The sequence below is a fragment of the Armigeres subalbatus genome, chromosome 3, assembly GCF_024139115.2.
Source record: "Armigeres subalbatus isolate Guangzhou_Male chromosome 3, GZ_Asu_2, whole genome shotgun sequence".
NCBI lineage: Eukaryota > Metazoa > Arthropoda > Insecta > Diptera > Culicidae > Armigeres > Armigeres subalbatus.
The window spans coordinates 157,848,700-157,920,788 of record NC_085141.1 but is presented as its reverse complement, the minus strand read 5'-3'; the positions used below and the strand labels follow the sequence as shown (position 1 = coordinate 157,920,788).

Sequence of the window (72,089 nt, the reverse complement as noted above, 5' to 3'; positions counted from 1 at the left end):
CCCTTCCACTCGAAACAAATTGGATGTATAGATTTGTACATGTGAGATTTGTACGAACGAGTCGAAGAAACAGAATAAACTACTCTGCGACGAATGCCCTATACAATTGCAAGGCAATAATCACCCTTCTGCCTTCCTTATATCGCACTGTCTGTCGTGCACCGGTGGAGAGACAAGCTAAAAGTTACAGTTCCTTATATCAGTGATTTTTTTTTGCATTTTGGTTTTTCAATTAGAAGATTTTTCTTTCAATAATACCACGTTACCAGTTGTGATACTTCTTGGATAATTATATAATGTTCACTCTCAGGAATACAGCCAAATTAGGTAAATTATCTTCAATCATGATCAACAAGTTAGCACACCCGCAATCATTCAATTAACCTTTGCACGTTCGATCGCCTGTGCAGGACTGAACTTATGGAGCAAACGATCAATCGCGAGCCTATCGGGGCTCTCGGAGACGCACCAGATGCTGCAGAAAACTTGTCGCGATTTTGCCGATAATGAGCTAGTTCCAATCGCGGCAAAGATCGATCGGGAGCACCTGTACCCGGGCGAGCAAGTCGAGAAAATGGGTGAGCTGGGATTGATGGCGATCGCCGTTAATGAGAAATACGGAGGAACCGGATTGGACTATCTGGCGTATGCGATTGCGTTGGAGGAAATCTCTCGAGGATGCGCATCGGCTGGCGTAATTATGTCGGTGAATAACTCCCTGTATCTTGGACCGATCGATTACTTCGGAAACGAGGAACAGAAGCAGAAATATGTGGCTGGATATACCGATGGAAAAAAGGTGGGATGTTTTGCACTGTCTGAGCCGGGTAACGGATCGGATGCAGGAGCCGCGTCTACAGTAGCTTCATTGAAATCAGATCGGTGGGTGCTCAACGGAACGAAGTGTTGGATCACGAACGCTTATGAAGCGGAGAGTGCTGTAGTCTTTGCCACCACCGACAAAAGTCTCAAACATAAAGGAATATCCGCATTTATTGTTCCGAAGGGCACTCCTGGTTTCACCCTTGGTAAGAAAGAAGACAAACTAGGGATTCGGGGATCTTCAACAGCCCAACTTATCTTCGAAGACTGCGAAATTCCCAAGGAAAATCTGCTTGGGGAGCCAGGATTTGGGTTCAAAATTGCCATGCAAACCCTGGATTCCGGCCGTATCGGTATCGCTAGTCAGGCCCTGGGAATTGCCCAAGCGTCTCTGGAATGTGCTGTCGATTATGCCAACAAACGAATCGCGTTTGGTAAGCCTATCTCGAAACTTCAAGCCATTCAGCAAAAGATCGCTGACATGTCACTAAATCTCGAATCGGCCCGTTTACTCACGTGGCGTGCGGCCTGGCTGAAGGATAACAAGAAGCCGTTTACCAAGGAAGCAGCTATGGGAAAATTGGCAGCCTCGGAAGCCGCCACCTTCTGTGCTCATCAGTGCATTCAGATTTTAGGAGGAATGGGCTACGTGTCGGATATGCCAGCCGAGCGCCATTATCGTGATGCGAGGATTACGGAAATATATGAAGGCACGTCGGAGATTCAACGGCTGGTCATTGCGGGCCAAGTTATAAAAGAATTGTCCGCGTAGTAGATCTTTTGATCATAGAATTCATATGCATTGTAAAAAGTAGACACGAATCAGTTCTGTTCGTTATGTAATTAGGGTTATCACTTCATTCAAAAGTAGCAACAGATTGATATTGGCTATAGCCTTCAGACATGATATAAACAAATTCGCAGTGTATTGCATGGTCGATTTATTCTATCGTAATTTAGTAAATAGACGTGAATGCCAAGCCTTAAAATAAAAGAACTATTAGGCAGCATTTCAGTCGTATCTCAGGTATATAAACGAGCAATAACCCATCGCTTAATGTTTTGGCAATGAATGATAATAAAAAGTAAAACAAATGATTATATAATTACTGACCGAATTGCCATTATCTTTTTTTTGTGTACAGTACACACATCAATCTTTTAGCATGGTGGTGACATCATCAAAATCCTTCATGGTATAGTATGGGGTGGCGTTATTAAAATGCCTTTATGAAATTCAAAATGAAATAAAGTTGAAAATTGATTGACGTAAAGTGCGAGAAAAATGTAAAGTTATATTATAAGTATACAGAAAAAATATACACCCGTATTCGTGTTTTCGTTTGAACCAGCTTTCGAACGAAAGTTGATGCGCATTCTCGTTTACGCCAGCAAAATCAGATAGGGAAACCGTTCGAACGAATCAGATTCGTTCGAATGCTCCGTTCATCCGTAAACAAGAATAGGGGTAATATATATACATTTGGTGTCGCTTGTGTAGCTTTTCGTTTTCATTCAGCTCTTCGAGTAGAATCATATAAGTTGATATGCATAACAAACCTACTTTTAAGATATACCATCCACTGTGATCAAACATTTATTCGAACGTAGACAAAAATATACAATATACAGTCTAAACAGATATTTTATTTATGGTCAACAATATCATATCCTGCTGTCTCATTTAGTAGTTATATCTGATTCAATGCATAATATTTGGAAATAAACTAACTGAACTCATGTAGATACTTCCAGCATTCAACTGAGCGCAATAATTATTAATGATTATTTTTTTCATTCACATTCGCATTCATACACCATCACAACCATGAAGTAATTCCTTCAATAAAGCCCACTACATGTGGCGTTTTTACGCGTGAAAAAACCTTCCTCAATCAATGTTGGTGAATGAGATTCGCAGACGCCTCAGCGCGGCTCGGAGGTTCATTCATATGCAAAGTCACACAGTTCAACTGTCCGAGGAGCAGAGAACAGTTTGTTTGAAACATATGTACTTACTCGACTCAGTCGCTATTTTTACACCGATAAGACGAATTGCGTCTGATTAGCTGCTGCTTTTAATCACTTAATAGAATGCATTGCACTAGATTGGTTACTCGACTGGGTAAGCGTTAAATGATACTCTAATGATTTTAGCGACATTTTTTGTTTATCATCAGCAGGTTCAAGATCATGGACGACCATCAACAACAGATCAATCGCGTGTCTAACAGCGCTATCCGAAACTCACCAGATGCTCCAGAAGACATGCAGAGATTTTACCGATGCTGAATTGGTGCCAATTGCTGCCCAGGTTGATCGCGAACAGTTCTACCCTGCGAAACAAGTTGCCATGGCAGGGGATCTGGGATTGATGTCGATTGTGCTCAGTGAGAAGTACGGTGGAACCGGTCTAGACTATCAAGCGTATGCCATCGCAATAGAGGAGATCTCGCGTGGATCGCCAGTGATTGGAGGAACGATGTCTATTCACAACACGCTCTATCTGGGACTATTGGAAAAGTTCGGCACAGAGGAGCAGAAACAGCAATTTATTCCCGGCTATACGGATGGCAAGAAATTTGGATGTTTTGCATTATCTGAACCAGGGAATGGATCGGATGCTGGAGCAGCGTCGACCACTGCCACGTTGAAAGGTGACCGTTGGGTGATTAATGGAACCAAATGTTGGATATCTGGCGGTTATGAAGCAGGTAATGCTATCCTATTTGCAACAACCGACAAAAGTTTGAAACACAAAGGCATCTCGACGTTCATAGTACCAATGGACTCGAAAGGAATTAGCCGTGGGAAAAAGGAAGACAAAATGGGATTAAGAGGGTCATCAGTTTGTCAATTGATTTTCGAAGATTGCGAGATACCCAAAGAAAATTTGTTGGGAGAACCAGGGTACGGATTCAAGATCGCCATGCAAGGATTGGACAGCGGGCGCATAGGGATAGCAGCTCAAGCTTTAGGAATTGCTCAAGCTTCCTTGGAATGTGCGGTGGACTATGCAACCAAGCGAATTGCATTCGGTAAGCCGATTTCCAAGCTTCAAGCTATTCAAATGAAGATTGCAGATATGTCGCTGCGAATTGAGTCCGCCCGATTGCTAACGTGGCGAGCAGCTTGGCTCAAGGACAACAAAAAGCCGTTTACGAAGCAGGCTGCACAAGCCAAACTGGCCGCTTCAGAGACGGCTACATTCTGTTCTCATCAGTGCATACAGATTCTGGGTGGAATGGGATACGTGTCGGATATGCCAGCGGAGCGGTACTACCGTGATGCAAGAATAACGGAGATCTACGAAGGCACGTCGGAAATTCAACGTTTGGTTATAGCAGGGCAGGTTATCAAGGAGCTTTCGAGCTAATATCTTCTTCAAATCTTGGGTATCTCATGTGGTGCATAGGGTCGAATTGGTGAAAATGATTAAATATAATTCGCCTTGGAATTAAATAAAAATAGACTTGAATCGAATGTCCTGAGATTTTTATATGTTATGGAATCAGTACTTGAGACACATCGGTCAGATACACGTTGGTAACGCCAAACTGATATAATTCATATAGTTCATAAAATTCCAACAATGCCAAATAGTTCATAAAATTCTAACATGGAAATTCAATAAAGTTTTATGTTGCTGATTTGAATTACAACCTGAGTTCGTATTCTAATACGAACCGTTTTTATTTAACACGAGTATCGGGAATCGAGTTGGATCTCCAGTCTTAACCCGTATCGGCATAACTAAAGGAAGAAAACTCAAATGGCTGTCATTTCATTATTTTATGACGTATTGGTCTGGATTTATTACTACACTGCTCATACGGATCCCAGAATTCAGAATACATGTTAAGATTTGTGTTGTGGTCCTCATACCAGGCTTTATTCCGATGCAGTCAAATGCAGTAAATTTGACCACAACTTTCTTTTTTGGTAATTCGACTTGTATGTTGTATGCAAAATGTCGCTTTATTCGTCCCTATTAATACCATTTCGGTAGATTTGCGCTTATCATTTTAGTCTAGGTCTCACTTAGCCCTATTGAGGATCTAGTCACGCGGAGGATTAAAAATTCTCAATCAAGAGAGTGTTTTTCACTTTTCTTTGGGAACTAATTTGGATGAAGTGAGATCTATTACTAACAAAAATAAAAATATGAAAGCCCCGAGTGACGATAGTAGATGTCGAAGATGTGTGAAAAGCGCTCTGGAAATCGCCGTTCCAAAAATCAAGGTCAGATCAGTTACGCCCATTTGAAAAAAGTTCCTAGAAACGTGCTTTATAATGAAAATTGCCAATGGATTTCGTACTGCCTGCGATCGCTCTACTGTGCCCTTGTACGGTCAATTTAGGAGTTTGCCTGCATTGTCTGGCGCCCTTATCAAACTTGGATCTCGAGGATCGAATCTGTGCAAAACAAGTTCTTGCACTTTGATTTGCACAATCTTCTTTGGCGTAATGGCCTACATCTCCATCCATATGATAATCGATGTAGGCTGCTTCGGCTGAATACTTTAGATTTCAGACGCTGTGTAGCACAGGCCATATTCGTAGCGAAAATCCTCGAAGGTGAATGAATGTTTTATGCTCCTATACGGCCGCTAAGGAACTTTTGAGAGCCACTAAATTCAGCATCCTCTCTTCACACTGCTCGCTCCCCGACGGCAGTTGAATCTGCCTTCGTCTGATGCACAAAAGCAGACAATTATAATTCGTTTTTCCTATAAGCTTTGTAACCGTAACCGTAATCGTGTCGCGTATTTATCATGTAGTACGTTTTAATTTGTTATGTGTTACACCTGTGAGTTTCATTACCCGTTATGTGTCTCAACCACCTCAAAATTCAGGATGTAACAGGAAGAGACATTTCATGTCGTCCAACTTCAATGCAGTGTTCCATCTCTTTGATTTTAATCTATCATCAGCTGCCCTACGCTAAACTTTCTCAGCGCACTTTCGTGATACCAATTGACCAGTGTTCGTAATGCTCACTCAATCTCAGGAGCATATGATGATCCCTCACGAAAATTTTCGGGGAGAACTCGCTTTTCGGGAAAGAAAAACAGCCTGGAGAGTGATTGCCGCCAATCATTGGTTTGCTCTTTTTCTCTCATATTCGAATATTTTCGTGGCATCATAAATGCAAATGGTAATAGCTTATGTGGAACAAATAACTTAACGCTTTCATACAGATAACGTGGAGGTGTGGCTAGAGTAAGCGCATCCCCACAGCTATTATTGTTAATATTCTGGGTTTGAATCCCGAAGCGGCCATAAAATTTTGAATTTGTTCTGTGATAATTCTCGCGTAAAGTGAGTGATTGCTAAAAGTAATGAAACGAATAAAGATTTTCATCTTATAGGCAAGATTTTCGTTCATCTTCCAATGTTAATTCCAGACAAAAATTGATGGGTGAAAGTTGATCCTCAACAGAAACAACGAAAAAAGATTTTTCCTTGGCCCGAAAAACGCTTGCTTTGGTCTCATTGAAACGAAAAGTCGAAACCCTGCAATTGACACAAAACCGTAGATTGTAAAGTTATCTCTGTGTGTGTGCGTCATCCTCTATCCCTCACCCATCCGGGAGCATTGATTAAGTAGTACTACGAATAATTTGATCAGATCTCATGCTCCGTAATGGTGCCCTTTCTTCTTTATTTCCGAACGAAGGTTTTTGAACTTCACTACATGAAGTGTACTCCTTACACTTCAAAATGTTCAGTCTCAAGTTACCCTTGCGAGCAAAGGCGTAGGATTGCCAATCCGGAGATGGTGAGTTCGATTCTCGTTCCTGTCAATTTATAACTGAGGAAATGCTCAAATTTGGGAAGATTTCGATTCTAAGAGCATGCAAATAAAGTTGAAATGTTTGAATCGTTCTGAGCACTCAGATAAGATGGGTCATCCTGAACGTTAAGCCAGTGATTTATATTCAGGAATACGAGATGCTCAAGGTACTCCAAATCGTTCTCAAAATCAGCCCACGATATCTACCAGATCAATCAAGACATTAGCAATGGCCTCATCATCGGTATATACCCAATCCGATGTAATAAGCATATGATCCTAATTTCCATTAACATGAGATCCAAGAGACAAGGTACTCAAAATTATCTTGAGTCAACATCAAGTGACACAATGACAATGAGGTTTGTTCGCAAACTTTTTTGTAGGGCCTTAGAAGCACTGGGTTCACAGACTTGAATGATTAAGTAGTTCAAACATTACGACTTCCAGGACGTTTTGTATAACCTAAAATGTCTGTAGTAGCATGTATAAATAATAATTGAAGTCATATCAACCCAGTGGACCTACTGGGCCAGAGCTACGGAATGTCCCAAATACTCTTAGGAATCTATTGGGATATTCAGTGATGAACTTCATAATTATTTAAAAAAAAATCAGCAATAAAGAAATAAAAAAAATTAAAAAATATAGCTAAGCCATTACAAATTTTTCTCGAAATTTTTATATGATATTCGCGAGTTCACATTTTTTTGTATCCTTCTGATGCGTCGAAGGTGTGTGAGTTCTCACTGAGCTAATTCTGCATCTACAATTTATCTGCACTGCACATATATTTTTGCAATCAAGCTTTGCACATACACTATATTAGTCATGCACATAGAATGAGAATCTCAGCCACTCTTATATTTTATGTGCACGCACCAACAGAATTTAAATGCAAGAAGAATATTTATTATAGATTTCGATTAATATATTTTATGTGCAATAATAATAATAATCATGTGAGTTGTTTTAAAAGTCAATCCAACCTAATTATGGGTTTTTGTAAATAATTTTTGAAAGAATATGAAATACAGAGAAATATTTGTTTATATTCCGGTCATTAACAAGAAGCGTTGTAGATAAAATATGACGACATAATCGTGTATTTACTTAAACGCAAGTTTGAATTACTGCTCCGTGGTGAATGTTGGGGATGGAAACGAAGGCGCTGCCGAAATGGACCTACTAATGAGCGAAAACCACCCGCGGCAGTGGGTACCTATTGGCCCAAATCCACACCGTAACGATTTGCGCCGATCCTTCCAAAACGACCACCGCTCCGTCGACAGCTTCCAGCGACTGTTCCACTTCCATCGTGAAAGTAATCTGCCCAGGGCCGGGGTGTCCCATCAGATTTATCCGATGGTCTCGCCAATCAAATCTCTCCACCGCGCTGCAAATTGTGATGCCGCCCTCGCACTACCAGAAAATCCATCACTGCGTAGCAATTTACATGCGATTTGCCGGAATAGAACAATATCTGCTCGGTGATGTTTTTTTTCCTGTAAACGATGTACAGTTTATTTATATAAATGTCCATTTCTATGTCATATTCACTTACCTCCATCAATGTGATCCAAGATTTTGGATGTTGGGAAGATTTTTATTCATCATTGCATGCTCGAATGCTGAGTGATGAACGACGGCACCTCCATTTTTGCAGGGTGGATCAAGGCGAATCGAACAGAGTTATTCGATGTCGCGCAAGAGTTCCTGCCGTTCCTGCACCAGAAAGCTCATCACCTTGTACAACTTTGCGTGCATTTTGCCGAAATAAAACAGCATCCGCTCGGTGGGGATTTTTCCTGTAAACGATGTACAGTTTGTTTATAGAATAAGGTCAATTTTTTCGTTCTCTCAGCTTACCTTTACGATGTTGGGAATCTTTTTTCTGCTCTAGTATGCTGCTATGCTGAGTGGGTCCGTCGTATTCTGGAAGCAAATTCTGATTTGCTCCTTCGCCATGTTGGTGATTTTCAAACAATATTATTTTAATGCTAATGTATTTCATATGCGTGTGTTGATATTTAATTAATTATTGGTAATTGCATTGAAAACTCACTTGCTATTTAAATGAATCATAAATGTTTGACATTTAAATTCTATTAACAATAAATATATTTCAAATGCTGCACATAAAACCGAGTTAAGGGAAGCAGGATCTCTTCTATATAGTTTGTGCACATAAAAAATATTGTTGATTTGATCTCAGTGAGGTATCCTAATACCTGATACACATTACAACATGATAACATCATCAAAATGTTCGAATTCATGAGAATTTATAATTTCCATGCTGGGTTTAGTTTGATTTTGAATCAGTTGAAATTGTCCATTTTCAAAATTGATCGGATTAATATATGTTATGTGATAACATATGTTTTAGTTAATTAAGTTTTTTTTTAATTTTTTTTGTACTTGAAAAAAACCACGTGGTCAAAGGGGAGGGGGGTTTTGCCAAATGACCACGATAAACCACATGGGGGGAGGGGGGTCGAAAATCTTCAAAAATATGACCACGTGGTTTCTGGATGGCCCCAAAGTAAATATGTAATTGAACCGGGCTTACACGGTTAGACAAAAGTACCTAATATTAGGTACTTTTCACTCAAATCGGTGGTTCAGTGTGGGAACCCAAAATTAAGTAATTTTTTCTTGAAATTAAATGAAATTCACCTAATATTAAGTAAAATATCAGAAAAATATATTAAGCTCGTTTAGTGGAATGTATTAAACCGTCTAAGACGAATTAAGTACTGTCCATTTAATTCCACCAGTTAATTTTCGTTATCTTTGCAGATACGTATTTCGACCACAACTGTGTGGTCGTCTTCAGTGTCTTGTACTTGACTCGACTTCAGTCGAGTCAAGTACAAGACACTGAAGACGACCACACAGTTGTGGTCGAAATACGTATCTGCAAAGATAACGAAAATTAACTGGTGGAATTAAATGGAAGTAAAATATACTTAATTTTAAATAGAAACTAACCAAAAGTTAGGTAAATTTCACTCAACTTTTGTAAACATGAGATTACTCAACGTTGGGTTCCCACACTTTAATGCCCTTGTTGAGTGGTTTTGCTCTTCATTTTATGACAACAAAGGGAAGAGGGAGAGAGATGCAAGAGAAAAAAGTACCTAAAATTAGGTACTTTTTTCTAACCGTGTACCAAAGAGCTCCAATTTTGAACTGCAAGCACCGAAGATGTCCGAAAAAACACATAATATCCTCTTGATTTAAATCATCCATGAGTTTTGAGATTTTGAGTTTTTACCAACACTGCGTGGTATATGGACAGCCCCTAGAGTACAAATGCAAGAATAGTGATTTTTGATACCATTAATATTTTGGCCATAACTTGTAATTCCATAGTCCGATCAGCCCAATTTGAAAAGGAAACAGTTAAGCCCGCAGTCCACTGTTTGTCATATTGACAAATATTTGTCAAGTTTATTTGGTTTATCAGTCTGATAGGATAATTGAAAATCGACATGGATTTCAGGCTGACTTGTCAAATATTTGTCATCATGACAAACAATGTGCTAAGGGTTTTAGACAGGATTTTCCGTCGAGTGCAACTCGTTGCGAGGGTAAGAGCTTGAAAAAATGGAAAGACTTTTTACGCCTTTTTTGCGTAAAACTAATTGTTTTGGCTACAGCTCCTGTTTCCATAAGATTCAATGGGAAACAATGAGACAGGATTCTCAGTCGAATGAAACTTGTTGTGGGCAAATCGATTAATGGTACGTACCGTCTACGGGGGTGTCATTGGGCCAAAATGTGGTACGCTCGAAGTAAATGTTACAAAGCTCTAGTAGTTAATATTGGAATCAAGTTGTAATTAGTTAGGTACAAGCTTGAACAATAAATTTACCACTGTGTGGGAAAAAAATAATAATTGAGAGAAATTCTTCAAAGTTATATGTTGTTTAAAATTGGCCCATTCTCACCCCTCACAGGGGGTGACATTGGGCCACATACAATAAAGTTCAGCGGTGATGATGCAACGATTCAATCGTTCATTAAAATAATTGCCTACATTATGGCTTTTACCAACTATGTATGGCAAATCAACCAAAGGCTTGGCCCAATCTCACCCCTTTTCAGCATGCATTGCTCGTTGCTACGAAAAAACAAGACCGTTAAATAAATATTCATAAAATTCAATAAAACAACAAACAGATTATCGTAACATGATCACCAGGTATCCATCGATCTAAAATTTAGTTATGTAATAGATTTGTGGGGCATAACTGACACTATTTTAATACGGGTTCATTCGATCAATAGTTTTACATTCACATTCCAAGCATTATGGTACGAGCACAATTAATCTTTGGAATTTGTTTTGTGATTTCCTAGACGTGAATTTTAATATAATTTCGAACCGTTTGAAGTTTTCATCAAAAATCGTAACAGTTTCTGAGATATTAGAAGTTGAAACATTTTTCGTTTTTGGCCCAATCTTACCCCCTAGGCCCAATGTCACCCCGAATGACGGTACCATAAAAATTTGTAGAGATTTTACATCACCTCAATTCGTCGAACTGAGTCGATTGGTATAGCACTATGGGTCTATTATAGGCCTCCTATAAAGAGTTTATTTTTGGAGCCAATATATAGCCTTTACTCGTACTTGGTGTTCAAGAAAGGCAAAACTTCCCGAGAGCTCTTTATCCTTTTGGTTATTTTTTTATAAATGTTTCCAATTGACATAGGTACCGTAATCCGAGGGAACATTGATAACCGGGGTAACATTGATCAGTTTCACCATTTTCAAGAAATGAATAAAATATTATTTCCTGTCACAATTACTTAGTTAGTATCTTAATCTTGACTAAATTTGCTGCTGAATGATATAAGCTTCAGATGAATTTGCATTTATTTTTCGCCAAAATTTGAACAATAAAGTCAAGATTAATTTTTGAACTAACAGCAAGCTGCCAAAAAAAGCACTCAAAACAAGTAATAACAAAAAATTAAGCTCGTACATATATTTATGTGATAAGCAATCTTATTTTATTGGTTAATCCATAGTTTTTGTTTCGAAATGTTGATATATTGTTGAAAAACAAGATAATTCCACTAGCGCTGATGATGTATTTCTCGAAACAATCGATGCACATCGCTTCAGCGTAAGAGATTCCAACTATAATTGCCTACTTTAAGGCGTTTGCATACGCTTTCTCTATAGATAATTGATTGATCAAAGTTACCCCAAATTGGAAAATCAAAAAACCCGACGAAAAACATTTTTTAAACAAGTTTATTATTATCAAATAATCAAAAACACCATTAAACAGAATTATTTATTAGATCGCTCACTACTGGTGGATGTGAACTATCAGAATTTAGATCACAATTTAAAGCTTGAAAGATGGAACTGCAAGTCTCTAGGTTTCACGGGTTGCAACAGGATAATCTACGATGAATTACATCACTCCAACTCCAACTCCAACGTCGTAGCGCTGGAGGAAATCTGCTGGACAGGACGGAATGTGTGAAAAAGAGAAGCGGCTTCATAGTGTTGGGCAATATGCGCCAACGCGTGATTGGGTGGCAGCCAATCAATGCAATTATGTGCAAGCTGAGAATAAAACGGCCGTTTATTCAACTATAGCAACATCAACGTGCACTGCCCATACGAAGGAAAACGCCACGTTGATAAAGAAACGTTATATGCACAGCTGGAACCAAGATGAATACACAGCTAGGTGTTGCAGTCTGCCCAATTTATGGACGAGAAGAAGGCGGGGGTGAAAAATTCATTTTCGGTGCAAAACATAAACAAACCGGCTGGCTCTCCCATACTAAAATCCAAGATGGCTGAATCGTGAATTTGGCAGATTGGAACACCTAGTGGTGTATTCATCTTGGCTGGAACAGACGTACACGATGAATGCCCACTGCGGGACGTTAAAATCGTCATCGGTGACATGAACGCTCAGATAGGCAGGGAGGAAATGGACTATTACCGGTCATCGGACCGGATAGTCTGCATACCGTATCGAACGACAACGGCCAACGATGCATAAACATTGCAGCCTCCCGCGGAAAGGTAGTCCGAAGCACTTTATTCCCCCGTAAGAATATCTCTTGAAGATAACTGGAGAGATATTCGATCCGCCATTGGAAGCATCGCAACCGCTGTACTAGGCACGGTGCGGAAATGACTGGTATGACGGCGAATGTGAGCAGTTAGTGGTCGAATAGAATGCAGCATGGGCGAGATTGCTGCAACACCGCACCGAACAAGAGTGAACGAGGCACGATACAACTGTACCGCGCAAAAACGCACGAAAATTTTATAAGAAGTTAAACCGTTCACGTATGGGCTACGTGCCGCAGCCCTATATGTGTAAGGACATAAACGGGAACCTTCTTACGAACGAGCGTGAGGTGATCCAATGGTGGCGGCAGCACTACGAAGAGCGACTGAATGGCGATATGGCATAGAACGGTGGCGGTATGGTAATGAACCTGGGAGCACGCGCGCAAGACATACGACTTCCGGCTCCGAATCTGCAGGAACCCTGGAGTTGACCAACTACCAGGAAAGCTGATAAACACGGTGATGAGGCGCCGGCCAGAGCGCTGTACTGGGCAATTACCAAGCTTTAGGAGGATGAGGTTCTGCCGCAGGGTTGGATGGAAGGTGTCGTGTGTCCCATCTACAAAAAGGGCGATAAGCTGGATTGTTGCAACTACCGCGCAATCACATTGCTAAACGCCACCTAATAGAAACTCTCCCGCCGACTAACACCAATTGCAAGGGAGTGGTGGGGCACTACCAGGCGGGATTTATGGGTGAACGCTCTACCACAGACCAGGTGTTCGGCGTACGTCAGGTATTGTAGAAATGCCGCGAGTACAATGTGACTTCAAAGCCGCATATGAAACAATCGATCGGGACCAGCTGTGGCAGCTTATGCACGAAAACGGTTTTCCGGATAAACTGATACGGTTGATCAAGGCGACGATGAATCGGGTGATGTGCGTAGTTCGAGTTTCAGGTGCATTTTCGAGTTCATTCGAAACGCACAGAGGGTTACGGCAAGGTCAACATCGCTTTGGAGAAAGTAATACGAAGGGCAGGGGATGACACTAGTAGTACGATTTAAGTTCGTCCAGTTATTTGGTTTCGCCGACGACATAGATATTAAGGCACGCAATTTTGAGAAAATGGGGGTTAGAAATTTGATTTGGAAATTAGGACCATTGCAACTGTGCCTTACTATAATGTAACAAGAAGTAGGAGAAAAATGCTAAATGATATTTTGCAATCGTGAAATTAAATAAATGCGTCTGTTCATTACTATAAAATTTTATAAATATTCAGAGAAACGATCAAGTCAAATTATTATCGGACATTTTCGCCTGAAGCTTCGCCAGTCTAAGCCAAGACAACTCACTCCTCACTTATCATGCATTTTCCATCTCACAATTTTATTCTACCACCAACGCCAATGCCAGCAAGGTAGGTATGCGCCTCATGGCAATGCTGAGCATATCAGAGCAGAGCATACGATGGACGAGTTGGGGGGTGGTGCGATGAACTAAACACAGTGGGTGTAGGATTTACGGAAAGTTTCTATACGGCACAGACTGTATCGCGGTATTGTGTAGCCGCCATCCAGTCCTATTGGAAAAGCAATCTGGTTTGTAAGTGGATAGTGTATGGCGTGCGCTGTTTTCGTCGACAGTCTGCTCATTGCTCAGATCTCCTCGGTGTGTGCAGTTTCAGTCTGTTCAGTGATTTTTCGGAGTACGGTTCGCGTTTTATTTCGCGAGGTGACGACGTGTGCGAGTAGCAAGAGCAGAAAAGTGTAATGAAAACCGATCGATATTATTTGTAAATATTTTTACGCAGTTGGCGCAACCAACCAGTTGTTGACAGTTTTCCCAACTTTTCCTTGGATTACTACGGTTTCAGTGTTGCAATTATCTCTTTGATTTGGCAGTATGTTGAATAATTGTGGCAAATGTTGGTGACACTGGACAAGGTTAGACCACGTATATGATCACTATCGTCGTCGTTGCCGTAGTCGTGGATGTGTTATAAAACGCGAAAGAATTCCGATGGAACAAAGCTCGATATTTTATGTGCTGATTAGGGTGTTCCACTAATATTTAATAACTGCCCACCATGCAAAATTTGCATATTTGATGCAGATTTGCTGTACAAACCAATGCTATAAGAAAATAATAGAAAGTTTGTAAAAACGCTTATGGCACTTTTTCATTAAATTTTCACTTGTTTATTCAAATTTTCTGTGCTATCCAGAACATGCTAAGAGATAACTGTTATAATCAAATAACAAGTTTGACAACACGCCTCAAAATCATAATTAACTATTTTTTGACAAAAAATATTTGGCCAACTCAACTAAAGGCAATTTATCCACAAAAGCATCAACACAAGGAATTATTAGCGAATATCCAAAACCAAAACACCTTAGTCAAGAACCCATCAATTTTGCTTTTTGTTCTATAATAATTTATGTTCGCTCGATGTTCGATGTAACCGCACAGAAATTTTTAAATGTATTTTTTATCTTTTTTTGCAACACTGTATCGTTATACTTTACTGTCTACAATCGCATATTGGTCCCATAATATTTAAAGAAATCCAGCAAGGTCAATATACGCTAATGATTAAAAAAAAATTTCCCTATTGGACTGCTGAAATTGTAATTACATCCTGTTGTCAATGTACAACGTACAACGTATAAAGTAGCTTTTCCATTTCGTGTAAAATTTTCGAAAAGAATGATGACTCATTTTATAACAAATAATACATGACAGACTGTAACAGTTTTCATTAGTTTGCAAAAAATAAACCATTGATTTACTTTAGTTTGGAGTCTGATTAAATGTAGGAATTGTATGCCATTTTTATAGAAGACCCTACTGTTTTATTTTCGATTATTCGCCGCCCAAAATCAAGCCTTGGCCAATTAGATACAGCTACTTTACGAAAATGATTTCAAGTCATATTGGAATACTTGATTTTAAAATTTGTACACTCTAATTTTCATCTACTCAGTGACTGAGTAAAATTGTATTGCCGTCTCTTTTCTTCCCACGGAAATTTTACTCAATTTCCATCAAAAGCAGGACTACTCATAGTTTTGAGTAGTCCTGCTTTTGACGGAAATTGAGTAAAATTTCCGTGGGAAGAAAAGAGAGGGCAATACAATTTTATCTACTCAGTCCCTGAGTAGGTGAAAGTAAGCGTGTATATTTTGTGTTCAAATTGAAATTAATATAGGGCTCCTGGACTTCATCTCATAGCTCCGATATTGATTCCACGAAAAACAAAGCAATGAAAAGGAATTTGATTCGTTTCTTATTTTTGTGTTTTTCCTAGCAGTGAGCACGCATGTTAGCAAAAAGAAGCGACGAAATTGGTGCCGTATTTCTTTGTTTCGCGTTGAGATGAATATATGGTCAGTGAGATGGAAAACGGAACAGTTCCCCTATTGTGGATATTTGATTTTTTTTTTTCATTTTTCGGATTCCGTAAAGTTCTTCCGCAGGCTCGAAAAACTTTTGAAACACTGAAACAAAAACCAAATATTTGGTGTTGCCATCGAAGTATGCCATTTTTGCATTCGTATATCATATACTTTTATTTATGCCCAGGGAAGTCGAGATAATTTCCAAACTTAAAATTGCCTAGACCGGCACCGGGAATCGAACCCTGCCATCCTCAGCATGGTCTTGCTTTATAGCCGCGCGTTTTACCGCTAGGCTGAGGAAGGCCCCTTATTCCAATAAATATTAAATGTTTTAGAACACCCTAAATACGGACACTACATACGTGAAGAAAAAAGTACAACACACGGCCAGAGTACATTGAGCCACATAACATACATATCGCGAGGCGGGACGACCAGCGTTAATATTCATCGAATAAGTGAGAGGTGATTTTCCGCCGTATCCCATACTCATTCCATATTTCGACGAGCAGTGCGAAACGAAAGTGGTCAGTGTGCAACGCGCAATGGTGAAAATCTGAAGCATTAAATAAATTTCGACCCTGTGCCTATATTGCATTGAATTGGATATGGTGCAGAAAATGTAAATGAATTCAGCTCTCACCGCGACCTACCAAACCAACAGAGCAGCAGAGTGGCGATTGTGAGCAATAATACATCATGAAGGAAGGAATGAAAGTAGTGTGCTGTTGATCAATCAATTGTAGGAAACGAAGAAAATGATGGTGTTGTTCAGCAGTGATTGCAATTTACGTGTCCAAGGAATGTCTACTTTCAATTGAAAGTTCGCTGAATTGCCAGAAGTGTTACCGTTTGTAGTCGTCTACTAAGTGTTGCGTTATAGATAAGCACGACGACGGTTGTAGATAACGCACGTAAACTGACCAAACTGTTTCAAAGGGGGCTGCAACGATGACGATAAGTGCTCCGATAAGATCGGCCTAGCCAAGAATTTTCTGTTTATTTTAGGTGAGTAACAGCTTCTATCTGCATTGTTTTTGATATAGTGAAACACACATCCACTAACTTGAATTGACTAAGGTAGTTTTTTTTACCACTTTATACCTTGGATTTTCCCCTCTTATGAATAGATTGCAAAACCGCAGGTTGATGTACGTAGAGAATAATAATAACAGAAAAAATGTCATCTCCGGGTGATGTCAACAACGTGGAACCAGTTTATTTAGCCTGTCGCTGTCGGTCTGCTCAGCGATGTGTGGGGTTATTCGAATGGTTGGAGGTAAAGGAATGGAATACAATCAGTGAACCTTTTGTTGATAGTACATGTCTACCTAAAGCGACGACAATGCGTGTGCCACTTAAATTTGGTATGACCTGGGTTATCTGTTTGTGAGTGTATGTATTAAGTACTTGCACAGGGACATGATGTTGTAAGCATCTAAAATATTGAAACTATTTTGAGTTGCGTTGGTTCCATCCAGGTTCCATAGTCCCAGCGGAAAATACCTCTTGCCACTTTATTATTTCACATTCGGAAATGAGTTGATCTTAATTATTTTTCTTTTACTCGGCTTTTGCTTGTTTCTTACGTATAGCAGCAGGAAATTTAGTGATAATAATTTAGCTCTATAGATGTAATCATGTCTTTGCCAGTCAATTAATTTCAATAATGCAAGTACAATAGTACTTGACATCCAGATGACCTGCCACTGCATGCAGAACCACACAGCAAATAGTTTTGAAAATTCATCGATATGTAAAATTACAGCTGTAAATATGCTACAAATTACGATTCGTTATTTGCACTCCGAAATGCTATGACTGATCGGGACGCGTCGCTTGCGCTGACTAACTGCTGATGCCGGGTCGGGCGAAGCCGGCCGGCGACATGGTTATCCTCGGCTTGCTCGCGATCGACTTGCGACAGTCAGTGATACCAACAGAATAGAGCTGACTTTGTGTTATATCCCCATGGGTAAGGAAACTGACGTAATAAGACTGGTATGCACCTCACATCCTCCTTCTCCTCTATAAAAAAAATATCCTCGGTTCAATTTATGGGCATATGTAACACTATCACCAAATGTTAAAAAAAAATCCCGCGAAGTGCAGTAGATATTTACTCTTCTCTTCCTATTTTTATTCTTTAATCATTGATTAGTTAAATATTAGGATGTATAAGTGCTTATTGAGGATCTTTTTGCGTTTCACGAATCCGATATTTTATTTTCGTAGTTCTCCATTGCTGTTCTTATTTCAATCCATTAGCCTGGTAGAAAGGACCCATGCGATGTGTTGAACTTGAAAATTTCAGAGCATTCTTTGTCTGGACATCATTCCTTTCCAAGCCAGTCAGGCATCTAATGCCAATGTTTCGTCAATTTACTATATTTCTTGCTGAACATGACAAGCACAGACACGTTCCATTAATTCATTGACAATCTCATCCTAACTAATGTATAAAACCAGAGAACAAAAAAAGTGAAAAACTGTCGAACTTTAAGTTTACTTATTGCGCATAAAAAATGACAACAAGCCGGATTGCAACCGCTTTTGACGTTCGATCGGAAACAAGATGGCGGCTCCACCTACATCTAAATCTAGTATTTCTACTATCAGCCCTTTAATTCCAAGCTTTCATGATGCCCGATGAGAAAACAAAATCTTTTGACATTTGGAACGTGAAACAAACTTTTGTCCGAAAATACTTTGTATTCGGTCTACCCAGCTAACTTTAACAACTTTGAGCTGAATGAATACAAATGGTTTCCACAGGAGGGTGAAACGCCTGTCGTCTGCGGTACAATGGGATTCTACTCAAAATCATTTTTGGAACCCGCTTTCTGGGTGGTATACCCTAATTCAACTGCTTATTTTTGGCCATGGGGTCGTATGTAGTAAGTGCCAATTTATCGGTATTTAACTTTTCCAGACAAAATCTAGCAATTAGCTAATTTTGTTCGAGCCTTTTTGTGTTTGTATAGCATATGTCGAATAACAGCAAGTAGATACCTACGAAGCTTCAGATAAATTAATTAATTTACCGAAATAAGAACAAAACCATTGGACGCTATTTTGAATGAATGATGGATAGACAAATCAGCCACTTCTCTCTAAGGTTTCCATAACCAATGAAAATAAATCTTCCTACCATTTAACAAGGTTTCAACTACACAATACCATATTCTTAGGAGATTATTTCCGCTTGGTGCTGCACTTGGAAGTAATAATTTGGTGGAGAACAAAAACACTAATTGCTCGTCATTTTGTTTTGCATGTATATATAAATTTTGCATTGATTTTCATCACCGATCGAGAGAATTTCTTTTGAATGGTTTTCACTAAAATAACCATTTTTTTTAATTTTTACCGGCTGTCTCACCCTACTGGCATCGCCTATCCTTCCAATGGGAACGCATGTTGGCTAACATATCTGGGGTTCACCGTGCCGTGGGCATCATTGACAACATAAAATTTGTTAACGAAACATCATTTCGAGTCTAATTTTCTAGTATGAAGTAATCATTGTACATAGAGCGTTTTGATCGAATTTATTACTTTTGTCGTTATGTACTACGTATTTCATGGCAAAAAATATGTTTGATTCCCAATCTTCAAACCATCTTTCAATACCACCTTGTTGGTACAGTGTGAAACAGATTGAATTTTTGGTAATAAAAGTATCAGAAATTTACGCCCATAGCAAAATAACATCGTGTATTCTATGCTGGAACCAGAAGCATAGCAGTGTGTGTGGTTTGTCTTCACCAATCAAAAGGCTTTCTATATTTTGCAAATGGTTTTTTTTACCATTCAAAATATTTTTTCGTCGGTTTTCATTACCGATCAGGAGTTCTTCTTCGTCTCCAGAATAGTTTTCATTGAAATTTAAAATGTTAAATGTTAAGGTAATATTACCCGATTAAGGAGTTAATGCCGCATGTATGGTTTTCAGTGAAAACACTATACAGTTCTAAATGTGTCTATTTTTAATCGTTTTTCATTACCAGTTTTCCTTACCTCCCGTATAGTTTTCATTATCATTCGAACTTTTTCTATCGGTTTTCAATACCGATTAAGAGGATTTGGATTCCTGAAACGTTTCCATTACCGATCAAGAGGTTTTCCTTACCTCCCGAATGGTTTTCATTGCCATTCGAAATGTTTTTTTTTCCATCGGTTTTCATTACCGATGAGGAGGTTTTCCTTACCTCCCGAATGGTTTTCATTACCACTTTTTTTCCACCGGTTTCCATTACCGATTAAGAGATTTTCATTATCTCCCAAATGGTTTTCATTACCATTTGACATGTTTCTTTTCCATCGGTTTTCATTACTGATGAGGAGGTTTTCCTTACCTCCCGAATGGTTTTATTACCATTCAAAATAATGTTTTTTTTCAATTCAGTTTTCATTACCAAACACAAAAAAAAATCATTCTCGTGTCATTTTTTTCTATTCCACAAGCATCTTACCTATTCCGCTTTTAACTTGCATCGAATAGCTTAATTCACAACCAGTGTTAGGCTGTTATACAAATTGGTACAACAAATAAATTAACTGGCAGGATCGCCAATGTAAATATGCTACAAATTACGATTCGTTATTTGCACTCCGAAATGCTATGACTGATCGGGACGCGTCGCTTGCGCTCACTGACTGGCGATGCCGGGTCGGGCGAAGCCGGCCGGCGACATGGTTATCCTCGGCTTGCTCGCGATCGACTTGCGACAGTCAGTGATACCAACAGAATAGAGCTGACTTTGTGTTACATCCCCATGGGTAAAGAAACTGACGTAATAAGACTGGTATGCACCTCACAACAGCTAATACCATGATTATGAGCATAATGACCGAGCATTTCGTATTTGCCTCTCCGTGATCTTCTTCTTCTTGGCATTACATCCCCACACTGGGACAGAGCCGCCTCGCAGCTTAGTGTTCATTAAGCACTTCCACAGTTATTAACTGCGAGGTTTCTAAGCCAGGTTACCATTTTTGCATTCGTATATCATGAGGCTAGCACGATGATACTTTTATGCCCAGGGAATTCGAGACAATTTCGAATCGAACCCAGCCACCCTCAGCATGGTCTTGCTTTGTAGCCGCGCGTCTTACCGCACGGCTAAGGAGGGCCCCTAAAGTAATTACCATTCTGATATATTTAGCTGTGCATTGACGTTCAGGGGGGCTTTAGTTTTTAGTCCCTTTAGGCCGTAAATTCTCAGCGCCAGAAAGTCGGAATAGGAACAGTGGTACCATGCTGATTCGATGACGATTGAATAAACAATAGAAGTAAGGTACACCGGGGCAAGTTGAAATGGTTTTTTCAAAGTTGAACTTTGAAGTGCTGTAAAAAAATCACCCTTTGATAAATTTTGAATCCGTTTGTGGTGTTTGCTAGTTTGGGCCAAAGATTATGCATAAAAAATAAGCAACCTTTCCAAACCTTTTTATTAATATTGTGTATACTGAAATCATTTTTTATATGCATTGTTTCAACTTGCCCCACATATCGGAGCAAGTTGAAACACTGCGCTATATACAGATATAACCTAATTTTGCCGTATTAAAAACAAAATATACAATACAAAACAGAAAGACTCAAGATGTACGAGGTTGTGAAGGTAACTATACTGCCAGGATTGGCATGTAAATTTTCCCATGTAAATTTTTGACGATTTTTATTTTCTTTGAGAAATTAGCTCAAAATTGTCTCCTGTTTAAAAAAAACTTATTAAATAGTAGGCTTTGCTCTAGAAATTTAAAAATCAAATCCCACTTGTATTGTCTCATCTTGATATTTACTCTCATAAAAGTCACATTCCAGATTTTGATACTCTTTCACACAAAAAAAAACTTAAATATGGTCTATTCAATTTTCCCATAGCAATATATACAGATGAAGAATACAGTAATATCCCGATTTCATCTACCGCTGGAGAATTTTGGGGTTGATAAAATAAGACATGTGACGAAAACGGTTTTTTTTTTCAAATTTCCTATTTTTAAATTAATTTCACAAATGAAGCCTGTCCACGTTACATTTCGGACAAGCATCTCATAGCGCGATTTTTTTAATTTTTTTTTTAAAACCACTGGGACGATACATTTCTATGACAGCTCCATCTCTTCGCTATATGTGCTGCCTTCAAAATGTTTTAGCTCTCGTCCAAATTGATGGAATGACGATAAATCAATTGAACATTATCTAGGAGTTCGAAATTTAACGTGCACAGTAGTGTACCTCAAAAACACTTTTTCAATTTTTTTTATGAGCCGCCCTTTTATTCGGTTCTATTTGATGACCTGATGCTCTGGACAAAATTTTAGCCAAATCGGTCAACGTTTGGGCGGTGCTAAACTCGTTGGAAGGTTATATGTAAAAATGTATGCAGAAACATAAAAAAACAGTGATTTGCAGTTGGACAGCACCCGAAAAAAAGGGCGGCCTATCAAAAAAATTGAAAAAAGTTTGTTTCCATACTAATTTGAGCCACCCTAGTGGACAGGCTTTATGAATCAGTTTGTGTCTTGAAAGGGCAAAATGCGTGCACAGTACTCGTTATTTCTTATTGAAAATGATTACAGAATCGGTCACAGGTACTCAGAAGTGGAGACGAGCCAGCCTCGGGCTGAAAGTCTCCCTAATAAAAATACAAGAAACAGGTACTCAGAAATCATTCATAATAAACCACAGGCGGTAAAATTTATTTCATGAAAATCGTTGGTTACGAAAATAAAAATAACGGATAAAATTTTCATTTTTTTAGGGTGACAAAATCGGGTTGAAAACGTGATAAAATCGGGGGTAGACAAAATCAGTGAGTAAAAAAATCGGGTCAACACTGTATAATGTCAAATTCTGGTTTTCAATCTTTAGATTTTTTTGTATTTCTCCATGTAAAACAAGTTTTAAAAAATCAGTCAGAGAAAACTTACATGGGACTCTTATGCGAATAAGGTCCGTATACAACAAAGCCACAAACGCAATTTTCAGGGACCATTACGAGGAGAAGCAGATTAAGAATCTCAAAACTAGACCATGCAGTTTAACCATGACCCCTTTTCATCCTATTTTTAGTAAAGATTGTAGGAGGGTTGCATTCATGACAGGATGGGCGGAAATTTACAAAATTTATTTTCAGAAGTTTGGACCTTTTTCTAAATTTGTGTTCTCCTGATGTACTTACGAACCATGTTGAATTCTGGAAAAAATATTACTTCTAATTGCGTGGGTTACATTTTGAATCGTTGTTTCAACTTGCCCCGCACTTAGCATTTATATTTGCCCCGATGGGTTAAAAATGTGGAGCAATTTCAAACGACCATATTCCAAAAATTAAAGCGGGACTTCCATCGATTTTTTATAATCATTATGCTTATTCAACCTTGAATGATTGCCTACCATGCAAATTTGATGAAAAAACTAAAAAAAAACATCAATTTGACACCTGTTTCATTGGCACGTCAAATAGCTGGCAAGGGGCAAAAAATAAACAATAGCAGGGATTACTTCTAGTAGTTGCAATCTTCCGGGAATGGCAGTCAGAAGGTGTGCTTAGGGGAGTAGTTTGTTGAAAAAAATAATCAGGACATTCGGTCATTTCAGATATAAATTACAGCTTCCATTTCAACTTACGTTCGCCATTTTGACTCTAGCCTAACTTTTGACAAGGGCCTAAACAAAAACACCTTGAACACTTTCTAAAATATGTTACTTGAAAACTTTATGTAAGATAATATTGAAAGCTTGCTAACAGTATAGCAATCGGTCAATCAGTCAATCTTATAAGTGCATCGCAAGCTTTTTCTTCCATAGCACTACATTCCAACTGGAACATAGCCTGCTTTTCAACTCAAGTAATCTATTAGCATTTCTTTAGTTATTAATTGAAAACTTTCTATGCCAGTCATTGCATTAGTATGTATCTAGTGTGTATCGATGGGCTCTTCTGTAATAAGCCACCGGGGATTAAGACTGACTTAGTGGTGGGTGCTTAGTCTCTGTTTCAGTTTGGGTCGGTGATGGTTGCAGCGGGACAATATCAGTCAGGATTGTGCTGAAATTTTCTCAAACTATAATTAATGGAATTATCATTTGATAACTTCTCAGGTGTGAAAAGTAGGCAAGTTGTAATCGGCGATAACTTTTCAAATCTGAGAATAAATTGATAATAAACACCAAAATATCCTTCTAATATAAACCTAACTACAGTAATATCCCGATTTTATCACCCCCCTGGTGAATTTTGGGGTGATAAAACAGTGTATGTGACAAAATTGGAAAAGAAATTATTTCCAATTTTTTAATGCATTCCACAACTATGAATCATTTTATGCCTTGGAAAGGCCAAATGCGTAAACGTTATTTCTTGTCGAAATTTCTTACAGAATATTTCCCAGGTACTTAGACGTCGTTCGTAATAAACTACAGGTGGTGAATGTTATTTCATGAAAATCATTGTTTATGGTATTATTTACAAAAATAGAAAGATTGACTGAAATTTTTTTGGGGTGACAAAATCGGGTCAAAAACGTGATAAAATCGGGATGTGATAAAATCGTTTTGGAAACGTGATAAAATCGGGGGTAGACAAAATCGGAGAGTGACAAGATCGGGTCAACACTGTAATACCAATTTAAAGTCAACAATTAGGTTCAATCGGATGTTTGGCATTGTGTTTTGGTGCTATGTAGGAAAGTAAGTTCGAAAGTGGCATTTACCAATACGTCGAATCGAGATAAAACTTTCAAACGATCCTTGCTTTCCAGCTATGTAGTTCAATGTCACTTTTGCGTACAACCTGATTGGGCTGCACCTTGTTTAACTGCTACCGGTCCTAAGATACTTAAGATATAGATTAGTGTCTCAAAACATGTTCACATTTGCTATCTAGCCTCCACTAAAAAAATTGAAATCCCTTTAAATGTTTACGATTTTGTTTTTCTGAGAAGATTTTTCGGTACATGCTTCTATATGTTCCTCAATTAAAATCATTCGTTTCTTTGAAGCCACTCAGAAAAATAAGCGTATTTTCATATCATATCATTTCCATTTGTTATATTTTTTGTTTAAATATTAATATTTTCAAATACCATACATTTTATTTCATAATTAAAAGAGATTAATTGATAGATTAATACGTAACACGCCTGCGTAACGAATACAAAGTGAAATTATATATAGGGGAACTGTTCCGTTTTCCATCTCACTGTACATATATTCATCTCATCGCGAAACAAAGAAATTCCGCACCAATTTCGTCGCTTCTTTTTGCTAACATGCATGCTCACTGCTGAAAAAAATCACAAAAATAATAAACAAACAAAATACCTTTTCATTGCTTTTGTTTTTCGTGAGACCAATATCGGAGCTATGAGATGAAGTCCAGGAGCAGTAACCCTACTTCCGTAGTAAGGATAAAAACTATTGATTATGCTATCTTCGCACAGCCATGATACTGCGGCCCTTTAATATGTATCAGTGGGCAGGATGAGCAGAGAGATGTGTTGAGTACAATGGTAATATAATGATGCGTTAAATATCTACTTCACAGTGTTTAAGGTACTATCAGGTGCTACCGGACTCAAGCCAATCGGAGTGATATTCCAACCAATCCACCCACTCCACAGTAATTAATATTGGATGACCTTATAAACACACCAATTGCTTATAAACATGGCCAGTGCTATCTGAATTCATTAGACGCAGAACTTCATTTTGAAACGCTCCCCACGCAATTAGTTACCTACTACTGCTAAATATATTATTGCCCATTGACTTATCTGAACCCTAACTACCGAGTGAGTGCGCAATGAAGGAAGCGCGCTTGTTTGGAAATCGTCGCGTCGTTTCGTCGTCACCGTCGAAGTTGTCGGCATCCGTCCGTCCCAGCAAAATAAGTCTTTCCTTCCATAAAACTAACTGCGTGATACCCGAGCGCTTCACTGCGCTCCTCTAACTCTCCGAGCAATGGAAATGGAGCGAAGTACGTACATACCAAATTGGTACCTACTCAACGAGCTGGGTTTACAATTTACTATATTTGCAATAACGATGAAAACAGCCTGCACCGGCAGATGAGTGAAAACAAAATCTGACCATGTCAGGATGAGGGGAGCCATGCTTTGACTGTGTGGCGAATGGAAGTGCACTTTAATTCTATCTGTTTACGGTGATTCTTTTTTTTATTTCTTCATTAGTGTGGCTTTCAGCTCGTGACAAGTTCGCCACCAAAAACATGCTTTTATTATTCGTTTATGGTTGTATCCAAAAATATAGCAGGCTGTTTTGAATAGGATTGGATATTTTTGCCTTTCTCGTACAACTAAGTTGTACCGAAAGGCGTTCATTTCACTCCGAAAACGAACTTTTTATAGAAGCCTCTGAGACTTATAGTATTATATACCAATCGACTCAGCTCGATGAGCTGAGCACATGTCTGTCTGTCCGTGTGTATGTATGTGTGTATGTGTGTGTGTATGTGTGTGCGTATGTGTGTGCACAAAAGCTATAAAAAATATTAGACAACTTTTCATAAAGAAATCCTTGACCGATTTTTTCGCAACAAGTTTCACTCGACAGGGGACAAAGCCTTGTTGATCACTATTGAATTTTATAACGATCGGTCATTGCGTTTTTAAGTTATGAAGAAAAATGTACATCGGACCATATAAACCCCATATAAGGTTGGTGTCTTAACTAAATGCGAGAAAGGCACCACCAACGCTAGGTGGATTAATCTGGATTTTTTTTATCTATTTCATTTATTTGACAAGCTCAGGCGTATATAACTCGTGGGGCCCTTCTTAGCCTAGCGGTAAGCTGCGCGGCTATAAAGCAATACTATGCTGAGGGTGGCTGGGTTCAATTCCCGGTGCCGGTGTAGGCAATTTTCGGTTTGGAAATTGCCTCGACTTCCCTGGGCATAAAAATATCATCGTGTTGGCTTCATAACACTTCATAACACGCGGTTAATAACTGTGGAAGTGCTTAATGAGCACTGAGCAGCGAGGCGGCAATGTCTCAGTGGGGGATGTAAAGCCAATAAGAAGAAGAGAAACGCGTATACACTCAAACCTCCATGAGTCGATGTTCTATGACTCGATATCGACTCATGGAAGCAAATTTTGCTATGTTGACAAATATTTTCTGGGTTACTGCGATGGTCCTTCAAACAGCTTCCCAGGGATTTTCTATTCCATATCTCGATATTTCCATGAGTCGATGGTCCCTTCAATATCGACTTATGGAGGTTTGACTGTATAACACTTAACGGAGCCGAGACTCTTTATGATATTTACAAACTATATCATTGTTATCAACAGTTAGATAGGGGGAAAGGGCATAGCTTTACCAAGAAACTTTTGGCGACTCAAGGTTAGATTGCGTAATTTCAGGATGGACAGGGTTGGGTTTTTGCAGTGGCGCCGGGAGTGGGTGGGACAAGTAGGACATGTCCTACGCATGAATTTTCCTGGGTGGAACAGTCAAAGCATTGTCCTACCCATGATTGTGGTAAGAACATATGAAGTCATTGGATGGAAAGAATTTGTGTGTTAGCAGAAGATGATTTTAAAGTTAATCAGAGTCCAAACAATAATCATAGATGTTTTTGGAATCCTAAAGCAATAGACTACTGATTGTTGTGTATGACTTCAGGCACTTTAAAATCCCACCACCAGGTACCAGCCGATCTCTCGCAATACATTTTCAGAACTAACTCTCTCAAATGTATTTTTGTACACATCCTACTTGGTTGACATGTGTACAAAAATACATTTGAGAGAGTTAGTTCTGAAAATGTATTGCGAGAGATCGGCTGGTACCTGGTGCTGGGAATTTGGTTTCATCAGTACCCGCTAAGCTGCGGTGGACGACGGAGGTCCTTCGTAGCTTAGTAGGGAAAGCACCTGTCATGCGAACTGGGGTCGTGGGATCAAACCCCACCGAAGGGGCGGTTACCCTCCAATACCTTTTCCGAACTAAATCTATCACATGTTGTACATATGCATAATCAAGTTTCATACATACCCAAGTAACCAATAAGCACCATATTCCGCCAAATCGGCCATATAGTGCTATTTTAATGCTTATAAGTTTTTAAATAGCCGTATAGTGGCCCTATATGGTGGTTTGGCGTAATATAGTGCTAATGGTTACTTGGGTAGTAATTAATTTCCACTCCGGGTGGCTTAATACCCGGCATATAGGCAATTAACTTTGAATGTACTGATGAAATACCTATTAATGTTACAAATCTTACATGATTTCGTGACGGTCCCCAATTTGGAAATTTTCATTTTACACCCTGTATCCGAGTCTTCCCCTTAGACGTAGTCAAAAGGATAAAGAGCTCTCAGGATGTTTTTTGATAAGTATGTAGAAAATACCATCATCACACGGGGCTTTCATATTTTTATATTTTCTAGTAATAGATCTCACTTCATCCAAATTAGTTCCCAACGAAGGGTATTGGTATTGCCGTTGCCTCACATTTTTAAGACGGATCAGTAGCTGAAGATCGTCGTCAATAATAATGGAGTTGAATTTAATTTCACATTTAGGAATTGCAATGCCTCTGGCTTCGATAATTAAATTTGTCAAAGATACGAGAGCATTATCAATATCACTTTTGGTATCGAGAGGAATATCAACATCAAAATTCCTACCGATATACGTTTTATATAAATCCCAATCAGCTCTATGATAATTAAATGTAGAGCTGATTGGATTATAAATGGCTTCTTGTGAGATTTCAAATGTCACAGGAAGGTGATCAGATCAGAGTCAAAGTCAGCATGGCCAGCAATTGGCCACACAGCTAACTTGAATCCGTTAAGTAGTTGGTGTTATGATTCCTTCTCTCCCTATTTTGTGCTCTAAATCTGGCCCTGGCCGAAATTTCAGAAGCTCAATTTCAATTGCAAACAGAGTTTCTTGAGCTCCTTATGTATTTTCATGAAGTTTGAGTAGTCGCATGTCCAGTTTCATTGTAATTTGTGTTATGGTTCCTGCTTTTCCCATTTTGCCCCATAAATCTGGCTCTGATAAGAATTTGAGACGGTCAATGTCAATTGAAAATTAAATTTTTAAAACTCCGGCCGTGTTTCATGGCCGTATAAAGTCACAGCAAGAATCAGAGTAGTAAGCAGAGCGAGTTTCGTCTATTCGCAACTGCAATACATTTGTTTTCCTCGCGGGTAACATCCTTATCGCACTAGAGTTCCAAGTTACACAAATTCTTCTACAAGTTCAAATTTTTCCCATGCAGCATCACTTTACTACCACTATCACTAACCATCCCACGTGGATTGTGAGCAACCATGTACTTGTTTTTGCTGACATTGATAGTGAGTCCAATCCGCGCTCTTACTCTCAAAAGGCACAAAAGCCTCTTCTATGCCACGGCTGTCAATCCTGATAACATAGGTATCGTCCGCAAAGCCCAAAAGCATATGTGATCTTGTGATATTGGTACTGAATCTATGCACACCAGCTCTCCTAACCGCCCCCTCGAGCTAGCACAAGTATTGTACAATAAATTCGATAGTGCATCTCCCTGCTTCGATCCATCTAAAGTTACAAATTATGTCGAAATCTCATTCGCAAATCTTCCACTGAAAAACAGATCTATCTAACAAACATTGTATAAAATCATGACATATACGACTCTGCAAAGTTTTAATACAATGAATTTAAGCTTTTTATACAGATACTGATACAGATTTATATACAATGGCTGTATTGAAATCTTCTGAAATTGTATATGCCAAATTTTTATACAGTTTTTGTATGATTTGTATGCAGATTTTTATGTACACTTGATTTCGATCCGTCCAACGTAACTCGAATCTGCCGAATCAGTTTCGCTGGAAAACCGTGTTCTAGCATAACTTGCCTTAAATTATTTCGTTTCACTGAATCATACGCTACTTTGAAATTAATAAACAAGTTATGAGTCTGCAAGTTATACTCTCCGAATTTTTTAGGGGTTTGTCTCAGGGTAAACATTTGATCCGCCGTTGATCGGTCCTCACGAAAACCTTCCTGGTAATTCAACGATGAAGGACACTTCAAGCGATTTCAATCTATTGAATAGAATATGAGACATAATTTTATACCCCGAATTAAGGTGCCCTTTTAAAAGAGGGGGCAAATAAGACCGTCCAACCAACTAACAGGTAACTCCTCGTCATTGCACTTGGTGGGAGATGGCGGTGTTTTTCTCCGCACGCCATTAACGGTTTCATAAAACCTCCGCATATCATTCATTGCATTGCATAAAACCTCCGCTCCATTCGTTCGTGTGCCTTAGTAATCTCTTCTAGGAACTTTTTTTCATATAGGCGTAACTATATTTGACCTTGGAATTTTAAACAACTAATAACAAATAAATAAATATTTCGGTCAACTGACGTTACTACCAGATAGATCGCAATCTATTCTTTCTGCTGGGCACATTAGTTAACCAAAATAGTTTTAATTAAGAGCACAAACGCCATTTAAAAAAATAAGGTCAGAATCAATTAGGCCTATTTGAGAAAAGTTCCTAGACTTGTTATTTTGCAGTGGGTTTGTTTTTCGGTTTGTTTCTCTTGCTTCCTTATACCGATCTCTATTCAAGCGGGTATTCGACACCAACATCCGGCTTCTGGCGACGTTCTTCTCATCTGTCTATCTCTGACACTTCACATCGAACCAACCAGTCCTGGGTCGCCTGCCTATCACTTCTCGTGATGTTGTGCCCACCGATCCATGGATCCACTCCCATAGATCGTTGATGTTGTCGGTAACGTTGATTGTACTTATCCGTTCGTCGAGCTTCTGGCGGTACTCAGCGGATGCTCCTACCATCGACAATCGTTGGCTATTGTAACGCATCGTTCGATGACATCTTCTATTCGATACAGTTGACCACCGTGCTCGAATTTTACTGACAACGAGGGAGTAATCAGAGGCAATGTTCGGACATCTGAATGTCCTTTCATCGATAACATCAGAGAAATGCCTGCCATCTGCCAGAGCATGGTCTATCTATAAAGAAATAAAGGAAGTCCACCGAAATCTAACCTGGCAACAGGTTAAAGCGATAGCTGAACATCGCTCAGGATGGAGATCTTTCAAGACGGCCCTTTGCACCATTGGGGGTGTACAGGACCCATGAGTAAGTTAAAAAAGTAGGCCGTTTTGATTGTTAGCGGACGTCATGCTTTGGCACTGTCTACACGGAAGAAATAAACTACCCAATAGTCAGCTTAATTCACCCAACCTCGAACATCCGTACGGGAAGCCAAAAGACTAAGTATTGTCGAAGTAGTTTGCCTTTACTCCCATGTTAAAAAAGTACCCAACGGAAAATTTATTTACCCAACTGTAAGTTTAATTCACTCAATTCAATTTCGACCTCAGGTAATAAAACTCAAAATTGGCTTCCCGTATGGAACTGGCGTCGTTGGATTGTTTGGTCCTTTGGTTTTGACAACAAAAGAAAGAGTGGATGAAAGCGAAGAGAAAAAATAACTCAAAAGTAAGTTTAAAAATACTCAAATTTGGGTACTTTTTTTCTTCCGTGTATAGTCTATAGGCTTTATCAAAACATTCATAAAACGTGTCCTTTAAGTCGTCGGATTTATCGTTCGTTTGGTGCGTACCTAGATGTTGATAAAGCTGTATTTGCTTCGTATCCTCAACACACAGATTCGGTTGCTAATGGGTTTATCTCTCGAGGACTTCTTCTCCTTCTTATTGACATAAAATTCCCCACTGGGACATTGCCGCCTCGCTGTTATTAACCGCGAGGTTTTTAAGCCAAGCTACCATTTTTACATTCGTATATCACGAGGCCTCCTTAGCCGTGCGGTAAGACGCACTGCTACAAAGCAATACCATGCTGAGGGTGGCTGGGTTCGATTCCCGGTGCCGGTCTAGTCAATTTTCGTATTGGAAATTATCTCGACTTCCCTGGGCATAAAAGTATCATCGTGTTAGCCTCATGATATACGAATGCAAAAATGGTAATCTGGCTAATGCAACGTACACACCAGTCAAGCAGTTTGACGAACATTGACTCCGCCCCCAAGAAATCGCTTCGGTTGCTGCTTTGTTTGAACGTGTGTGAAGTTGTTCGAACAACCATTTGACAGTTGGCGGCTCGGTTGGAAAAAATTAAAACGGTTTGATTTTGGTTTGAGTTGTCGGGGGTGGAGTCAAGGTTCGCCGAACATGTTTGAGCATTTGTAGTGAAGTTGCACAAACCCCCATATATTTTTTGATGGTTGGTGCTCGAGTTGGTGCTTCGGTCGTTCGTGTGTGATATTGTTGGTCGAATAAATTGATTGTTCGTGTCGCTGTTGATAAAACTTGATGGATGTTGGAATAAACGGAAGGTGGAGTCAATGTTGGTCAAACTGCTTGACCGTGTGTACGTTCCATAAGAAACCTCGCAGTTAATAACTGTGGAAGTGCTTAATGAACACTAAGCTGCGAGGCGGCTCTGTCCCAGTGTGGGGATGTAATGTCAATAAGAAGAAGAAGAAGAAGAAGAAGAAGAGGCTAACACGATGATACTCTTATGCCCACGGAAGTCGAAAACCACCCCTGGGAAGTCAAACCGAAAATTGACTAGACCGGCATCCTGTAGGATTGTAGGATTGTCAATCCAGAATTCGAACGATTGTCAATCCAGAACGTAGGATTGCCAATTCAGCGAATTCGGATCTAGACCCCATCTATGCTTTTGGGAAGCATTTTCGACAATTTCTATCCCTCACACATGTTGGCAAACAATGGCAGACAAAAAAGCTTTTAAATAATAACTGTAGAATTACTAATATAACACTAAGTTGAATAGCATAGATCAACCAACTGGTCGCAGTGGAAAATGTACCCAACATGAAAAAAAGTTGAAAAGCAGGTTAAGTTCCAGATGGAATGTAGGTAAAGCCAATGAAGAAGAAGGAGAAACATAACAAATTGTGTAACCAATTGTAAAATGGGTGTGTATGTTTTGCTGCAACATGTAAATCTTGTTACGCTTCTCCCCTACCACACAACAAGTAAACTATTTGAAGGTTCATAATTAACAAATATTATGAATTGTGGCTTCCGAGAACACTTTCTCGAAATTATTGCTATGAATTGCCTACGTAGTGCGCTCAGCGCTAAACCCGACAAACGTGCTTCCGACATACGGCAATGTGTTGATACGAAGGGATTAGTTTTGTGTGTTTAAGCGAGAAAACTTAAAAAATCGACAAATTCATGGATAAAACCGAAAAATCGGTTGGTTTTGAAAAACAAATCACTTTTGATATATTATGAATTTCGACCTGGGCTTTTCAGGTGAAAGTTTATACCATTTTTATTGTTTTGGGAACAAAAGATCCAAAACGAGCATTTTGCAGTTGTACCAGTATTGCACGAAACCGTCGATATTTGTATCACTTCAAGGGTAGGGTGACCATATGAAATTTTTCAAAAGGAGGATATTTCCTTCAAATTGTGCCAAAAAGGAGGACATTTGGTTGAAAAGGGAGGACAGATGAATGAAATTATCCAACCTAAAATTTCCTGTATTTAATATTAGTTTTTTTTCAGGGCGTCAAGTCAAATTGATTACAAATTTATTAAAATAAAAAAGAAAGAACGAGCTCACCATCTTTATAGTGAAATTGAACAAGCTTTAACCTATCTGAATAATGGTACACAAATGTTTGACATATCAATATGTTAGCATTTATTGTACACAATTTTAGCAAGAAAAACTAAAATACACCCAGGTTTTTTTTTTACGAGGGGGATACGTACCTCGCAAAAAAAAAACGTGTAAAAAAACCGCGTTAATTCGAAAATCCGTGTAAAAAAAACCGTGCTAATTCGAAAATCCGTGTAAAAAAATACCAACGAAAAATTGTCGTCCTTTTCATTGAAAAAGACTTAGAAATTTATTGATAAGTGAAAAGTTTATCAGTCTATTTGATTGACAAAAACTTAGAAACTGGGTATTGCCGGAACGGGCTCGATGAGCGAAAGCCGGAAATTGGTGTTTGGCGTTATTTTGAAATTTAAGATGGCCGACTTCCAGTTAGACCTGTGATTTTCTTATGCCGTCGCCGCGTCGGCGTGCCGCTGTATGTGAATTTACCACGCCACCGAATTCTACCCTACCTAATTCTACCATATCGATGGATATTGGAGAACTGTTAAAGAAGTAGGTTGAAGGGTGTTGTACAATTTTGAAGAGGATTTTTACTGTTAAGATCAGTTTTATCTAGCAGCATGAAGATTATTTAATTACTTACTTATGAATCCTGTACGCCTCCGGTGGAGCAAAGGGCCGACTTGAAAGATCCCCATCCTGAGCAATGACCAGCTATCGCTTTTACCTGTAGCCAGGTTAGATTAAGGTCGACTTCTTCTAAGAGCCGTCATGAGCCTCTGGGTTTGCCTCTGCTGCGATGTCCCGCTGCGTTCCAGTCTAATGCTAGTTTGCATATTTCGTTTCCGCTCCTTCGTGAAGTGTGGCCGATCCAGCCCCACTTTCGATCCCGAGTTTCCATTACTATTGGTCTCGGCCTTACTATCGGACAATGGAGCTCATTGTTTGAGATCCAGTTGTGAGGCCACCAGGCACAAATTATGTACCGTAGGCATCTGTTGATGAACAACCGTATAACAGTACAGATTTCACGTTAGAGTTTAAAATTCGGATTTTGATGATACTTAAACTTGCAAAGGCAGCCCTTTCTTTCTTGATCTGTGCGCCTATGTTGATCTTGGTACCGCCGTCTGACGCCACATGGCTTCCAAAATATTCGAACTTTTCAACATTCTCCACTGATTGTCCAACTACTGTAAAACTGGAAGAGGTTGCCGTGTTTACGTCCTACGATTTGGTTTTGTTGACGTTGATGACTAAACCTGCGGAAGACGAGTCGTTGAGCTTACTCTGTATATCAGAGCACCGTTGAGCGAGAAGTTCACGTCATCAGCCTATTCGATGTCGTTTAGATTCTCCATGGTTAAAGGCTGCCATAGGTTCGGCACCTACCAGATTAACGTCGATTACAATAAGGAACAGTAACGGTGATGGAATACACCCTTGTCTCACACCAGCTACGACCCGGATAGGGTCAAACACGACCACATTGTGCAGTACTCTGCACAAGAAGACCTCGTACTATGCCTCGATGAGGCCGATAATTTTCTCAGGAACCCCCTTGCGTCTCAGGGTCCCCACATATTCTCAAGAATACCAAGTAAAGGGACTCGTTGACCTGCTCCAGAATGATACGGAGCGTGACAATAAGGTCCACACAGGATCTTCCGGCACGGAACCCGGTCTGCTGCCGCCTGAAAGTCGCATCGATCTTTTCCTGAATCCGGGCTGAAAAACTTTGCATAGAACTTTTAAGACGGTACACAGCAACATCATGTCTGATAACTGACGAGTACACAGTCAGGTCATCCTTTTTGGGCACCTTCACTAAGATACTTTGCAACCAGTCGACCGGGAAGGTTGAGGTGTCCTATATTACGAAATAAACGATGCAGAAGATGAGCAGATGTCATGGCAGATGTTTGAATCTCTAGCAGTGATGGCGCTCCGGTGTTGACGCACGTTACACGTCACATCCTGGACAGATCATGCTGAGGTGGTGGTGGCCTGGTTGGCAATTGAAAAAGGGTCGACCAATAACTGACCATTCGCGTCTTTTACAGGCATCGTTGCATTCATCTTCGCCCCGCTTAAGCGTTGTGAGATATCGTAGAGGAGGCGAATGTCCCTGGTTGCTGTGGCTCTCTCTCCCCTTCGTCGGCAAGCGAGTCCGCCCACGCACGCTTGTCCCGTCGACAAGCATAATTAAGTAAAATTTTATTTTTATTAGAAGCTTGCATTCTTGGCACTTTTTAAAATTTCTAGTTTTTTGTAGTAAGGAGGGATTTCAGCAGGAATCGGAGGAATTTCTGGAAGGAATTCTTGAAGAGTGTCTGGAGAACCTCCCAGAAGATTTCCAGAAGGTACTTCGGATAAATCTCCTGTGGAGCTTTCGGAAAAAATCTTTGAGGAACTTCCGCATGAATTCTCGGAGGAATTTCAGAAAAAAAACGCCGGAGAAATTCCTTTGAGGAACTGCTGGAGGATTTTTTTATTCATATATTTATCCAGTAGGCACTCCGTGTTTTTAAGCGCTACTGAACCGTGATCTACTGTAGTATTCTGCTGTACAGAATCTATGGATACCCGTAGTTCGATATTGTTGTCCTTGCCGATATCATCGTGAGTCCTTGTGTCCATTTGTCCATATGGTGAATCTAATGATCGTTGCTTTGTTCGGTTGCCATTTTTCGAAGTATGTGGAGGAATGCCTTCGAGATCAGTTTTATCAGTTGTTGTCTGGCAGACGTGTCCGTGAGGCGTTACCTCAAACGCCACCGTTGGGACTGCGCTGCCGGTGACTGATGAGGGTTTGGTGAAGGGGATGGGAATCTAGCCCATGTTCATTCGCTTATAAGGCGAACGTATAGCCAACTACGCTATGGGACCACATGCCGGAAGAATTCCTTTGAGGATCTTCCGGAGGAATTCCTTTGAGGAACTTCCGGCGGAATTCTTTTGAGGAACTTCCAGGGGAATTCCTCTAAGGAACTTCTGGAGGAGTTCCTGAAGGAACTTTCAGAGGAATTCCTTTGTAGAACTTCAGGAGGAATTCCTTCCAGCAACTTCCGAAGAAATTTCTTCGAGAAACATCTGGAGGAATTTCTCGCTCGGAGGAATTTGAGTACTGCAATCAAAAGCTTTCATATTGGTCTGTGGATTGCAATATTCAAATTATTTCATTAAAACAAATGTTACTTAGGTCCTTTTGAAAAGTTAAGCTAGATTTCTCTGAGGAACACTCGGAGCAACTCTTGGAGGAAATTCTGGAGGAACTCTCGGTAGAATTTCAGGAGGAATTCCCGGATAAAATTTCAAGATGAATTTCCAGGGGAGTTCTTGGAGGAACTTATGAAGAAATTTCAAGAAATATTTCTGGATGATTTCCTGAAGGAACTTTTGGAGGAATTTCTGGTGGAACTGGTGAAGGAATTTGTGGTGGAACTTTCGAAGGGATTGCTGGACGAACTTCCGGAGGAATTCCCGGAGGAACTTTCGGAGCAATTCCCGGAGGAACTTCCGGAGGAATTCCCGGAGGAACTTCCGGAGGAATTCCCGGAGGAACTTCCGGAGGAATTCCCGGAGGAACTTCCGGAGGAATTCCCGGAGGAACTTCCGGAGGAATTCCCGGAGGAACTTCCGGAGGAATTCCCGGAGGAACTTCCGGAGGAATTCCCGGAGGAACTTCCGGAGGAATTCCCGGAGGAACTTCCGGAGGAATTCCCGGAGGAACTTCCGGAGGAATTCCCAGAGGAACTTCAGGAGGAATTCACAGAGGAACTTCCAGAGGAATTCCCCGAGGAACTTCCGGAGGAATTCTCGGTGGAACTTCCGGAAGAATTCCCGGTGGAACTTCCGGAGGAATTCTCGATGGAACTTCCGGAAGAATTCCGGGAGGAACTTCCGGAGGAATTCCCGGGGGAACTTCCGGAGGAATTCCCGGAGGAACTTCTGGAGGAATTCCCGGAGGAACTGCCGGAGGAATTCCTGGAGGAACTTCGGAGGAATTCCGGAGGAACTTCCGGAGGAATTCCGGAGGAACTTCCGGAGGAATTCCCGGAGGAACTTCCGGAGGAATTCCGGAGGAACTTCCGGAGGAATTCCCGGAGGAACTTCCGGAGGAATTCCGGAGGAACTTCCGGAGGAATTCCCGGAGGAACTTCGGAGGAATTCCCGGAGGAACTTCCGGAGGAATTCCCGGAGGAACTTCCGGAGGAATTCCGGAGGAACTTCCGGAGGAATTCCCGGAGGAACTTCCGGAGGAATTCCGGAGGAACTTCCGGAGGAATTCCGGAGGAACTTCCGAGGAATTCCGGAGGAACTTCCGGAGGAATTCCCGGAGGAACTTCCGGAGGAATTCGGAGGAACTTCCGGAGGAATTCCCGGAGGAACTTCCGGAGGAATTCCCGGAGGAACTTCCGGAGGAATTCCCGGAGGAACTTCCGGAGGAATTCCCGGAGGAACTTCCGGAGGAATTCCCGGAGGAACTTCCGGAGGAATTCCCGGAGGAGCTTGCGGAGGGATTCCCGGAGGAGCGTCCGGAGGAATTCCCGGAGGAACTTCCGGAGGAATTCCCGGAGGAACTTCCGGAGGAATTCCCGGAGGAACTTCCGGAGGAATTCCCGGAGGAACTTCCGGAGGAATTCCCGGAGGAACTTCCGGAGGAATTCCCGGAGGAACTTCCGGAGGAATTCCCGGAGGAACTTCCGGAGGAATTCCAGGAGGAACTACCGGAGGAATTCCCGGAGGAACTTCCGGAGGAATTCCCGGAGGAACTTCCGGAGGAATTCCCGGAGGAACTTCCGGAGGAACTTCCGGAGGAACTTCCGGAGGAATTCCCGGAGGAACTTCCGGAGGAACGACCGGAGGAACTTCCGGAGGAATTCCCGGAGGAACTTCCTGAGGAATTCTTGGAGGAACTTCCGGAGGAACTTCCGGAGGAATTCCCGGAGGAACTTCCGGAGGAATTCCCGGAGGAACTTCCGGAGGAATTCCCGGAGGAACTTCCGGAGGAATTCCCGGAGGAACTTCCGGAGGAATTCCCGGAGGAACTTCCGGAGGAATTCCCGGAGGAACTTCCTGAGGAATTCCCGGAGGAACTTCCTGAGGAATTCCCGGAGGAACTTCCGGAGGAATTCCCGGAGGAACTTCCGGAGGAATTCCCGGAGGAACTTCCGGAGGAATTCCCGGAGGAACTTCCGGAGGAATTCCCGGAGGAACCCTTTGAGGAACTTTCTGAGGAACTTAGAGGAATTTTTGTGAGAATCTTCCGGAGAATTTTTTTTTTGGAAGAAATGCCAAAGGAATTCTTACAATGGTTTCTGGCCATTGGTATTGAAAGGGTTTCCAGTCGTGTTATCGAACCGGAAAATGGCCATCTTGATTTCAAAAATGGCGGCAAATAGATTTCTGGCTGCTACTCGTCGAGCTCATTCCGTTAATACCCATATTCCAGTTTCTTAACGAACTCAAATTCGGCCATCTTCAAATCCAAAATGGCGCCAAACATTGATTTTCGGCTTCTACTCGTCGAGCTCATTCCGGCAATACCCATATTGCATGGGTTTCCGGTCCTTTGATCAAACCGGAAGTCGGTCATTTTAAATTTTAAAATGGCGCCAAACATCGGTTTCCGGCTTCTACTCTTCGAGCTCATTCCGGCAATACCCATATTGCATGGGTTTCCGGTGCTTTTATCAAACCGGAAGTCGGCCATCTTGAATTTCAATACCCATATTGCATAGGTTTCCTGTCCTTTTATCAAACCGGAAGTTAACCATCTTAAATTTTAAAATGGCGCCAAACATCGGTTTCCGGCTTCAACTCGTCGACCTCATTCCGGCAATACCCATATTGCATGGATTTCCGGTCCTTTTATCAAACCGGAAGTCGGCCATGTTGAATTTCAAAATAACGCCAAACATCGATTTCCGGCTTCTACTCGTCGAGCTCATTCCGGCAATACCCATATTGCATGGATTTCCGGTCCTTTTATCAAACCGGAAGTCGGCCATCTTGAATTTCAAAATGGCGCCAAACATCGATTTCCGGCTTCTACTCGTTGAGCTCATTCCGGCAATACCCATATTGCATAGGTTTCCGGTCCTTTTATCAAACCGGAAGTTAGCCATCTTAAATTTTAAAATGGCGCCAAACATCGGTTTCCGGCTTCAACTCGTCGAGCTCATTCCGGATATACCCATATTGCATGGGTTTCCATGGGTCCTTTTATCAAACTGGAAGTCGGCCATCTTGAATTTCAAAATGACGCCAAACATCGATTTCCGGCTTCTACTCGTTGAGCTCATTCCGGCAATACCCATATTGCATAGGTTTCCGGTCCTTTTATCAAACCGGAAGTCAGCCATCTTAAATTTTAAAATGGCGCCAAACATCGGTTTCCGGCTTCAACTCGTCGAGCTCATTCCGGATATACCCATATTGCATGGGTTTCCATGGGTCCTTTTATCAAACTGGAAGTCGGCCATCTTGAATTTCAAAATGACGCCAAACATCGATTTCCGGCTTCTACTCGTTGAGCTCATTCCGGCAATACCCATATTGCATGGGTTTCCGGTCCTTTTATCAAACCGGAAGTCGGCCATTTTGAATTTCTAAATGGCGCCAAACATCGATTTCCGGCTTCTACTCGTTGAGCTCATTCCGGCAATACCCATATTGCATAGGTTTCCGGTCCTTTTATCAAACCGGAAGTCGGCCATCTTGAATTTCAAAATGGCGTCAAACATCGATTTCCGGCTTCTACTCATCGAATCCATTCTGGCAATACCCATATTGTATGCAGTTTTATACTCTGCAAAACAATCGTTTCCATATCCATAAAATTATTCTAAGTGTTTTCCATTCAAAAAGACTTAGAAAATTTTGATCTGGGTACCGCGTTAATTTGAAAATCCGTGTAAAAAAATCGCGTTAATTCGAAAATCCGTGTAAAAAAAACCTCGCAAAAAAAAACCGTGTAAAAAAAGACCTGGGTGTATGATAATTTTTGAATGATTTAACCATCGCATAAATCGCAACGTTGAGCAATAGACAACCGATTGTATATTACTTAAAACACCTAGTAGACCAGCGGAGATTACTCTTTGAATATAAACAAGTTCATGGCATGCGAATGCGACGGCTAACACCAAGACCACGAGTCTTTTAAGGTCTGAGGGAAGCTCTCTCGCGGTAGAGCGCTATTTTCGCTGGCTGGATATAACTGCAGAGATTTTCATGATGATTTTGAAGCTTTGCAGGGTGTTGTTTTTAGATGAATATAGAATGATGATTCCAAAAAATATTACAATTAATTTTTCGTTTAATGTAAATTTGGAACTCTTCTAGAATATTGTTTTGAATATTGGGGTCATAAGTTTGAGTCCCATATTTCCTCCAATACATTTTCTAGAACAAATATTCCACATGCTGTAAATATACACAATGAGCTTCTAAATATAGTCCACGTTGAATGGAGAATAGGCAGTTAGCTTTGATTCTCTATCGGAATCCATTCTTGCACCATTTTATTTAGGAAAATTATTAATCTGTTTTACTGCCCATGATCGCATATTTGTAAATTGTAACATTTGCTCTTTTTTCGATTCTGAGTTAATCTTATGAATCGTCTCCAAAACTTCAAAAAACTACCAAGTTGTTTTGTAACATTGAGCAAAGTGACCGCATAACAGTAACACTGGACAATGTTATCGCCTGTATGCCTTGTAAATCGATCAAAAATTTACGAAATTAATCTGTATTCAAATACCAAGTAATGTAAATGTTACTACCGAGGAATTTGACTGGAAAAAGTTTTTATATAATTTTTGATATTTTTTTAGAAAATTATTAAGATTTCCATACTTATGAGTATCACCAACATTATCCCTCCAATTCTCCCATTCCTACATTTGTCGATTGTTTCAAATATGCGATCATAGGGAATGTCTTCACCTGTTGTGGGAAGAATTTAGCACCATTCCATTTATATATTAAATGGAATAGTACTAAACTGAACTTATGACAGATGACCATTTTTAGATTTTTCTATATTTTGGGGAAACGTGTTACGATCGAAAATGATTCAATGTATACTTTCTCGCAGCAAACATTGAGAAGCATTTGAATCATTTTGTTAATATTACTCACAATTTCGTGAAATTATCAAACAATTATTTCAAAACCTAATAATACACTCATCTAATTTATATTGATTTTTATCGAAAATCAGATGGAAATGCTCCAAATTGGAAAGGAATTAAACGCAAATGTATACTTACAGCCGTACGTTTTATTTGCAAATGGATCTCTGTTGTAATTTTTCAGCGATAACAAGAAAAAACTCTCCAAAAATTTATATCTAGCAATTTTAATTGTTTCCTCAAAATATACAAAATAGAGGACATCCGAATTTTATTGAAAAAGGAGGACATGTCCTCCTTTAGGATACCATATGCTCAAAGGATCGATGCCACATTATGACCTTAAGACAAAGACAAACGCAAATCTATCATTAATTTATTTGAACATAACAATCACTGAAATATTTAACTTTAACTAGAATGCCATGAATAATTATTATTTAGATTAGTAACAAATCCTAAAGTTATTGTTCTGAATTAAAACTCGCGCTTCCATATAATTTATCTATATTTTTTTCATTTTAAAATCTTTTCATAGATAAACCCGTTGCATCTCAATCGAGCTCCTGTCTAGTTCCGACAGCCATGGCGACCTCACCAACTTCAACAAACACCTCGAACTCGGTTTCGCTGAACCGGCAGTCGAGTAAAAATGCCGACACGATATCCCTCTGTTCGACCACCAGTGCCTTCTCGACGTGCCCCGATCGACATGGATTCTACGGTGGCAGTCAGTTTTCGGAGAAACCCGCAAAGGAGACGCTCACCCGGGAGCAGATAATTGCGCGCGAAAAGAAGTGGCTGCACATGACCAAGCACTGGCAGGAGTATATGAATAAAAACTATAAAAAGGTACACTTGGTAGTCCTCCAATAACTTGACATTATCGTTCTAATCAATGAGTTTTCCTTCATACAGCTTCGGGAGCGATGTCGCAAAGGTATCCCACAGGCCGTTCGTCCTCGGGCGTGGTTCTACCTCACCGGGGCCTACCAGCTGCATCAGAAGTATCCGAACCTATACAATGAGTTGCTCCGACAGCCGGGCAATGCGCAGATAATCGACGAGATTAAGAAAGACCAGCACCGGCAGTTTCCGCATCACGAGATGTTCATCGATGAGGAGAAACCCGGTCAGAAGGAGCTGTTCAATGTGTTGAAGGCGTACTCGATACACAATCCCAAAGTAGGTTACTGCCAGGCCCAAGCGCCGATCGCTGCCTTTCTACTAATGCATTTGCCGAGCGAGCAAGCCTTCTGGTGCTTTGTTACTATCTGCGATAAGTGAGTATTAGCTTTGATTAATGATTTGCTGCGAGTGGTGTACGGCTTGAATTTTGGGGTACGTCTTTGGCGATTAATTTTAATTTGACCAATTGTCGGCTTCTCGATAATGGGTAATCAATAATCAGTCCAAATCAGTTCCAAATAACACGCACAGATTGCAAAAACCTCATGTAACTTTCCCTTGTGTGGATGATAATAATTGTTTGTATAATAGCTAAGCCGCGTATAATACCACTGTAAGCGTGATTTACCTGACGTATAGATCTGACAACTTAACACGTTATTCACCTCGCTTAACCACGCTTACTTATAATTAGGTATATAGGTAATAAGATGTGTGAATAAACACGCAATTTAGCAAGATAATGAAAGGCATACAGAAATAAATGGGTTGAATTAGTCTCTGTGGAGACCGGTGAATGTACCTAGGGTAACGGGAAGTAATGTTAGCCTAGGATGTAACGATGTCTCATCACGCAAATTAATCAATATTTCAGCGATAATACATCGTTTTGAATAGAGATATTTATCACAACTGCTTTTAAAAAAATTATAAAGCATATTTTCCATACATTACGCATGGTTGGTTTCGGTTTGAACTGTAGGGAGCGGAATCAAGGTTCGCATTCGAACATGTTGGAGCGTTTGTAGTGAAGTCGTACAAACCCCCATATATTTTTCGATGGTTGGTGTTCAAGTTGGTGCTTCGGTCGTTCGTGTGTGATATTGTTGGTCGTATAAATTGGGTGTTCGTACGAAGGAGGGAATCAATGTTAGTCAAACTGCTTGACCGTGTGTACGCTGCATTACGGCTATTATAGTGAATAATGCACCAACCTTTCATGGAATGATAGAGCATCCACCACCAGAGCTAAGATAAGGAAAATTTGCCGAACATAATAATTTTGGTTTAAAGCTTCAGTATATGAAGATTTAAAACGAGAAATGTGCTCAACCACAGCCAGTTGGGTTAAGGTTTGAGCCATATACCCTATGTGACTCAACAAACGATTTGCCAGAAATGTTAGCAGATCATAGTCACGACAATTTTCTGAACATTTGGATATGTATCTACAATTCAATAATCAATTGTTCATTTCAATCCTGTTTCGTTTCGACACAGTTCCAAAAGACGCTTAAGAAACAAGTGCATTTTGGTCAAGCCCGCTGAGGTAAAGGTTTAATGAGCTCCTGCACCAGACCCGCGGCTTGACGCTCCAGTTCAATTTTGTTTTCTAGTTCGTGCTGTTATGGCGCTGTGAATCAAAACAAAAGAAACCCCACCGACATTCGTGCCGCGAAGCGTAAACACCAACAAGTGAGAGCATCTATTTACGGACACCCTGCAAATATCATGTTGCAATTGCTGGAAAAATGCGCTCGCCAATCAGCAGTGCTCACGAATGGCGATCTTCGCGTGTATATTTTTACCATGATGTGCCTATCGGTATATAGTTGAGGGATTGAATGTTTTTCGATGCAACCCAGGCTGCAACCCGTCGAGAGAATGTTCAACGATTCAGGGGTGATTCAAATATTACGCACATTACTTTTTGAGATTTCTAGAGCCCCTCTCCCCCCTCTGTCACGTTTACCAGTGTATGTACAGTCGCAAAATCTTTGACCCCCTCCCCTCCCTACCTAAAACCTGTGACGTCATTTTTGATTTGTTATGTACTGAGTGATTGAGGTAAAAATAGTTTAAAATGGAAAATTTAGGGTAATTGATTCGCTACAGCTATTTTTAACAACGCTGCACATTAAGGCCTACTTTTATGTTTGAACCAGGTTTGAACTATATTTATGATCCGAGTGTATGTAATTAAGAGTGGTGACACTGTCAGAATTGGAACAAAATTCGTCTGTCATTCCTACACAAAATCATGTTCCAAACGAGCAGGAGACCTGTCAAATGCAGCACATGTCGCCACTCTTAATTACATACACTCTATTTATGATGTGCTCCCTTTCAGTACGGATCCGGATGGGTCATATATGCCCAGCGTTTTAGATTGAATGTGAAAAATCACAGAAGAGAGATAGGTTGCCACTTTCTTTAGCAAAACTTTTCACCAGGATGTTGGCTTTGCAGGAAAAAAATCGGAGGTCAAGTTTGACTATATCTTGAAGACCCAAATATCCGAAACCTTGGGAAGATTTCGCTTCTGAGACCATGCACATGAATCTGACATGTTTCAATCCTAAATAAATCACATTGTTTGATAGTTGTGAATACTCAGACAAGTTTAGCCATCCTGATCGTTTGTACCTGTGATTAATTTTCAGGAATACTTTTGTGGAAAAGCCATCAGAATCCGAGTACCAACCTACACGAGGGTTAGCTATTTTTTTTTGAAAATTGTTGGGGGCATAGAGTGTGATGTTCTCTGGGAAGATTGGACAAATCAAGGTGGGTACTCAGATTCTGATGACTTTTCCTCAAACGTGACCTTTAAGTGGTCTTGTTGTGTAAGGGTTATCACGCCTATCTAGAGAGTAGGAGGTTGAGGGTTCGAGTCCCTCCAAGACACGTGGATTCTTTTGAGCAAATTTCATATCAATTTGTCTATTTCGAAACATATGCTTTTGATCCCATAGTCCGATCTGGCCAATTTTCAATAGGAAACAATAGGACAGGATTTTTCGTCGAATGCAACTTATTGCGAACGGGCTGAGTCGATTGGTATATGACACTATGGGTCTCCGGACCTTCTATCACAAAATCGTCTTGGAAGTGAATATATAGCCTTTTCGTTACACCTTGGTGTACGAGAAACGCAAAAACGTAGTTTTGACAGAAAAACGATCATAACTTTTAATCGGCAAAAGATATTGAGCATATTTTTACATCAAAAGTTTCATTTTTGAGCTCTAAAAGTCACCCAATCCGATTCAATAAGCATATACGCATGATGCAAATCCAATAAGGGATCGGCTGTTTACTTCAATGACATTTACTTTGTAACTGCCGGTGACGTCCACACGTCTAGGCAGTGGACGTCCACACGTCCCAAACTAGCTCACCTTTCCTCAGGGCCGGCTTACCTCCTGCTCAAAGGACATACGACACAAGACGCAGCTGAAGTGGACAGAACAAGGAAGGATCAATTCAATTGCATGCACCAATAGCCTTTCAATTTCATCAAAAAAGAATTTAATTTACATTTTAACTATTATTTATTTTTTCCATCTTATTATGTTAGGGTTAGTGTTTTAAGGTTCCCCCAGACCTAAGTGATTTTATCGCCGCGACGGCGACAACTAGTCGCCGCGATTCTACCGTTGGGTCGCTGCAGGCAATGTTCTATTTACGCTTCCATACCAATGGCGACAGAATCGCTGTCGCCAAGCGCTAGAATCGCGTCGCGACTGTCGCATCGCGTGTGTTTGAGGGAACCTTTAGTTAGTAAATTTCGTTGCGGCCGATAGATGTCCAGGAAAAACATGGGGAGACCAGGCTCCTAACATACCTTAGGTGATGCGGGGTGGCTGGCAAATGTGGGTTCGCCGGCGAGCGCTGAGGGCAATGCACCTACGGTAGCCTACTGCGGTACGGTTCGGGGAGCGGAGCTTTCTCCCGGCTTCAGGTCGGCGACTATCCTCATTGTCTCCGAGAGTTTTGGAATTTAACAAGAACTTCGAGTTGGGATCGGGAGTCCGGCTGGCAGGGATCTTGTCCGCCACTTCCTGACGATGAGTAGCATTGGCTGGTGGTTCGTTCTTCACTATGCTGACGACACGTCGTCTCGTCCGGCCACCAAACCTGGTCACCGATCCTTCCGAGAGAGGGCAATCCGCGAGGACACCGTAGGTTGACGGTCTTTTTATCCGGTCTGTCTCCGGCGGTAGAAAGTGATGACGACGGGGTAATTAATGTAGCCACCTCGTGGCGTTTGGTTGTCACAGGACAATGGCGACTATTGGGGTTCGCTCATCGAGGCTACGGGTGTAGCGGTTCCGGAATTCGCGGCACTTCTACGTCGTCTGGTGTGCCACGACCGACTTGGACCTTCCTCGAGAAACTTGCTGGCCGGAACTAAACCGGATCGGGAAACTAGATGGCCGGCTTGCTCTGGTCGGAAACGGTTCCAACCGGGTACTACTGACAATCCTCGGGAGGGCGGTCAAACGGGGAATACTTCCGGGCCCGGTTTTGCACCCTAGAACTTTGTCGGAGAAACTCCGCGACACCGGACACGGTTCTTCGAACTTCGGCTTGACACCGGCTTCCCTTGGCGCCACCGCGTGGTCCCTTTTGGTTAAGCGTCTCTTCCTTCAAAAATCTTTCTTCACACAACTGTCTTCTAGCTTGGTTGCCTCCCGACTGCCGAGTCGCGACCCAATACGATCTTCTCTTCTCTTTTCTCTCCGTCCCCAGCATAGGGGTGCCATCGTCGCCCGCGAGATTTGAGCCACACGGAATTAGTTAATTTTACACGTTTAAGGCAGAATAGGCGGTTGTAAAATTTACCCCTATTCTCCCTTTTCTACTGCATGCAAAGTCTCACAATAATAATGGTTAGTATATGTTATTTGCTGGTACACACGCAAATGGACTGATCCTTGGTACCGAAAACGGTAACAACTTCCAGGGTGCAGCAGCCGTAAAAAGTGTAGACAACAAACTTCCGTGCACCATGTTTACGGTACTCGTCAGTGAGTGGCGATACCGGCGTTTCTATCTGTGTTGTTAAGCCTGCTACTCTATGTTCTGAGATTTTCACATTTTCCACCATGAGCTCATGGAAGAATGGTAGTTGGAAATCGATAAAATGTATGGGAAAATCAAGTATTTTGCAAATTTCTGGAAAATGGAAGTGTTTTAGGAGAAAGTAGTGATAAGGAATGAAGTATGAGGTGAAAAGATTATATCCTGCACTTAGTTTGCACTGTTTAGTAGTTTTATAGTGATGAAATTTCAATTTTACTACCACTGAAAAAACGCCATCTCTTGCATTAATCGTTTTGACTGGTACTTTATTCTCTTGAATATGAGATGCTCAAGGTACTCCAAAACGTTCTGGAGTTCAGCCTACGGTATCTATCAGATCAATCAAGGCTTTTGTTATGTCCTCATCGTCGGTATACCCCCAATCCTGTTCAATAGGTATCATACGCATATCAATACGTATTATGCCAACCCAATTCTCGTGAATACGGGATCTTCAAAGTACTCCGAAATATTCTTGAGTTTAGTTCATAGTATCTACCAGATTGATCAAGACTTTCGCAATATCCTCATCATCGGTATTTACCCATATCGATGTAATAAGCATATGATCCTTATTTCCATTAACATGAGATCTAATGTGCAAGGTGCTCCAAAAAGATGGATGGAAAGAAAAGAGGATGGTCGAATAGTTCAATCGTTTCGGTTTCCAGAGCGTTTTGGTGAACCTGAACCTAAAAGGTCTATTATAGCTTGTGTGAATAATGATTCAATGAATATCAACCACCATTCATAATTTGGTACAATTGATAGATCACATGATCCAAGCTCCAAAAAGGGTCTTTAATACAGTCAATCCTTAATGAGTCGCTAATGAAAGGACCATTGACTCAAGCATACATCGAGATGTGGAGTAGAAGTTTTTTGGAAAATCGTTCGAAAGAACCAAGAGAGTAACTGAGGAAATATGTGTAGTATGGCATCATTTGCTTCCACGAGTCGATATCGAGCCGTAGAACATCGAATCATGGAGGGCCTATTGTACCTTGTAAAAATATGGAATGAAATCGTATCGGATCCATGAACCTGCTGTGATGTTCAGCGTTAAACGGAGACATCGTTTAGCACTTGGTTGATCGGGTAAATCGCTTCTTTCGAACTTCCGGACATTTTGGATACTTGTCGGAAGCAGCTAGTAAACATAATGAGTGAAATTCTATCGGCTCAATGGATCTGCTGGGATGTTTAGCAATGCACGAATACATCGTTCAGGGTTTGGTTGATCGGGTATATCGCATGTTTTGAACTCCAGGATGATTTGGAGAACCAAAAAGGCCTGTAGTATTTTCTAAAAGTAATGAGTGAAATCCTATCGGCTCAATGGACCTGCTGGGATGTTTAGTGATGCACGAATACATCGTTCAGGATTTGGTTGATCGAGTAGATCGCATCTTTTGAACTCCCGGGCATTTTGGAGAACCGAAAAGGTCTCTAAGTGCAATTCTATCGGCTCAGTGGACCTGCTGGGATGTTAAGCAATGCATAGATACATCGTTCAGGACTTTGTTGATCGGGTAGATCGTATGTTCTGCACTCCATAAAGTTTTGGAGAACCAAAAAGGCCTGTAGTAGTTACTAAAATTAATGAGTGAAATCTTAGCTGGGATGTTTAGCGATGCACGAATACATCGTTCAGGGCTTAGTTGATAGAGTAGATTGCATCTTTTGAACTCCCGGGCAATTTGGAGAACCAAAAAGGCCTGTAGTAGCTAGTAAACATAGTGAGTGGAATTCTATCGGCTCAGTGGACCTGCTGGGATGTTAAGCAATGCATGGATACATCGTTCAGGACTTTGTTGATCGGGTAGATCGCATGTTTTGAGCTCCATGACGTTTTGGAGAACCAAAAAGGGCCTGTAGTAGTTACTAAAATTAATGAGTGAAATCCTATCGGTTCAATGGACCTGCTGGGGTGTTTAGCGCTGCACGAATACATCGTTCAGGGCTTGGTTGATAGGGTAGATCGTACGTTCTGAACTCCATGCCGTTTCGGAGACCCTGGAATAGGTTGCGTTAATTCAAAACTCAATAATATCATGTCTTATGATCACATAGATATTTTTGGTTATTTTTTTTTTCATTGGGGTGTAGAACCACTGCGTCCATTGAGTTGAACTTTTGTGGTATACCCCTGATTACTATTAAATATTCGCATCTTCTAGGTTGATCACCATTTGTCAAGTAAACAACCTAAGACGCGTATTTTCCCAGTCCGGTATAATTGAGTTAATAAAACCCACTACCTTTCCAGGATTTGCTGTCCAAATATCTCCAGCCACTATTTAGAAATTTAGATCTACCCTTGTACAATGCCCTACCCTCACAACTGCAAAGCAGATATTCCGAGGTTTCACGTTCCATGTTACAGAAACGACAGATATCATTCTGAATCTGGCCAATATTTTTCAAGTGATATCTGCTCGGGCAGTGTCCGGTTATTAGGCCAGTGAAGGTGCAAAGAGCTCTCTTGCTGAGCTCTAAGAGCTTTTCGGTTACTTTAACATTGGGAATTATAAATCTCTTTGATTGAGCACACTTTTCGGCAACAAACCAAATGGTCATCAACCTTTGAGCTTCCCAGGATTTTAATTCTATTTTTGTGATACAGTATGATATACCGCTGAAAGGTTCTGGGCCAATTCTGGGTGCATTTGGACATATATTTTTGGACATATTCTCAACTTTGGACATTTTGTTTCTTTCAAGTTCTACGGCTCCAACTTCTAACCGGTAACCTATACAAGGTTCTCGACTACTTTCTAGCGGGGGGTTATAATTATACTAACGTGAACAGCAGATATTTCCTTAGACCAATAAAACACATCTGGTTCCGAGCGAGTATCAGATAGAAGTGAACTCGTAATCTTTATTCACACCGAACAATCGTTGTACATAACGACTCAATCGTTCACAGTATATCTATACGTTCGAGAGTGCGATCACGCTAATGCGGATGCAACAGTTCTTTCCCCTATATTTTTTTAGTTCAATCTGACATAGTTTAATCCATTTATAATCGAAATCGTATAACAATACAAATTAGCAAATTCAGACATCAGGTAACTGACAATATTAGCATATTAGATTATAAAATTCAATTCTCATTATTTCCCATAAATGTAATCGCTGGTCCTATTCGGTTTTCTCATTCGTTTCGATCTGCGGGGCTGTTCGACCAGGGCATCCTCCGAACAACTATCTTGTCTACGTTTTCTCTTGCGTCTGCTGGAGATATCAGGGAGTTCCCCGCGATCATCCTCCACGTGCGATTCGCCCATTGGCGCTGACGATTCTCCTCGCATCGACATGAAAACGTTGGATTGCTTCAAATGACGTGTACGGTTACTGACCCTCAGCTGGTCTCGATGAGCCATGACCTGAACGTTTCCAGTTGTAATCTGAAAAATATTTTTTGAAAACTTTTTTAAAAAGGTTGATTTCAACCATCTTGTTGGAGCATTGGGGTTGTTGTTCCTGTACCACACCTCATCTCCTTCAGTTAGTTCATCCAAAACCTCTAATGAGCGCAATTTAACCTTCTTATTTATTGAATAATGATCATCAATCGGAGGAGGTGCAGAAAGGAACGATTTGTGGTTCTTTTTAGGATTAATGAGATCGATAAGAGTTTTTGGTACATAAGATAAAACCATTTCCGAAGGAAGCCTTCCTTCCTTTGAAGGGGTATTACGGTAGTTGAATAGAAACAAATTTATTTGGTCCTCCAGTCTTAACTCACTCAAATTTGGATCCAACAAAAACTTTTTCAAAACCTCCTTGGTTGTTTTCACCAACCTCTCCGCCTGGCCATTGCTAGATGGATGGTAGGGCGGACTTTTAAGGACTTTTATCCCCTGTTTTTCCAGGAAGTATTTGAAATTGTGGGAATTAAATGGAGGGCCGCCATCGGATACCAAAACATCTGGTAATCCAAATCTTGAAAACAATTCAACTAGCTTTAGCAAAACTTGAGTACATTCTGTTCCCTTTTTCATCCACTCTATTTCTAGCCACTTCGAAAAACTATCTACCATCAGGAGGAACGTATGATGGTTCAAATAGAAAAAATCAATGTGAATACGACTAAACGGTCTGGTAGTTGGGATCCATGCAGAATTTGTCTTTGTTTTTGGTACTATCGCAGAACAGCTGCATATATCACAATTGGCCACAAAATGCTCTATATCCGAATTAATGCCGAACCAGTATACGTATCGCCTTGCCTGCTGCTTCATCTTCACCATTCCCGAGTGGTTTGCATGAAGCAATTTTAAAATATCACTATGCATTTGTTGAGGGACTACCACCCTCTCCCTGTATAATAAACACCCTTCGGCAATTTCTAACTCATGCTGGTTTGAGAATACATCTGCAAACCGTTTATCCAGACGCTTTGGCCAACCGTTTTGCATAAACCCTATAACTTCTTTAAGGAATGCGTCATTCACGGTATTGTGAGCTATTACTTTAAAATCCAAAGGCAGTTCTTTACTGAAATTTATGCTATTTATCATATTCCTGCGGTACATCACAGTTCAAGGGGAACCGCGAACAAAAATCGGCGTTACCCATTCTCTCTGATGGTCGGTATTGAATTTCAAATTCGTAAATAGAAAGCTCTAGAATATATCGCTGGATTCTTGTTACCAAAATCGAGTTCTTACCCGCTTTACCGAAGATACCCACTAAGGGTTTGTGGTCCGTGAATACTAAAAACTTTTTCCCATATAAATACTTGTGAAATTTCTTCACCGTGCACACTAACGCTAGTGCCTCTAAGTGCAGAATTGGGTAGGACTTTTGCGCGTTGTTTAATGAAAACGATGTAAAGGAAATGGGCTTTTCAGCACCGTCAATTATGTGTGCAATGACGCCCCCTAAACCATACCCCGAAGCATCGGACACTACCACAATATCTTTGTCAGGATCGTAAAATTCTAGCAGATCCGCTCTTAAAAGTGCCTTTTTACTTTTCTCAAACGCATTATTGCAATTTTCGTCCCAAACATATTGTACATCTTTTTTTAATAAGTTATATAAGCAATACAAATTTGATGATAAGCGCGGAATAAATTTATTATAATAGTTAACCAAACCTAAGAAGGATTTTAGCTCCGTTACATTTTCAGGTACCTTCGCCTTTTGGATAGTCTCTATTTTGTCCGAACATGGGCTCAACCCTTTCTCACTGATGACGTGACCCAAGAAGATCAACGATGTTTCAAAGAATTTACATTTGTCCAGATTAACTTTTATGTTTGCCTCTGACAACCGAAACAACACCAAATCAAGCTTCCTTCTACAATCATCCAGGTCTTTACCAGCTATTAAGACATCATCCAAATACACATACACATAATCGATATCCTTCAACACTTGCTCCATAACTTGTTGGAAAATCGACGCACTGGATGATGCCCCTTGCGGCAAACGATGATACATGTATAATCCTTTGATTGTGTTAATAATCATAAATTTTTTTGATCTTTCAGATAACTCTAACTGCGTGTAGGCCCCCTCTAGATCCAAAGAGCAAAAAACTTTACTTCCCGATAATCCAGCAAATATATCTTGAGCTGAAGGAAGCGGATATGTATTGGGAATGATTTGCTTGTTTATTGACACCTTACAGTCAATAACCAGCCTAATACCATCATTCTTCTTCATGACTACCACCACCGGAGAGGCCCACTCACTAGTTTTTATTGGTGTAATTACTTTTTGCTTTTCCAATTTCTCTAAGTATTGCGAAACCCTATCCCGTAATCTATAAGGCACATTATAAGCTCTTCTAAAAATAGGTGAATCTTGCTTCAGCACTAGGTCCGCTTCAAAGCCCACAATCGGGGAAGAAAAATCCTTCGTGAAAACATTACTATATTTTTGTTTTATTTCACTTACCATTTTGGCCTTATCATACTCCGTCACTTTATTAACCGTAGACAGTTTAGAAAAATATTGTCTCCAGCTAGGGAAAAATTTATCCAGCCATGGCCGACCTAACAATGGAATGAAACTGTTATCGCCATTCAACACCAATAACTTTAGATATTCTTCTCTTCCTTGATATTTAACCTTTACTTTAACTTCACCTTCTATCTTCAATTTAGATCCATTCACAACAATTAATTGCTTTGTACAACACTGTAACGGTTTGTCAAAATGAGAGAAATATTGTGCTTGGCTCATTACTGAAACCGCTGAACCACAATCTATCTCCATTGTAATCGAATTTCCTTCAATAACCACATCTATCAAACAGGGTTCACTAATTTTGTTTAGGGACGACACTAACATGCAAGACAATTCACCTGATTCATTATCATCGTCGTCATCGTCACTATCCACGTCATTGGTTGTCATACGGCTCATGAGGTCGTTCAATGGTGCTTCTGTACTAGGCCCTGGCTTATGTGACTGCACTAAGTTTACCGCGTCACGTCTCAGGTTGATCAACCTAAAGCATTTACGTTTGATATGCCCTTTGGCACCGCAGAAATCACATGTGTAGCCAGAATAATCGGTTCGTCGTCTATCCTGCCTTCTTTTCCATTCCCCTAATTTTTTATCATTATCTTCTCGCCTACCATTGAAGTTTCCTCCATTATACGGCCTAATTCCAAGTCTATTTTTAACGGGTCCTCTAACCGAAGACACTTGTCCAAGATTTTGATTTGCCACTGCATACGTGTTTAATAATTTGTTCAAGGCATATCCGCCATTGGCAGTCACCCCTAATGTCTTTGCATTAGCCCCTGCCATTTCCCATGTGGTGACAAGTTTTTCAGCTACCGCTAGAGTTAAATTTTCCTCATTTAATAATCTTTGCTGTAACGCTGCGTCTCTTACACCCGCCACAATGCGGTCCCTTATCGCCAAATCTTTAAAGCTACCAAATGAACAAAACTCCGCTTGCAGCTTTACTGACAAAACGAAATCTTCTACAGATTCGTCCGGCTGCTGCACGCGGTTGTTGAATTTAAATCTTTGAATCAAATCAGATTCGGTTTTATCGAGTCTTGATTTGAGTCTAGCAATCATATCCTCATAAGGTACATCATTGATGCTGGAATTTGGGTATAAAAGCTTCAGCTCTTTGTACACCACCGGCCCACCAAGAGTAATAAAATGCGGTCTTCGTAAATTCTCCTGAATACCATTAGCTTGGAAAAAGAAGTCTAATCTTTCAACCCATTCGGCAAAGGAAATGCCTCTACGGTATGGCTCTATCGTTGTAGACATTCCAACCAGCGCCATAAGAAATTTTAACAAAAGGATTCTACAAAATGGCTAATTGGTAAAAAAAATGTGACTCACCCCAAAAATGGTATCCGAACCGCGATTTGCCGGCGTCTGACCTTTGCCAAGCGTGAAATTCACCTGTTGCCAAATTCTCTCGATGCAACCGATTAAACGTCTTCGCTGTTGTTTGGCCAACTCCTTCGGAATTCTGGATGCCGTTTCACAATGATCCACCGAAGGGCTCAAATCGGCGTGGAGTGAGAATACTGCCCGAACCAAACGATGTCCTGATGAATGCCTTCAAAAAAGATTAAAAAACACTCTTAGAAAATCGCCGCTGTGCTATTCACTATAGGATTGTCTTCAAACACACGCCGTTTTAGTGAGAGCAATTTCAATGGCTTTTATAAATCTATTGTGAGAATCACAAAAGATATTGACTAAACAAAAGCTTGCCACTGGAAATATATCTTTATATGCATGACACGCGGTTTCACCAATGGTTGATAATTAGCACTTTTATTAACCGATGTATTCAACGGCCAACGACACCATAACCGTTCACGCTCACACTAGATGTTTGTTTCGCCTGCTTCTTTTAACGACTTGAAACTCTCTTAATTTCCTTTTTCTCGTCGCCACTTTCAAGTTCTACGGCTCCAACTTCTAACCGGTAACCTATACAAGGTTCTCGACTACTTTCTAGCGGGGGGTTATAATTATACTAACGTGAACAGCAGATATTTCCTTAGACCAATAAAACACATCTGGTTCCGAGCGAGTATCCGATAGAAGTGAACTCGTAATCTTTATTCACACCGAACAATCGTTGTACATAACGACTCAATCGTTCACAGTATATCTATACGTTCGAGAGTGCGATCACGCTAATGCGGATGCAACAGTTTCTAGATATTTTCTGATGCATTTGAGAATATGTACTCCAGAACAGTTTGGACGGCCTAGGACATCAGAAAAAAATATGTCAACACTTTTTTAGTTCTTTCTATACTAGTTTTGGAAAAAAAACCTAATTCTGTACGTTAAATCCATGAAAAAAAAGTCGTCCTGAAAAAACATAAATAATGACTAGAAAAGTGATGTAGTCGAATCTATCTTTTTCCAGGATTCTTTCACGAATTGATTTTGTATGTGTAGGCTAGACTAGACTTGGGAATTTACAGTAATAAGGGTATTTTGGACATCTGAACATATGTTCGACTTCCGGCTATAATTTATTTTGTTGTTACAAAAAAAAATCATTCAAGCTGTGCACGATCACTAGTGTTGAGAGTGATTTCGGTCTAAAGAACTAAAGAACTATAAGTCCTAAATACATTATCTTTTAATTTGTTTGGCTTATTTCTAAACAGATAACACTGATTCAACAATTTGACGCTACAATACACTCGAGTCGGTTTTCTACGCGGGAGATACGTACCGCGCCAAAAAAAAATTCTCGTAAATCACAAAATCCGCGTAAAAAGCAACTTCATTAAAAATCGATTTTTAGCGGTTTTCTCGGGTTTCCCGACTTTTTAGACAAATCGCAAAGAAACATCCACGTAAATTCATAAATTCACTAATAAGCGACCCCAGTGTACATGGTTCGATGCCACATTCTTCTTCTTCTTCAATGGCTCTACATTACAACTGGAACTTGGCCTGCTTTTCAACTTAGTATTCTATTAGCATTTCCTCAGTATTAATTTAAAGCTTTTCTATGCCCGCCATTGCATGAGTAGCTTCCTTGTTTCAACCGGCTCCTATGCAGGTTACTGTTCGGCATTCTTACTACATACCTTGAGAATCATACTCAAACCTCAATCATCGAGAATCGCTTGCGGTTCTGCAATGAGAGCAATGAGAGTTTTTCCGGCGGAATCGAGACGTTCATAATAAGCTGATTTCACCCATAAGTAATAGGGTATCCAATCATGGTTTGAACTAGTGAAAAGCGTATCATGGTTTGAACCATTTTGAAATCCGTAGGAATTACCATCTCATTGGCAGGAAATGAACCTAAAACAGTATGAATGGCATATTTAGGTATACTGGAAGTGATAGAGTTTATTTAAACATTCGTACATATTGTTTAAGTAATAAAATAAAGCGATTCAAAAACGTCCTGAATTTGCGCCAAATCCCCCCCACCAGTGGCATAATTTCAAAAAGCTCGTAAAGGACGCATTTTATGACACAGGAGTGAGATCAATATACCAAAAGAACGCTATTTTTATCTGTAATCGATTGACATCATCATACAATTGAGAAACAGTTTTAAATAGTTAAAATAGTAACATTTATACAAGGTAAAAACTGATCATGGTTTGAACTAAATTCGTATCATGGTTTGAACTTGTAAATGCAGTCATGTTCTGCTGCTGTCCGCTAGGAGCGCTGCATGCGCCTAGCTGGAGCATTTTGTTTACATTTCCAATATGAAAAAATCGCAATTTTCATATCGATAATTTAGACGATTTTCACACGTTTCGAGTTACTAATCTAATGCGAGAAGATGAATAGTAAAACAAATTTGCTTTTCTATAGATTTTCTCAGCGTTTCATGCATGCAATTAGTACTATATTTAGGAGCTGCTGGCTGCTGCAGTAGTTCAAACCATGGTACGAATCAAAGTTATGTCACAGACAAACAGACATAACACATTGAACATTCACTCATCAAATTCATCGTCGTTCAAACATTTTAACGACATCTGTTGATTTCAGTAAGTTGGGCAAATCACGAACCAGATGGCGGTAGTGAGTAAACTAAAAACTAGAGCAAATCCTAAGCGAGCGCCACGAGTGATCGATTGGCCAACTAATGATTGTTTGAATTGACCAGTAAACCAGTGAACGATGGAAATTTGACGAGTGTTATGTCTGTTTGTCTGTGGTTATGTAATTATTAAGTTTTTTCAATGAAACTAGGCATAAATATGTGCACCCAGGATGTTTTTAGAAAGATAATGAACTAAGCTTCCATATAAACTAGAAAACGCAGTTCTAACATGTCCCTTTAAAGAAATAAATTAACTTTGTTTTGCCGGCTCATCTGAAACCCGCCATTTGGTTCAAACCATGATTGGATACCCTAATTCTTTTATGGAAATGACAGTTCCGTGTTTGAACAGTTGTAGTTCAGACTCGCCAGTGTCACATGAAAAAACTTATTGTTTTAAGACTTTAAGTTAGGCGAACAAAGAGAAAACGTAACAATCCCGTAATGATGTAAATTTCGTATCGAGTTATGAACGATTCTTTGATTTTACCAACACTTATGCTTATCTATCTTTCCTGGGTTCGCTCGTGGTTCATTCTTTGCTGTCACATACCGTTCTCTTGTACATCACCAAAGATGGTCCTAAACACTCGTCTTTCGAATATCCCGAGTGCTTGCAAGTCCTCCTCGAGCATGGTTCAAGTTTTATGTCCGTAGAGGACCTCCGGTCTTATGAACGTTTCGTACATGACACGTTTGGTGCAGGTGGAAATTTTTGTTACTGCCATTTCTTCTGGAGGCTGTTGTGGGCACGACATTCATAGCTGAAACGCGTTCGTGTTTTATGACTAACACGACTAACGTGCATATGAACCAGATTCTGAAAGTCGGTGTGAACATGTGGCCAACTATAACAGGCCCATCTTGATGAGTTCAGCTCCGATACCATCTTTGTCAGCTGCTTTATTGTGTTTGGCTGTTGGATAGCATCCTTAACATTCATTAAGATTTCAACTAGCTGGTTTTCATCGTTTTTTGAACTAACTTAGTCGTCTTGTCCGATGTCTTGACCCTCACTTACTGTGTTCTTAGCGCCATTTAAGTACACATTCGTCTGTCAAGCTGCTCCCATGCTTATCCTTGCACAGTGCGGTTTGCGGCACGAAGACTTGCGTTAAGCTTCTGTTAAATTTTGCGTGTGTCTTGATAACAGCACAACTGTACCATCTTCTCGCACTCCTTGGCTTTTGTTCTCATGGAAGAGACGATTCTGATGTATCCGTTTCCATCTATAGCGTGCGTTCCACATTCTGCCGGGTCTATTACACTCTTCGTTGAAATCGTTGTGTCAACTTCGTCCCACATACTCTGCGTTGTTTCCCGCTGCGTCGATAATAGTTACTTCAAATTTATTCCAGCATTCCTCAAGACGGATCCCATCGAGCTCACCCGCTTCGGGCAACGCTGACTCACATTGTGGATGGCGAATACTGTTGGGCATTGGCGTAACTAATGAAAAATCCTAGGTGGGGCTAACTTTTTTTTAAACTTTTCCAATTTAACACTCATAACACAGGAAGTTTACCATTTCGCTCGATTCAACTGATGTATATTCACCTGTCATAATCTAAGATGTATATTGTTGGTCTACCAGATATCAATGGACGACTTAAATATTTCAAATGTTGTTCATCGACGCTCAGCCCTGTTACAAAAGTCTAGAAATCTCGTAGGATTCCCAAAATCCTTGATAGGTTCAGAAAACCATAGGTGTTGCGCTCGCCGTAAATAGAATGTTAATTAAAGGATTTTTTGATTTGCTTCGAACCTAGAATACATTATAAATTAAGTATTAGTTAGTTAAACTCTTTTAGCCTGCTTCCAATTCAGTGGCCTGACAATTCCTACGAGCTTTCAAACAGCGATCTGACCACAACAAACAAACCTTTCTTTTCTGTTAGAATAACTTCTAGGATGATTTAAAAAATCAGTTTTACATCCCAATACAACTTATTGGTGGTTAATTTTCAATTTAGTTAAAAAAAATGCAACAAATTAACTTATAAGAGCATTTGTTAACACATAGGAACATTTAACACATCTTTTCTCTCAATAGGTCTGTTTCACGCCTACTGAGACATTTTCACTGGTTTCATTGCTGCAGTGACAATAGGAATTTAGAGAATTAAATAGTATGCGGAGTTTCTAAAATCCACCCGAATGAATACAAAGTTCTTTTTATTCAACTTACCTCTACTTGAAATCTAAAAGTTTTACCGAACCTTTCTCAAGAAGCCTAGAGTGATAATTTAAATGCGCTACAGCTTTAAGGATTGGTATTAGTTAGGAAGGCTAAGATCATACGCTCGATTTAGATAACAATTACTCACAAAACCCTGGAAAAACTTGAAATTCTCAAGGAATTGTCCATTATCCATTAAGTACTTGAAATACTAATAAATAATATATTTTTTGATTCACTTGTTGATGAGGTATTTCCTTTGGTATTTCATAAATTATAACGTGTTTTGAGGGGTCCAGATTTTGTCGTGAGCTAAGCCTTACAACAATTGCTTGAAGTTCAAAAACTTGAGCGAATAGATTCAACTTGCTGTAGAAGTATCATCGTGTTGGCCAGATGATATTCTTCTTCTTCTCCATGATATACGAATGCAAAAATGGTATAGCGAATGGCTTAGAAACCTCGCAGTTAATAAATGTGGAAGTGCCTAGAGAACACTAAGGGGCGAATTAAATATGACGTCCACTACTTTTTGGGATTTCTAGACCCACTACCTCCCCCCCGCTGTCATTTTGTATACCTAGTACATGTACTGTCACAAAATCTTAGACCCCCTCCCCCCTAAAACCTGTGACATCATTTTTGAACGACCCCTAAGCTGCAAGGCGGCAATGTCCCAGTGGGAGATGTAATGCCAATAAGAAGAATAAAGTTCTTTGGTCTTTTTGAAAAGCAAAAAACCGTCGTGAATGCAACCTACCACGAAGCCTATGGCCAGACGGTCTGCTGAAGATTATCTTACCTGATATTCTTTGGCATATGAACAACGTGTAGAAGAAGTGTTGTCCGCAGCACCTTACGTTAAATTACTCCTAAAGGTCTTCGACCAGTCTTCTTAATCGTCTTGATTTGGTACCACATCAATTTCAAACCTGCCCTACTTCTTTGGTTCTAAATTAAACAAGCAACGTTGCAACATACCCTTAGATTATTGTCTCAATTGAGCTATCCGTTTATGGAAATACAAAATTCATAAGGATTTTAATTGATTTGCCCTAATTTACCCTTACAGATATCTCAAGGACTACTTCACCCCTGGTCTCGAAATGCTCCAACGTGATGCCGGCATGCTGAATGGTCTACTTAAGAAAACCTCACCATCCGTGTATCGACGTGTGACAATAGGAATTTAGATAATTAAATAGTATGCGGAGTTTCTAAAATCCACCCGAATGAATACAAAGTTCTTCAACTTATGTTACCTCTACTTGAAATCTAAAAGTTTTACCGAACCTTTCTCAAGAAGCCTACAGTGATAATTTAAATGCGCTGCAGCTTTAAGGATTGGTATTAGTTGGGAAGGCTAAGATCATACGCTCGATTTAGATAACAATTACTCACAAAACCCTGGAAAAACTTGAAAATCTCAAGGAATTGTCCATTATCCATTAAGTACTTGAAATACTAATAAATAATATATTTTTTGATTCACTTGTTGATGAGGTATTTCCTTTGGTATTTCATAAATTATAACGTGTTTTGAGGGGTCCAGATTTTGTCGTGAGCTAAGCCTTACAACAATTGCTTGAAGTTCAAAAACTTGAGCGAATAGATTCAACTTGCTGTAGAAGTATCATCGTGTTAGCCAGATGATATTCTTCTTCTTCTCCATGATATACGAATGCAAAAACGGTATAGCGAATGGCTTAGAAACCTCGAAGTTAATAAATGTGGTAGTGACTAGAGAAAACTAAGGGGCGATTCAAATATGACGTCCACTACTTTTTGGGATTTCTAGACCCCCTCCCCCCCTCTGTCACGGTTTTTTGTATACCTAGTACATGTACTGTCACAAAATCTTAGACCCCCTCCCCCCTAAAACCTGTGACATCATTTTTGAACGACCCCTAAGCTGCAAGGCGGCAATGTCCCAGTGGGAGATGTAATGCCAATAAGAAGAAGAAAGTTCTTTGATCCTTTTGAACAGCAAAAAACCGTCGTGAATGCAACCTACCACGAAGCCTATGGCCAGACGGTCTGCTGAAGAGTATCTTACCTGATATTCTTTGGCATATGAACAACGTGTTGAAGAAGTGTTGTCCTCAGCACCTTACGTTAAATTATTCCTAAAGCTCTCCGACCAGTCTTCTTAATCGTCTTGGTTTGGTACCAACCTGCCCTACTTCTTTGGTTCTAAATTAAACAAGCAACGTTGCAACATACCCTTAGATTATTGTCTCAATTGAGCTATCCGTTTATGGAAATACAAAATTCATAAGGATTTTAATTGATTTGCCCTAATTTACCCTTACAGATATCTCAAGGACTACTTCACCCCTGGTCTCGAAATGCTCCAACGTGATGCCGGCATGCTGAATGGTCTACTTAAGAAAACCTCACCATCCGTGTATCGACACCTTCAGAAGCACAAAGTGGACCCGCTGCTCTACATGACCGATTGGTTCTTGTGTGCATTGACCCGAACGTTGCCCTGGGACACCCTTCTACGGGTGTGGGATTGCTTCCTGTGCGAGGGTATCAAAATCCTGTTCAAAGTCGCCCTCGTCATACTGGGAGCCAGTCTCAGCTCGCACAAAGTCCGCAAACAGGCGAACGGACTCTGCGAAACGCTTGAAGTGCTACGATCACCGCCGAAGAAGTACCTCGAGGCGGACTTTGTGATGCACCACATTTTCCGACTGAACATCACCGTAGAAGATTTCATCCATGAGCACAAGAAGCAAGAACTGCTGCACCGGAAGGCGAAGGTTTCCTAGGGACGAGCCGGCCCGCCACCGGGCCCCGGCGGCAACCCAACGCAGGACGGAGCACGATCGCGGTGAGCGCCTCGTCGTGGGCTCTTCCACTCTAGTCTTGTACGGTGCGTGCGCGGTGTATCCGTGGAAGATCGGTACGAGACTCGGCTCGGCGCCGTAGCAGACGTCCTTGCGGGAACCCTAGGTACTAGGTTTACTTTGGTAAGGTGTTATTACTCTGAACTCGTAGTATTATATACAAAACTTAAGCGACTTGGTTCTCAGTTGAATCAGAACGCTTTCAAAATTACCATCTTAATCAGAATGATTTCCTTATATATAGTTAAATGCGGATGGATGTAGATTGTTTTTTGAAATAAATGAATTTGTCAAACTGAACCTCACTGCGATTCTAATAAGGAATACATCTGCAATGCAGTCGATAATATATTATATTGGAACAAATGGAGAGAAAAGTTAAGTACCTATCGTACACTACTGGTTGCTATAAAATTGCTTTTATGCCGTCGCGAGTGGTGAGGTGTAGAGTTGATATTCTAATCTAATCTGGCGTAGCTAGTGAATCACATGATTTGTGAATCTGGCAATCTGACATACAATTCAAATCCAATAATCATTAATCGCATTCTTATGGTGTAACAAACGGCATCATTGGTCTAATTGAGACCATCACAGTTCTTGATCATCGCAATCTAGTAAAAGTTTACATGCATAATCAAGTCACTACTAAGTGATAGGAACTGCCATTGAAGAATTCAGCATTAAATGGTGTCTATAGAAAATACGAAAATAACCACACCTTGAACGTTCAAGACACGAAAATGCCATTCACCATTCGCAATGCATTCCACAGCAGTGAAGTTGAGAATTCTTACTTTTTCAAAAAAAAAACTGAGAAAACATTAAAGATATTATTTCAAAGTATCTTATTAAATACAATTGAATAAAACGTTTGCAATTGTAATGGCATAAGCACCTTATTGTTATTTTTGTTATTTTGAAAAGTAAAGTGAGCATTCTTATATTCTAATCTATAGCTACGTCTGTTTCATTGTCATATATTGCGAATCTATTTTAACGCAGTTTTATTTGTTCTTAGAATCGCATTTCGAGCTACATTCTAAACATAGGAAGAAGGCAAATCCAACTTTAAGAAATCTATTTATAGAACGAAAACAAACACTATCGACAAATCGAACATTTAGCAAGAATAGAGGAGAATCATACGAAAAGAAGTACAACTGTAATTTAGTTTGGAATGCCTATCGACTAGTTAAAAAAATAGATAAAACTAATGTACAAAGCAAAGTCCAATCCATCGCTCTTTGAACATTCTAAAATGCGTATCATTCGAAAACTACTAAAGGGGCTACCGATCGTTGAAGCATTTCGCCAGTTCCCATTATCATTAAGTTCTGGTGTTCTTTATAGAAAGAATTCTGCAAGCAGCTTCGCGTTATAAATTAGACGATTTGTTACGTTTATCCATTAAAAAAATCACAGATAATCATTTACCACAATGTAAGGGCACATTAACAGACATCAAATGACTCACATGGAAATCAACTGTTAGTTGCAATGAACTCAAAACCATATAAGAAGGTGTTTCCCATTTTCGATTTTATGAAAGTGTAGAGGTAAATGTCATATATTCATGATATTGGGTACTGATATACAGATTTCACTGTGCTGTTATCCATACAGTGATTCCAAGATCATTTCAACCTTTCGAAGACTAACCGTTAGGATTACGACTAATATTACTTGGTTTGATTTAAACACAATGAAAGCAATGTATTCTTGCTTTACTCCAATATAAACCAATTGAGTAAGTTGATGCAGCTTTAAACTGTAAAATTTGGTAAAACAGCTGTTTGAGAGAGATGTGAGCGCAACGGCCTATTGCCGAAATAGTAATTCTCCCTTTGAGTGCCATGTTGCGAAATCAATACCATCGGAACGAAGCGAGGCAATTATTTCTTTGTATAGCGGGAGTATTAATTAATTATTTCCAGCTGCACAACAAGCGAAAATGGAAGAAACTCTAGCGTCAGTAGAGGTAATTGGTCTTACGCTATGGAGGAGCTTGGCAGATGATGAAGATCAAGAAGTAATAATCAAAATTATACCGCAATAGAAGATAGTGTGAAAAACAAATGATGATCGTTGCCGTTTTCTTTTTTACTTCATCTGTAGCAAGCAGATCGAACGTATTTGCCCGAACGGCCAGAAAGATATGCGTTTACAAGAGATGGGAAATCGTAAAAACCGTTTATGATTAGCGGAATTCGATAACGGATGAAAATTGAAGATAACGCTGATTAAAACAGCGTTTAATTTATCTTTTCGTAATATTTTGGTTGTCATTAATCTAATGTTGCTTTCTATGTGCGATTTTATAGAAAGCGAAATAAATTCAATATTTGCAGCTAGAATATCACTTGCTTATATGTACAGACATATTATTCGCAATACTTCAGTGGTCGCTACGATGAAAACGTAAATTTTTTCTAGTTGAAAATTTGTGCAATTTTATGCTTCTAAAGTTTTTTCATGTTATATGCCTGTTGCAGAGTAGCTTAAACTAATGAATGTTGATTGAAAATAAACATAGTTCATATTGTCAAACTACAAACATTTTAGTATATAAGAGAACGAACTGCGATCGGAGGTACCGAAATTATTCGAGAGTACATTTGGACAGCGGTTATACAGATGTAGTTTTTATACATATAGCATTTCAATTATTTATTAATCTATAATACATATCTATTCGAAACAAATACAACAATCTAGTGAAACGACATAAGGCATTAAAATAAACATAGATTAAGAAAAAACTATCCGAAGCCACGAAGCCCACTTTATATATAATTTACTTACGTAAAAACGCACTGCCTATGCAGAATGTATTGTAAATCTTGTAGAAGATATAAAATGAGTTGGCTTATCCCTCAACATTGAGCACCTTTGAGTAGTAGCCCTATCCCTCCAATTTCAGTTGAACCACTATAACCACCACTCACAAGGATAAATTCTCGCTAGTCGTCACTTCCTGTTAAGGGGTGATACAAATATGACGTCCACTACTTTTTGAGATTTTTCTACCCCCTCCCCCCTCTGCTAGCATTAAAGAAACAACGTTAAATAAAATCTTGTAATCTCTGACCATAGCCTATCTGCGTTGTATTTAAATACCGCTGAGCGATACGTCTACCCGTCAACATGTCCGGTGTGCACTGCACTAAGATCTCCTTAGATGCAACCGGACCGAGATCTTACTTAAGGCTCCGAAGGGTCCCGTTTCGTTGTGATATGTTGCCATAAAATAGTAATTTATGCACTTGCTTTTCTAATCTACGGGAATATTTAAATTTACTAATGATATTGATTATTCACGATGTATCTAAATATGTGGCAAGTCAATTCATTCACCGATCAGATTAGAACGAGCTCAATGTAATTAAAATATAAACGCAATACTTATCTGCAAATCACAGAGGATGTTGGGATTGTCCTTGAAGTAATCTCGTTGTGAACACAGACTTCCTGTTAGTCCTGACGGTGTTAGTTATGAATACCACTGCTGATACCGGAACTAAGAGATTTTCTTGAATTAAATTCTTCATCATTGGTCGTCTGGAAAGAGGTAGATAAAAGAATTGGGCCGCTTTCACTCGCCATCACATTAGTAAGTAATTAATCTTACTACAAAGACAAAAATACAGTTCGTATAATTCTGCCTTATTAATGGTTATCATTCATGCATATCTGCTATTTAACTTAACTAAAAACATATCCTCAATACTTGATAAAACGATAACTGTATATAGTTTCTATTATTGTCCATATATACCTACTATTCAATCTAGGATTCCAAATCGGATAAATTAATTCAGTTCCTAACTAAAAGCTTATCCTCAACGCTTTGGCTGTCAATCTCCTGTGTCCTGTCTCCACAATATGAACCCTGAAGGTTATAACTTGTTCAATCCTACATCTGTTTATATTAAAACCTCAATCCTAACTGCCCCGAAACCGCTTGCAACACACAACTGCCCCGAGCACAGCCACTACATGTGACCCACAGGACCCCAATCGAGGACGGCCTATACTATACCATTATAACGCAGAGCTTACACCCTCTCCTGGGCTGTGTGACGCTGAAAACATGCCCCTAACACTTGATCCCTAAAAAATAAAAATAATTAAACTAATTACACTAAATCTTACACTTTGAGCGATCCCGGCTGACATTCGCGTTACACAATGTGTTCTATGAATGCTGATCACTCATGATAACGCACCGAATCGGGGAAAAATTGCAATGTAACGCAGAGTTTAAACCCTCTTTTGCGCTAAGTAATGCTGAAAACTGTAACCTCTCATTTCGGTTCCATTTGACTTCATTATGATTTTTGTATATAATTTATTAATTAACTTTATTATGGTAATTTAACTTAAATAAAATAAAACTAGAACTAAGCATGAATTGAACTGAACTTAAAATAATAATTGAATTTGAAATAATACAAATATATAAATATCGATAACCTTACCCACCTGAACACCCCCATTCCCCGATCAACACTGCACCCGTTCTCATCAAGCCACAGTAAACCATAACTACCGTGCACGCTCCCACACACTGAGAGCGCACCCCATAAAACCGGCTGTCATCGCTGGAAAATTGATCAGAAGTGTGATATCGGATCTTGTAGAAGAAAAACACGTTTTATTCGCTCTACGGTCTGCACTCAACTGCCTATACATTTCTCTTTATTTTCTATCTTTCTTGTACATCTGTATTTGTGCCATCCCACAGTAATATCTCTGAAAGCTCAAGCTACTTACTAACACCGACACTACATCCCCCTTTTCCTCAATAGTCTTGTACTGCACGCATAATATAGTCATCCAGATACTCCGGCCGCCTTACTACTCGTCGGGCTCGCTCCTTATCAGCTGACTCGGTATTGCAACACGATTGTCTGTTTCGAATGCAGGTTCTACGTTTTGTTGAACTTGCACATTTGCTTCCTTTTTTCCCATTTTGCTCTCTGCGATAATTCCAGCCTTTGTAGTAACGGGCTTGAGATGCGCCACATTCCTGTGGACGATTTTTCCTGATTCCATCGATTTTAGTGTCGCATCCGATCCCGCTCTGTCGACTATGATGAGTTCTTCCGGACTGAAATTCGACGCCAACTTATTTTCCTTGCACATCCGTTTGGCCACTACTACATCTCCTTCCTTCAACGGATTTGATTTTGCTTTACGTTTCATGTTTGTATATTCTATGCTCTTTGCTTTCATCTCACGATCTCTGTCTCGAATCTCTTCTAGTGATTTGCATCCAATCGTCGGAAATCCTGGCAATTTATCACGGAGAACTCTACCAAACATGAGTGCTGATGGAGCAACTCCGGTAGTCGAATGCGGAGTTGAGTTGTACATTAACAAATACATACGCAAATCCCATTTCCAGTCGGATTTTGATGCTTGACTTATCTGGAGACGCTTCTTGAGTGATCGGTTCGCTCTTTCTACTTCCCCATTAGCTTGGGGCCAATAAGGTGTTGTTTTCAGAAGATTCACCCCGTACTCTTTACAGAAGTCTTGCAATGCTTCGCTAACAAATTGCGGACCATTATCTGATTTCATAGTTTCTGGAATTCCGTACCGACAAAACGTTTCGTGCAGTGCTTGGATAGTTTATTTTTTCGGAGATTTCCTTCATCACAATGACTTCAACGAAACGGCTGTAGTAGTCCACTACTACTAACAAGTTATGCCCGGCCGGTAACGGACCCATGAAGTCTACTGCAATATGTACCCAAGGTCTGTCAGGCATTACCGTACTGATCAATGGTTCTGGAGCAGCTAAACTCGACACAAGAGTACAATTTCTGCAATTTTTAACGAATTGTTCAACCTGAGCGTCCAAACCAGGCCACCAAACTTTCTGTCGAAGACGCCTCTTCATAACTACCATCCCTGGATGCCCTTCATGTGCCAAATCCAGTGTACGACGGCGGAGGCCGTCTGGAATAATTATCCTCTCACCACGCAAGAGAACTTCTGATGATATGCAAAGCTCAGTATCGTACGCTTTGTAGGGTTTGGCTATCCCTGTCCATTCACCTTGACTTAAAGCTCGAATGACCTCTTGAATCTCCTCGTCACGTAAAGATTGAGTTCGAATTTCCTGTAACGTTATTGCTCTTGGCGTTGCCATGGTAGCTACCATTCGCACATAATTTTCATTCTCTGGATCAAAGCTTTCAACTTCTTCTTTTGGAACTGATAGTCTTGACAATGCATCTGCTAAGTTTGTCGGTCCTGGCTGGTATACAATTCTATAGCTATATGATTGCAAACGCAACACCCACCGTTCCAGTCTAGCGCACGGTTTTGACCTTGGACTGAACAGAAATTGTAGCGGTTTGCAATCCGTGATCAGTTCAAACGTTGTGCCCTGCAGATATAGCTTAAAACGGTCTACCGCCCACACCAACGCTAGAGCTTCTCGTTCTGTTTGGAAATATTTGCGTTCCAGCTCCGTAAGCGACTTGCTCGCGTATACAATAATTCGGCCTTGTCCATGTCTGCCCTCTTGCATTAAAACGGCTCCCAGTCCACAAGGGCTCGCGTCTTCTACTAGCACCGTTTTATCTTTAGGATTGAAGAACCCCAGGTAACTAATCTTCGCAACGGCTTGTTTAATTTCTTCAAATGCCGATTGATGAACTGACGTCCACTGGAATTAAACTTCCTTCTTCAAAAGTGTGCGTAGCGAATCAGTTTTTGATGCTAAATTAGGAATGAATCTGCTAACATAAGTTACTAACCCAAGAAAACTCCTGAGTTCTGCAACATTGTCTGGCCTCCGAAATTGTTCAACGGCACTTACGCGACTTTCTGTTGGTTTTACCCCGTTGGCTGAGAGATTATGTCCTAGAAATTCTAGTTCATCCTTGTTGTACTGGGATTTTGCATCATGCAGAAGCACGCCATACTCTTTAAAACGAGTTAAAAGCTTATTTAACCGGATATCATGCTCTTCTTGTGGTGCACGCCAGACCGTCACAGCATCAAGATAAGCTATCACCCTTCTAGGCCTGCTGTTATAGTATCCATGACTTTTTGGAATGTTTCAGGCGCACAGCTGATGCCGAACATAACCCGTTTATATCTGAGTAAATAGTAGTTAAATAAAGTAATTATTTTTATTCATTATTTATTCATCAAAAACAACTTTTTGGTACAATCCATTTACCTGAATAACCCGTATTTCGTTATGAACGTGGTAATAACGCGAGAGTCTTCGGAAATCTCTAATTGATGGAAGGCATCCTTCACATCAAGTTTGGAAAACTTAACCGCATCTTCGACCCCTGCCAGCAATTCTTCGATTAGTGGAAGTGGATGCAACTCCCTCTGTACAGCCTGGTTTGCGCGCCGCATATCCACACAAATCCTTACTTCACCGGATTCTTTGAGGACCGGCACAACAGGGGAGACCCAAGCTGACGGTGCGCTCACTTTCTCAATAACGTCCTTATCGAGCAGATACTTAAGCTTATCGTGGATTTTCTCCTCCAGCGCAATTGGCGCTCGTCGATATCCCTGTCGTACTGGTTGCACCGCTTTATCTATCGGAATTTCCACCACAATACCCTTGATTTTTGGAAACGCCTTTTCCTGAATCTCGACTACTGATCCTATATCAAATCCCACTTTCAGGACATGGAGTTCTTTAGCTGTAGCGTCTCCCAGCAAATTTTGCTGCCCGTTCTGCGCAACATAGAACTTCGCAATTGTTTTGTTGCTACCAGCGTTAATCTCTGCCCAGAACATGCACTTGATCTGCATGGGCTGTTTGGTAGCATACGCTACAAGTTTCCGATCCACTGATGTTGTAACCCCTGATGTTTTCATTCCTGCCGCTCTAGCTCGCTCCCAAGTCGCTTCTTCGATGATGTTGGCATCTGCACCTGAATCGATAACCATGGGGAGTTTAACTCCTCCCACAACGAAATCGAAAGTGTTTTTCCCCATGGCGTAGAAAATTGTTTCCTCCCTCTGACTGTCCGCCGCAGTGCCATCAACTAGCCGTATCCGTTTCGGCTTCGAAGAGGTCGCCTCAATCCCAGCGGGACGCTTCAAGCAGCGGTTCATAAAATGCCCAAGTTCGCCACATTTTATACATTTTGCATTCGTTGCCTTGCAACCAACATCACCTTTAAGATGTCCCTTCCTGCCACACGCGAAGCAAGCTCTGTTGATCCACTTTGTTGCTATTGTGGGCCGGAATTCCGAGTTAGGTCTTGGCCTCGAAAATTGCGGACGCTTGATCACTCTATTGATATTATCCTGAAGCTTACTTTCCCCATGAGACCGATCAAGTTCCTTCATCTGCTGTTGAACATCAGCGAGAGTTGTCCCCAGGGTAACTATCTCGTCCAGAGTCATGTCCTTCGCTAAAATGTGTCGACGCAGTTCATTCGATTTGCAACTTTCCACAATCTGCTCGATCAATCTGTCATCCACTTCTCGCTGATCAAAACGATCAAATTCACACCGTTTTGCCTGAATTCGGAGCCTCAACACAAAATCAGCGAATCTTTCATCTGGTTTCTGTTCGATTTGGCGGAATAAGTGCCGCTCGTAGTTACGCCTGCGCATTGGCTCAAAATGTTCATCGAGCTTCCGAACAGCCACATCATAGTATGGAGGATCACATACAACATGTGGAATTTCATCAACCCCTGGTAGGTGGTCGAAAATTTCTTGGAGGTCGGGACCTGCCAAATGCAACAATTGTGACCTCTTTTCCCATTGGGACGTTACTCCACAAGCGTCAAAATAACGTTCCAATTCACGCTTCCATTTCTGCCATTCAACTGGCAGACGAGATCTATCAGCTAGAATCTCAAATGGTAGAATGCGTCATGCAGCTTCCATCCTAACAAATTAAATGATAAGGATTGTCTTTATTTGACAATTATATAGAACAATCACGAAGCGGGATGGATGGATGCATCTGATTTATCAATGGTTCGTACCTACTACCATATTTTTTCAAAGGATAAGTCCATTTTCTCTCATCTCTCCCAATATTTATGGTGTATATAATAGAATGTTTAAGATGCATATAGTTACCTACCTTGTTACTCTTCTAGGAGTATACTC

General features: G+C 40.3%; 4 protein-coding genes and 1 long non-coding RNA gene across 6 annotated transcripts; 3 read left to right on the top strand and 2 right to left on the bottom strand.

Moving 5' to 3' along the window:
* Positions 1-106: 106 nt before the first annotated feature.
* Positions 107-1,766, top strand: LOC134219194 (short-chain specific acyl-CoA dehydrogenase, mitochondrial-like). The gene is made up of 2 exons (XM_062697893.1): positions 107-327; positions 411-1,766. The coding sequence occupies exons 1-2, from the start codon at positions 297-299 to the stop codon at positions 1,592-1,594; spliced, it is 1,215 nt and encodes a 404-aa protein (XP_062553877.1). The 5' UTR covers positions 107-296; the 3' UTR covers positions 1,595-1,766.
* A 1,020-nt stretch (positions 1,767-2,786) lies between these two features.
* LOC134226868 (short-chain specific acyl-CoA dehydrogenase, mitochondrial-like) lies at positions 2,787-4,478 on the top strand. Of its 2 annotated transcripts, none has more exons than XM_062707922.1 (2): positions 2,787-2,947; positions 3,006-4,478. In XM_062707922.1, exons 1-2 carry the CDS (start codon positions 2,917-2,919, stop codon positions 4,196-4,198), a joined length of 1,224 nt encoding a protein of 407 aa, XP_062563906.1. In that variant the 5' UTR covers positions 2,787-2,916; the 3' UTR covers positions 4,199-4,478. The 2 variants fall into 2 exon arrangements, with proteins under 2 accessions (XP_062563906.1, XP_062563905.1); XM_062707921.1 differs by having other exon boundaries at positions 3,003-4,478.
* A 3,701-nt stretch (positions 4,479-8,179) lies between these two features.
* Positions 8,180-8,794, bottom strand: LOC134224035 (uncharacterized). Its single transcript, XR_009982816.1, has 2 exons — positions 8,489-8,794; positions 8,180-8,427 (listed from the first exon to the last, which is right to left on the bottom strand). It is a non-coding gene; the product is annotated as an uncharacterized LOC134224035 (long non-coding RNA).
* A 5,501-nt stretch (positions 8,795-14,295) lies between these two features.
* LOC134224576 (TBC1 domain family member whacked) lies at positions 14,296-64,367 on the top strand. The gene is made up of 5 exons (XM_062703987.1): positions 14,296-14,451; positions 16,422-17,094; positions 42,432-42,745; positions 42,812-43,176; positions 62,432-64,367. The coding sequence occupies exons 3-5, from the start codon at positions 42,479-42,481 to the stop codon at positions 62,892-62,894; spliced, it is 1,095 nt and encodes a 364-aa protein (XP_062559971.1). The 5' UTR covers positions 14,296-14,451; positions 16,422-17,094; positions 42,432-42,478; the 3' UTR covers positions 62,895-64,367.
* On the bottom strand, positions 50,749-55,922 carry LOC134224733 (uncharacterized). Its single transcript, XM_062704263.1, has 3 exons — positions 55,880-55,922; positions 55,226-55,448; positions 50,749-51,306 (listed from the first exon to the last, which is right to left on the bottom strand). Exons 1-3 carry the CDS (start codon positions 55,915-55,917, stop codon positions 51,013-51,015), a joined length of 555 nt encoding a protein of 184 aa, XP_062560247.1. The 5' UTR covers positions 55,918-55,922; the 3' UTR covers positions 50,749-51,012.
* Positions 64,368-72,089: the final 7,722 nt, after the last annotated feature.

Bases quoted from the DNA above. Each gene is read 5' to 3' on its own strand.
- LOC134219194 (XM_062697893.1), top strand. From the start codon at position 297: ATGTTCACTCTCAGGAATACAGCCAAATTAG. The intron at 328-410 runs GTAAATTATCTT...TCGCCTGTGCAG, and splicing joins CAGGAATACAGCCAAATTAG to GACTGAACTTATGGAGCAAA.
- LOC134226868 (XM_062707921.1), top strand. From the start codon at position 2,917: ATGCATTGCACTAGATTGGTTACTCGACTGG. The intron at 2,948-3,002 runs GTAAGCGTTAAA...GTTTATCATCAG, and splicing joins TAGATTGGTTACTCGACTGG to CAGGTTCAAGATCATGGACG.
- LOC134224576 (XM_062703987.1), top strand. From the start codon at position 42,479: ATGGCGACCTCACCAACTTCAACAAACACCTCGAACTCGGTTTCGCTG. The intron at 42,746-42,811 runs GTACACTTGGTA...TCCTTCATACAG, and splicing joins TGAATAAAAACTATAAAAAG to CTTCGGGAGCGATGTCGCAA. The intron at 43,177-62,431 runs GTGAGTATTAGC...TTACCCTTACAG, and splicing joins TTTGTTACTATCTGCGATAA to ATATCTCAAGGACTACTTCA.
- LOC134224733 (XM_062704263.1), bottom strand. From the start codon at position 55,917: ATGTGTTTTATTGGTCTAAGGAAATATCTGCTGTTCAC. The intron at 55,449-55,879 runs GTTAGTATAATT...TCTTTTTTGAAG, and splicing joins AGGAAATATCTGCTGTTCAC to GCATTCATCAGGACATCGTT. The intron at 51,307-55,225 runs GTGAGTCACATT...AATATTTTTCAG, and splicing joins GTTCGGATACCATTTTTGGG to ATTACAACTGGAAACGTTCA.